This window comes from Eulemur rufifrons, chromosome 7 (assembly GCF_041146395.1).
Source record: "Eulemur rufifrons isolate Redbay chromosome 7, OSU_ERuf_1, whole genome shotgun sequence".
Taxonomy (NCBI): Eukaryota; Metazoa; Chordata; class Mammalia; order Primates; family Lemuridae; genus Eulemur; species Eulemur rufifrons.
Genome location: NC_090989.1, coordinates 53,461,455 through 53,533,543, shown reverse-complemented (window position 1 = coordinate 53,533,543; position 72,089 = coordinate 53,461,455). Strand labels below are relative to the sequence as shown.

General features: G+C 35.7%; 1 protein-coding gene and 1 pseudogene across 1 annotated transcript; one reads left to right on the top strand and one right to left on the bottom strand.

Moving 5' to 3' along the window:
- Positions 1 to 27,793: 27,793 nt before the first annotated feature.
- TRAT1 (T cell receptor associated transmembrane adaptor 1) lies at positions 27,794 to 52,106 on the bottom strand. The gene is made up of 7 exons (XM_069471965.1): positions 52,069 to 52,106; positions 51,460 to 51,623; positions 50,729 to 50,836; positions 42,616 to 42,652; positions 35,635 to 35,696; positions 33,203 to 33,291; positions 27,794 to 28,051 (listed from the first exon to the last, which is right to left on the bottom strand). Exons 1-7 carry the CDS (start codon positions 52,104 to 52,106, stop codon positions 27,794 to 27,796), a joined length of 756 nt encoding a protein of 251 aa, XP_069328066.1.
- LOC138387737 (large ribosomal subunit protein eL32-like) lies at positions 30,859 to 31,266 on the top strand (annotated as a pseudogene).
- Positions 52,107 to 72,089: the final 19,983 nt, after the last annotated feature.

Genomic DNA, 72,089 nt, shown 5'->3' with positions numbered 1-72,089 from the left:
CCTCGGAAATTTCTATCACATCCAACAGCTGTTTGTTATTATATTGTTTGGTGGGCTTTTTCCCCCCATCTAGAGATGAAAAAACTATTATGAATAAACGGTGATAAAATTACTAAAGCCCAAGAACCAGTGGAGTGATTTAATATGAATATATTTAATTTTGGAGAAATGGGATCAATTTCAAATTTCAGCAGAGTTTTTCTTCTCACTTTTCTTCAGAATTGTTTCCTTTTTCTTGTTAAACTGGAGGTATTGAGTTTAAGCAAATATTTACTTACTTTTCATTGAACACCTCCAAACCTGAGCCAAAGAGTTTGCCTTTTGTTGGTGACACATAAGCATTTGCTATTAAGCAAAATGCACATATAAATAGCTAAGTGCTTTCTGTTCTACCGTATGGAACAGTCCTTTATAATTGAGTGAGCTTTTAATTGTCCTGATTAGAGTACGATATTACCCAAATTGAAAGGAGGTAGATTAAATAGTAGCATGTCTGAACTAGGTGAATTATCTGCTGATTAGAATAGAATGACAAGCGATTACCATGCTTTTTTCATCTTCATTTGCCCAATTATCTTTACTTGTTAAATTATCGTGGATAGAAAATGAGGCCAGTAAAATTTTCAAGACAGAAATTTGCGTCATTTTAGTGGAGCGTACGTTGATAAACAGCAGCCAAGTAAAATAATCGGGACACAATGTCAACATTTAAAAAGTCAATTTTATTATATTGCATTATTACTATTTAGTGTACTTACTGTCAGAGCCATATGAGCCATAGTGAATCTGGAGTGATCATTAAACAAAAGTCTTAAAAGGGCAAGTTGGACTTTTCCCCTTCCCTGTGGCTCTAACACCATTTCAGGGATCCGGATTCCTGAGAAATAAAACACCAGCTTGCCCAGCAGGCAGCGTAAGAGAAGAATGCGACTCTGCCATCTGCTGCTGACTAGGACCCCAGACCTTTTTGACTTCCTTCAGCAATGCATGGTAGATGGGTCTGCACCGAATCCGAAGCTTCTTGAGGGCAGAGACAGTGATTCATTCCTCTTCAAAACCCCAGTGTCTAGAAGTGTGCCTGCCACATTGTAGGCAAACAATTAAATTTGGCAAAAGCAAATACATATAGGAATGAATTACCTTTCTCATTCCATATTATAATAGTCTTTTCCTCAGATATCTCCCCTACATCAAGAGTGGTTTACTTTATGTAAATGCTCCAGTGTAAAACTGGAGGCTGGAAAGCAGGGCAGTGATAAGAAGGCATATGGTATGATTTATTTCTGCAAGAGAAGCCCTGTTCATTTGGGAGGGTGTTTCCAAGTGGACTGGATGGTCTATATGGGTCTTGCAGGCAGTAACAGGTAACAACTACATGAGCCTGGATAAAATACTAACCCCACTCCTAAATTTCTTATTTGCACACTCCAAAGGTAGACTTGCTTTCAAATAAGATAATGTGAAATCAAGCAATGATTAAAAATATTAATTCACCATTGTACAATAGGTATGAACTATTCTACAACACTCTAGTACAAGAAATTTTACATTGCTTTATTTGTGTAAATCAAATCAATCTGGCATCCTGCCATGCCCTCACTTGTCAAGGTTGCATGAAATTTAATCACAAGCACGTTTTAGGAGGCCCATCCACCTCCTTAGAGGTAGTCTTTCCTGTTGCCCAGAAAACGAGGTCCCTGCCCCCATCTTTGCTCCTTCTGCTGCAGGTTGCTGTTGGCCTGGTCTCACAGGAGTCCTCTCCAAGGTTCTGCTGCAGAGGCTTTGACCCTCCTCCCGAAGTTCCTATGCTGAAAAGCCTGCATGAATGGTTCACAGCTAACACCCAACGTGGAGCCCCAAGTGTGGGTGGGGCACATATACCTGCCACTTGAAGACACTCTAAACATCCACTATATCACCATGCTGGAAAAAATCTAGCACTTGAGCTCTCTTGCTCTGTCAAGATTTGACTCTTCAGCTCCAAGTATTAACTTCTCTCTTTCTTTGCTCACCTATAATTCAACTCCCAAAGAAACAATTGAGGACCGTGAAATGTCCTGGAGGAGGGACTTTAAATTTTTATTTTCAACTTTGAGGACAAATGCCATAAACAAGCCCTTGAGACAAAGGAACCGAGACTCAGAAGTGTTTGACTGCCTTCATGGGATAAGGAAGTAAAAATACCTCCAATCCTACCATAGCAACAACAGCCTAACACTAGCATTCTAATAAATTATGTAGGCACACAGGTACTGTTACTGCTGAGGCTTCAGATGGAAAGTGTTTCTTGGTCGAGTTTCACCAACGAAGTCTAAATGTCCAGCCACAAAGGAGACTCTCAAGGTCACATGGTTTTCTTGTAAATCCAATGTGACTCAGAGCCTGGCCCTTATCTGTGCAGGTTCAGGGCTTGGATGCTGAATCATGCATGCCACAGAAACCAACAAGACTTTAATCAAGGAGTCAAAATGCCCACCAATTAATTTAAAATTGGAAATAAAAGTGGCAACTGAAGCAGATGTTTACTTGAACCTGACTAGTAAATTCTCCCCTTGTAGACAATCTACACAGGAGAACAGATGATGATGTCACTCGATGAACATGAAGTCGGATCAAAGTGAGTCCACTGTACTTCTTAGCCTGACACATCAGATTCAGTAACAGGGAAACGCCAACCCCAGAACCTGGACTTGGGTCAGGAAATTGTCTCTAAAATGGTTTTCATGACCATTCTCTATAATTTTCCCTCTTTTTTTTTTTTTTTTTTAATCTAGGCTTGAATGCTAATCTACTTCTGTCTCCGTTTTGAACAACACTCTGTATATTTATATACGTTAGCACTTTCAATCCAGTTGGTAAATTGGCCCTAACCTGTGAGTCATCTATTACATATATTGTGAAAACTTTTATACATTCAAGAAAATATTGAGACTAATACAATGGCCACTTTATGTACCTACCACTTAGCTTAAGAAATAAAACAAAACCAGTGTAGTCAAAGGCCCCTGTCCTGTGTACACGCTCTCTGAATGCATTCCCCTCCTGCCCTCCCTCTCCCCCAAAGGTAAACATCATCCAGAATCTCGTGGTTTCATTTTTCTTTCATTTCTGTGTATTTTCACTACTTCAGTATGTTTTCCTGTAATAGTATAGTTTCCTGTGGTTTTGAACTTTGTCTAAGTGTATGTACTTCTTGCAGCCTTTTTCTCAATCTCATTATATTAATAGTTGTGGTATGTACCCATACTGATAAGCATAGCTCTGGTTTATTTATTTTTATTGCTGTTCTGCATTCCAGTATAAGGATAAAATATTTGTATTTTCAAAGAAAAACTGTGCCAAGCACTTCTTAAAGGTGGCCAGATAGGTTTTATTCGGACCACTGCAGTAGGGAAGAGAGGCTCCAGTGTAAAGTGAGCTCAACTCCAGCTACAAGGTGGCTGAGGTTTTTCAGGGAAGAACAGATAGGAAACTAAAAGGAACTGTGGAATGGTGAAAAGGGGGGACAATGAAAAGGACTAAGGGTGTATGTGGAAATGGAAAATTATAACAGGAATTAGGTGAAGAATTACTGAAAGTGGTTTGGCTAGATGGGTCAGACAGTACACAATTTGTGGTGTGGCAGCACTTCATTTTCTTAAGCCAAGACTCAGCATGGGGACTGAGGGCACTTTTAGGGACATGGCCTAGGGTGGTGACAGCCAGGCTGAAGTTGGTCAAATCCCTTAGCACAGCATTCAGACAAGTTCTTTGGGCGCATGGGAGTTCACGTTATTCACTGCCTATTGTAGGACACTGAGGCTGTTGCCAACTTACTTGTCTTCATGAACACTGCTGCTGTGAACATTCTTGCACAAGTGTTCTTGTTTACACGTTTGGAATTTCATCTAGGGAATGAGCCTAGAAGTGGTATTGCTTTGTAAAAAGATATGTACGCCTTCAACAGACATCTTCATTTGGACATCGTCAAATAATTCTCCATAGTATTAGTAACAAGGCACAGACCCACCGGCAGCATATGCACCCCAACTATTCCACATTCCAGCCACAACGGATCTTGTGAGGTGCTAACATATTTGCTCTTGCCTATCTGAAGGGTGTGAATGTATCTTTTGATTTTAACTTTTCCCTGATTATTAGGTTACTCATCTTTCCCTATGGGCATTAGGGTTTATATATTTATGAATAACCTGTCCATACTTTTTGTATCATACATCCTTTTAGCATATGGTTTGCCTATTCCTTACTGATGTTTGAAAATTCTTTAGGTAACCCCAATTCTAATCCTTTATTGGTTATATGAATTGTAAATATCTTCTCCCAGTCTGTAACTTGTTTTTCAATTTTTTAATGATATGTTTTGATAAACAGAAGGTTTATTATATTTCTTGCCCAAAATATCTTTTTTTGCTTATTTTCCTACTGGGCTATTTGTCTCTTCCTTATTAATCAAATAAGTTATAGAAATATTCTGGGTACTTTTTCCAGTTTGTGACTTGTCCTTTTACTTTCTTTATCATTTCTTTGAGAAAGAAACATTATTTTACTGAGTTTATCATGCTTTTCTTTTATGGTTTATAATTTTTGTGCCTTGTTTAAAAAGTCCTCTTATATCCCAAAGAGATATTCTTCCATATTTTCTTCCAAAAGTTGTAAATTTTTGTCTTTCACAGCTACAACCTTAATCCATCTGGAACTAATTTTTGTGTATGACATGAAGGAAGAATTGTGTTTTGTGTTTGTCCTCCCCCGCCCCTGCCGTATGGCTAAGCATTATTTAATAGGCCATAATGTCACCACTGGTCTGTGTTGCCACCCCACTGGCACTGCAATATCAGCCCAGATCTCTGCTGGGCTCTCTCTGATCTGTGCTGTTGGTCTATTTATCTATCACTGCACCCACACAACAGTGTCCTAATAAATCTGATGTTGAAGGGCAGGTCTCCCCAACTTTACTCTTCTCCTTCAAGAGTTATTTTGGCTATTCTAAGCCCTCTCTACTTCCCTATAAATTTTAGAATCAGCCTTTCACCTTTCATAAAAAAGCCTGTTGAGATTTATATTGGAATTACATTAAGTTTATAAATAAATTTGGGAGGAAACAGTATCTTTACAACATGAAGTTTTGCTATCCACAAACATATTTTTCTCCATTTACTTTATATTAACTGTAATGGTTTTCAATAGAGTTTTGCACATCTTTACTAGATTTACATCAAGGTGACATTTATTTATTTATAAATGGTAACTATTTTAATTTGCACTCTATTACTATTATATAAAAATACAATCACCTTTTGCATACTGATTTTTATGTCTGGTATCCTTTTAGACTCTCTAATTCTAATATTTCTGTGATTTCTTTGGGATTTTTGAAGTAAATTGTAACAGTATGTAGGTATAGTTTTTTTTCTTATTTTTTTTTCTTATAGTGTTGATAAGGAACCAACAGAATCATTTTGAATAGAAGCAATAATAATAGGAATCTCCCTTGCTCTTGCTTTTAATAGTTATGTTTTTAATGTTTCATCCTCATGTATGATGTTTGCAGAAGGCTCTTTTTTTTTTTAATAGTTTTTTGCTCTGTTAAGCAAGCTCTTTTTTAGACTCAGTTTCATGAGAGTTTTTTTTGTTTGGTGATTTGTATTTTAATGAATAAATGTTGACTTTTCTTGATTGCATTTCTTCATCTGCTGAGATCTTTAATGTAATCAAATGACAAATGCTTCTGAAATGCAAACTTGTCAAGATGTTTTTAATAAATTTCAGCACTGGTTTTGCTAATGTTTTATTTAAAATTTTTTTATATATATTCTTTAGTGGGCTGGAGTGTATTTTCCAGTTTTATAGCATTGTTTTCATCTGTTTTTGTTATCAAGATTATCATAACCTCATAAGTGAGTTGAGGAGAATTTTCTTTTTCTCTTCTCTGGTTGAGAAATCACATTCCCAACCCTCTCCATATCAACCTATCCCTTTGTGTGTGTGTGTGTGTGTGTGTGTGTGTGTGTGTTAATTTTCTTTATACAAATACAAGCCAATGCAAATATGTATATTCTTATTTCTCCACCCCTGCCATTCTTACACAAAAGGTGGCATGCATTTTATACTGTTTTGCATCATGCTTTTCTTAAATTTATAACATAATGTCCTAGAGACATTTCTACATCAGTGTACACAGCATGTTCTCATTCTTCTTCATAGTTTTAGTATCCCAGTTAGTAGCTATAGCAGATTACTACTGTTCTCAAACTTTTGCTATTGCAAATAGTGCTGCAAAATATACTTGATAAAAATATCATTTCATATATATACTGATGTATCTATAGAATGGATTCTTAAAAATGGGAGTGATGTGTCAGAGAGTAAATGAATTTGCTTTTTATAAATATGCCAGCTTGCCCTTTATGATATCTTTAACATCAGTGTAGGAGAGTGCCTGTTATCTGTAGCAAGATTTTAAAACTATTGAGTCAGTTTATTTAATGGTCATAGAACCTTTCTATTTTTCTGTTTATTCTTGAGTTTTGCTAATTTATATTTTCTAGAAATGTGTCCATTTTATCTAAATGTTCAGCCATTTTTGCATCAAGTTGTTAATAATATTATTTTCTTTCTTAATTTCTGCAGACTTGCAGACCTGGCCCCATTTCTCATCCTTAATATCATTTGCTTGTGGCTTCTCTCATTTTTGATCCATTTATCTAGATAGGATTTTTCAGCCTTGACATTTTGGGTCAGATAATTGTAGGGGGCTTTCGTGTGCATTGTAGGATGCTTAGCAGCACTCCTGGCCTCTCTGCCTACTAGATGCCACTAACACTCCCTTCCACAGGTTGTATCTATAGACAGTGCCAAGTATCTCCTGAAAAAGAGATGTTGGGGGGAGGGGGGGAGTTGGCCGCAGCTGCAAACTGTTAATCTAGAAGCTTGCCAGTGTCATCAGTCTTTTCAAAGAATTAACTGTAGCTTGGTTAATTCTATTTTTCTTTTTTTATTTAATTAATTGTTCTTTTTGTTTGTTTTTCTATTTGGGCCTATTGATGTTTATTTTCCAACTTTTTATGATCGATATTATTGAATATCAGTTTTCACCCTTTTCTAACATAAGCATTTAAGGCCATGCATTTTTCTTTAAGTATCACTTAACGATAAACTAAAAGTAGGTGGTATTATACTTTCAGTTTTAACTTCAATTATTCGTTCTCTATTTTGAAATGTGTTTTTATAATTCCCAAATTTATGGGTTTTTACTTACCTTTTAAACGTTGACTTCTAATTTGTCAAGGAGCGTGTCTGCCTAATTCTGATTCTTTGATGTACATTGAGACTTAGTTTATGACTTAGAATGTGGTCATAATATTCATAAATGTTCCATGTGTTCTTGAAGATAAAGTCCACTTGCTTAATATAGTTTTCTACACAAGTTCATTGTCTCAGATCTTCTCAAACGTTTTTGTATCATGTCATACTCGGGTAAATGAAGGAGGCTGCTTGAGGTCAGGTGAAACTGAACTGAGAGGCTGAAGACACTGAGCTCACTTTTAGCTAACCCTATGATGAAGGAAATTAAGATGTGGACAGACTTCTAACCCTTTTGCAGTAGAACAGTTTGCCAGAGCAGAGAAGCTTATAAGTTTTACATTGGATCAAGATTAACTGTGTTCTTCAAATCTTCCAAAAATTTATTGATTTCTTTATGTATTAATCTATTAGAGTTGTTAAAGTTTTATTCTTATGGTTTCCCTTTGTAGTTCTGTAAATTTCAGGTTTATATGTAGTAGTAGGTACATATAAATCAGGATTGTTATGTATTCCTAGTAAATGTTAACTTTATTAATTGTAATATCCCTCTTTATCTCTAGTATTGCTTTGTGTTTTCATGTTAATTTTGGCTTATATTAATAACCTATGACCACTTTCTTTTGGATTATTTGGTTAGTATATCTTTTGTCAACTTTCTATTTTTACCTTTTGTATCCTATGTTTTAGGTGTATTGCTTTTAAGCAGCATATAGGTGGATTTTCCCCTCCATTTTCAAAATATTTCTAAAACTGAGAGTTTAGTCTATTTACATTGGCTGAGACTATTGATATATTTGGAATAATTTCTACCATCTTATTTTGTACTTTTAATTTTCATCACTTTTTCTTAAATTCTCCCTTCTTTTTAGGGTTCTTTTGGGAGAAATTGTGGTTTGGTGGTTTTGTTTTATTTGGGGATTTTTCTCCCTTTCTCTTTTTTTCCTTCTACTTATCTGGAAATATCACTCTATTCTTTCGATGATTATCTTAGAAATTTAATAATTATATTTAAATTATAGCATAAAGATAGTATCATTAGAATCCTCATGAGCAATATAAAGATTTTAAAATACTTTGGTTACCCCTCCTGATGTGTTATTTTGTTCTAGGTTTTCTTTAATTCAAAAATTAAAAATTTTTATAGTTTAAAATTCAATGTTTTTTTATGCATAAATTTACCATTTTATTTGCTTATATTGTTGCAACTGAGACCTTTCTGAATCAATTTTCTTTTCCTTGAAATATCTTTACAAGTTCTTTTAAATAGTTCTATTAGTTGTAAAATCTCTCAATTTTTATGTTTCTGAAAATGTCTTTCACATTGTTTTGAAAGATAATTTAGCTAGATGAACAATTTTAGCTTGACAAGTATTTTATCTCAGCATTTTGAGGATTTTATTCTATTATCTTCTAGCTTTTGTAGCTGCCTTTGAAGAGCCAATCATCAGACTATTTTCTTTATGACAATCTGACTTTTTTCTCTGGCTACTTTTAAGATCTCTTGGTATTTGGAATTCTGCAATTTTAGGATAAGATATCTAGGTTTGGATTCATTAGACTTTCTGAATCCTATATTGGTTTAACGTCACTTCTGGAAAATTCTCGGGTATTTCAAATATCATAAATTCCTCATTATTTTTATCTCTCCAAGAATTTCAATTAGATATGCACAGAGCTTCTTAATCTGTCTTCTGGTTCTCTTAACACTCTTGCATATTTTTTATCTCTTTTTCTCTTTATACTGCATACCAAATAATTTCTTCAGTTTCTATTAACCACTACTTACTCTTATTTAATTTCAAATATTATTTACTAATTTAATTTCAAATATTAAATATCTCTTTCTTTTCTAAAAGTTTTTTTGGGTGTTTCTTTTTTAATTTGGTTGGCCGATTTTGTTAATATGTTCTCCCCTTTTTATACTTTCAATCCCCTTCTTTATTTTTTTAAAAAATGTGAGTAGTTATATTATAACATGCAACTGATAATTCCAATCTGGGAAGGTCTGGAGAGAATTTAACACAGATGAATAAAATAAAACCCCATTTGTCAGGTGTTTATAATTTACTAGAGATGCAAAAATGGCTATGATATATTGTAAAATATGCTAAATAGAAGACCAGGTAATGTGATTTTGTAATACGTAAAAGGACAAAGAACTCACAAAATCCTCTCGAAGGGCAAGTCAAAGGAGGCCTCGGGAAGGATATGATGTTTCAGCTAAATCTCAAGGTTGGGAAAGATTACTTGTAGGCAGGGGAAGTTAAATCCCAAAGCCTTGAAAATGTATGGGGTGCTCAGGGAAGCCCAATAATCCAGTGTGGTTGGCATATAGGAGATACTGTATGAATAAAGTTTGAAAGGTGTTTGGGGATAGGAAAGGGGAGGCTAAAGATGCTTGTCTTTAGTAGTTTGTCTTTTACATCTAAATTAGTGTTTAAGGAATGATAACTCAAGGATCATATTACATAAGAATCACCAAGGCTGTAATTAATACGCAGATTTCTAGGTCCCAGCAAAAAACTAATGAATGAGAATCATGGGAGTATGTGACTCATATTTGTATTCTTAACAAAATCTCCAGTTGATTTTTTAATTGTCATTAAAGTTTGAGAACAATTGACCTAAGCAATGAGAATCAATAAGGGTTTTTGAAAAGAGGAATGATCTAAGCTGTGTCTTAGACACACTCTGATAGTAACCAAAAGACTAGAAGGAGAGAGACCAATTACAAGGCTAAGGTAGAAGGTCAAGTGAGAGATGTCATGAGCCTGGATGGAGTAAAAAAGAAAATGAAATGGGAAATAGAAGTAGAATCCACAGGCCTTGGTACTGTAATTGGATAGGAGGCAAGGGTGAAGGATGAGGAAGAGGGAATGAGTAAACTGCCCCAAATGTTTTTAGTTGTGTTCTTCCATCTCTCTGCATTCAGTCTTGGTGTTGGCTTCATTCTCAAAGTAGTAACAAGATAACTGCTGCAGTTTTGGGTGTTATCATCAGATGCAAAAATGCTCAAAGGAAAAGAAACAATTTCTTCTTGTTTCTCTATTATAATATCCTTAAACTGATTATATCTCTCCTTGATTCCTCTATCTGGAAAAGACTTGATTTCCCGTGAGGCATGTGGCTGAACGAGGGTGAGGGTAGGTGCATAAGCAAAACCAGAGACTGCTATTGATAGAAAGCAAGAAGGGAGAGTGGCTTCTGGGTTGGCCATTACACTAGAATAATGACTAGCACATAGTAGGCTCACAGAAATATTTGTAGGAAGAATACCTCATTAGGGTCATTTTGAAAATAATAATACCTTGCAATTTGTTTAATGTTTACTTCTACATTTTAATACTTCTTTTGTTCTTTATTATAGTGCTGTAAGGGAGATTTAAATAGCGATTATTCTTAATAAATTGGCTATACTCTCAATCTCTTTGTGAAAACAAGAAAAATTGCAGTCATAGGCTTTAATTTTTTCTATCATGCCTATGAGAGAATAAGAAAGTTCCAATGATTCTTTTCTGGTATGACCTACTAATCTTACAAGTATTTATATTGTTTAAAAACCCTGGCCAGATGCAGTTGCTCATGCCTGTAATCTTAGCACTTTGAGAGGCTGAGGTAGGAGGATCTCTTGAGGCCAGGAGTTCAAGACCAGCCTGGGAAACATAGTGAGACCCTGTCTCTACAAAAAATAAAAAAAAATTAGCCAAGCATGCTGGCTCGTGCCTGTAGTCTCAGCTACTGGGAGGCTAAGGTAAGAGGATTGCTTGAGCCCAGGAGTTTGAGGTTGCAATGAGCTATGATCACATCACTGTACTCTAGCCCAGGTTATAGAATGAGACCCTGTATCAACCACAAAAAAATCCTGAGGTGTCAATTACAATAATATTATCAGGTCAAGTATAATAACCAACCAGAATTACATTTTCCTTTGGTTATTGTCACAGAGCATGGCAAGAACTGTTAAAATCTTCAAAGTCTTAGAACAATCTTTTCTTCCAATGATACTTCCAAGGACAAATTAATATTAGCAGAGAGAATAGAACAAGTTGGTAACAGTTATGAATATTCACACAAGTCTCCTTGTTGCACAGAAACAACATTGATATTCTTGTGAATGTTCTCAATTTAATACCTTATCAAATCAGACTATTCGAATTTGTTTTATGATGCAGAAAGCTCGAACTATCTTGTGACTTCAGGAGAGAGGGGGCATCTCTTCATCTCTTTTAGACTCCTTTTGTTAATTGTGAAGACTTGCATTTTTTAAGGCCAGGCTAGGCAACTCCATTACTTAGCATAAAAAGTGAAAGGCAGGCCTAACAGCCTCATTTTCGTTTGCAGAAATGGAATAAGGGATAAATAGGATTTTACTTATTAACAGTGAAAGAAGGAGCATATAGCATCAACCTTCCACATTCTGATTTTGCAAATGAGGAATGTGCTATTGTCACGAGAGTGGCAAAATTGACAAAAAGATGTCAACAAGCACAGGTAAAGGTATTTCTTTCGGTAAGGTAATCAAAGGTTTGGAAACTCGGAGCAGGGAACACTGTAACACTCCTGGCCAGAGGAGAGAGTTTCCCTGCTCTCCCAAGTTCCCTACAGGAGGCTGCAGCTCCTGCATCCTAATTAGAAGATTAAATATAGACTACCTACTTCTCCATCCTTTTTCTCTAGGCTGCACTCAGAATTGAACTCTGCAGGACATTTTGTTCATATCTTTGCTGGAACCTTGTCTTCCAGTGCCTGCTGAGGTTGAGTAAATTAGGTCAGACTGATATAAAGTTGATAATTAAAAATGTGGTAAGTGATATTGTCTTTAACAATTTTTTTTTTGGGGGGGGGACAAGTTCTTGCTCTGTCACCCTGGTTAGAGTGCAATGGCATCATCATAGCTCACTGCAACCTCAAACTGCTGGGCTCAAATGATCCTCTGGCTCCAGCCTCCTGAGTAGCTAATTTTTCTATTTTTTGTAGAGATGGGTTCTTGCTACAGACTGGTCTGAAACTCATGGCCTCAAGGGACCCTCCTGCCTCAGCCTCCCAAAGTGCTAGGATTATAGGCAAGAGCTACCACACCTGGCCAGTCTTTAACAATTTCGTAGTAAGATTTAAAGAACAAATGAAGCATAAATAACCAAGGGATTAATTGTTGGTCTTTTAAAAATAGGTTACTATTTATTTAAAATATTTGTACATATCTTACCAAATATTTTCTTTTAAGTGCTCTCAAGTTACAATTTTGTTCTTTTTATTTCTTCTGAACTTGTGAATAGAGTAACCGATAACTGTAATAATTGAGTTTTCAGTTATATATAAAATATTCTAAATTTTAATGAAAAAACAATTTTATGGATTTGTGAGAAATTTTAACATTCATCTTAGAGAATACAAGCTTTTCTTTTATCTCTAAGAAAATTCTGAGTGGTTTGGAGCAGATTCAGTCAATGGAAAAATACCAGTGAATCTGATTTTGCCAGCCCCACTTCACCTCAAATTATACCATTTTAGCACCCCTTATTATCTCTTTAAGAGAAGTTACTAAAAAACAAGAGCAAGATATTTGTGGATATTGTAAACTGAAATAAAATCCTAACATGCCCCCCCCCCCGAAAAACCTTAAAAACCTGAGTTCCTGACCATGAAGGGAAGGGAGGTCAGACATGCTTCGTTATACCCTCTCCCTTTTGGAGTTTAGCTACACCAACTATCCAGCATTAATGCTAAAATAGAAATCATAAGACAGATAAACTAGAATCTTTGTGACTATAAGATACTAAATTATTAACAGGACCTGAAGCTGTGCAGGAAAAAGGTTAAGTCATCTGCAGGACACAAATTTGCTTAATAGATCACTTTATATCGTGGTTTATCTCTGATTAACAGACTTCCTTATCTTAACTTAAAACATTCCAGGCCTTTAGACAATGCTTTATTTCCCTAACCAATTCCAAATTGAAGAACCTTTGAACCCACTTATATCCTATAAGTCCCTGCTTCAAGATGATCTGCCTTTTCGGGCCAACCCAACATACACCTTCCATGTATTGATTTATGATTTTACCTTCAATTCCTGTCTCCTTAAAATGTATAAAACCAAACTGTAACCCAACTGCCTTAGAACTACTTGCTCAAGACTTCTTGGGCATGGCTTCCCTGGTGGTGGTCGTCACACACATTGGCACAAAATAAACCTCTTCAAATTGTTTTTCAGCGTTTGGGCTTTTTCCTGTTACCAATTCATTAGTTAGATTAGGTCCACCTGTGAGTAAGAGAAAACTCAAAATAACAATGGCTTAAATAAAACAAATTTCTCTTTCATATTAAAGAAGGCTGGGGATAGGTGGTCCAAGGCTGGGGTGATGTTCCATGTGTTAGGGACTTAAGCACTTTTAATCTTTTTTTCTCTGCCATCCTCAGCCCCATGGGTTCTGTCCTGTGATTTAATATGGCTGTTCAAACCTCCGCCAACATATCTTTATTCCAACTACAGGGAATGAAGGCCAAAGCAGGACACACAAAGCTACAGAGGGAACATTTTTCCAGCAGCTATGCATCTGGTATTAGAGCAAAAAATTGTACCAGACAAGTTAAACAGGCAAAGAAGACTTTATTCAAGACTACTGTAATAGAGGAGAGAGGATGAACTCAACTCCACTGAAATAAGGGGCTGGAGAGTCTTTAAGAGGTTGAGTGGGAGTAATGGGAGGTCACCTGGGTTTGCTAATTAGTCTCACACAGAAGAAAAATAAATTCTGTTCTATTTCAATAACAGGAGATGGTATGACAAGGCACTCACTGAAGTTAGGCTTCTGCCTTATGCCCTCCCAGGAAGACTGGGAGGTAATGGTACTCTCTTCCTACAGAGTTTACACTTCAAAGAGATGGTTTCCAGGTTCTTGAGAAAGGTTCCTGGGGTCATCAAATTGGTAAAAGGCTTTTGAGGAGACTTACATACATTTCAAAGGGGCAGAAAAAGAATTTGCAATGGCAAGTTTTTGGTTTCTTTTTCTTTTTTCAAAGTAAATTCTCTAGGAAAAGAAAGGTCAGGGGCACATAGTCAGGAAGAAATCTGTCTAAAGTTTAGTCAAGCCAAAAAGAAGTTCAGGCTGTACTGATCACCAGTTAAAAGTCAAGATTCTATACTTAGGAAGAATGGGAGAACGGAAATTGAAGGACAACTGATTTGTCCCAGTTTCCTTAATTTTTTATCTCCCAGTGCTTTCTAGAAAGACTATGTAACTGCCCCCCCATTGAACAAATTTCAATGACCCTTATATAATCCTCTCCCTTCACTACTTGAACTTTTGAGTTGTTTCTTAAATATGACATAGATGTTCAGTGTTTGAAAAATAGTTCACTTCATAATAGTATTAAGAAATCCCATTTATGAATATCACTGTGATATTATAACTGACCGCCCTGTTGAACAAATTTCAATGACCCCTATATTCTTTTCCCTTAACTGATTACTTGAACTTCTGAATTGCTTCCCAGAAATGGTAGATTTTCTGCAAGACAAAGGAGCTGAGATTCTGAAGGCCCCTAGGCAGACTTCTTGGCCAAGATTCACTATCCCCCACATCTTGCCCCTAATGTTGTGATTCCCAACCTCCAACCCCCAGGCCATAGACCAGTACCAGCCTCTGGCTTATTAGGAATTGGCCCCACAGCAAGAGGTGAGTGGTGGGAGAGCAAGCCAACCTTAATCTGTATTTACAGCTGTTCCCCATCACTTGCATCATCTCCTGAGCTCCACCTCCTGTCAGATCAGCGGCAGCATTAGATTCTCATAGGAGCTTGAACTCTACTGTAAACTGGGCATGTGAGGGATCTAGGTTGTGTGCACCTTATGGGAATCTAACACCTGATGATCTGAGGTGGAGCTGAGGCAGTGATGCCAGTGTGGGGGGTGCAACTGCAAATACAGATTATCATTAGCAGAAAGGTTTGGCTGCACAATAAATGTAATGCACTTGAATCATCCCAAAACCATCACCCCACCTTCACCCCACCACCCCATCCATGGAAACATTGTCTTCCATGAAACTGGTCCCTAGTGCCAAAAAAGTTGGGGACAGCTGCCCTAATGCATATAGCTCCTTGTGAAATATACCACAACCTGCCTCAAAGCACATGACCTCTCCTTTAAAAGCCCATGATCTCCCTTAGACAGGGAGACAGATTTGAGGCAGCTTCTCCCATTCTTTTGATGAGATGTCTGTTGTATTAAAAATTCCTTTTATCTTTGGCAATCCTCATGATCTCAAAAATTGGATCTTTGTGCAGTGAGCAACTGGACATTGACTAAAACCCCCTTGTGATTTCAACCACAACTACAAAAGTTACTATAGCCTTGTAGAATAGTTTGAAGTCTGATAATAGGATGCCTCCAGATTAGGGTTTTTTTTTTGTTTGTTTGTTTGTTTTGTTTTGTTTTGAGAAACACAATCTTGCTCTGTTGCCCAGGCTAGAGTGCCGTGGCATCAGCCTAGCTCACAGCAACCTCAAATGCCTGGGCTCAAGTGATCCTGCCTCAACCTCCTGAGTAGCTGGGACTTAGGTGAGTACCACCATGCCCAGATAATTTTTTCTGTTTTTAGTAGTTCCCAGCCAATTATTTCTATTTTAGTAGAGATGGGGTCTTGCTCTTGCTCAGGCTCCTCTTACTCAGGCTGGTCTTGAACTCCTGACCTCAAGTGATCCTCCTGCCTCAGTCTCCCAGAGTGCTAGGATTATAGGGGTGAGCCACTGTCCCTGGCCTTTTATTTATTTATTTTTATTTTTTGCTTGAGATCACTTTCACTGTTCCGGCTCTTTTCTGGTACCAAACAAAGTATAGAATTTTTTCTTCTAGATCTGTGAAATACGATGCTGGTATTTTGATGGGGATTACATCAAACCTGTAAATCACTTTTGGCAGTATAGACATTTTAACAATGTCAATTCTATCAATTAATGAGCATGGGATATTTTTCCATTTGTTTGTGTCATCTGTGATTTTTTTCATCAGTGTTTTATAATTCTCCTTGTAGAGATCTTTCACCTCCTTGGTTAAGTATATTCCTTGGTATTTTATTTTCTTTGCAGCATTTATGAATGGTATTGAGTTTCTTCTTTTTTTTTTTTTTCATTTCAGCTTATCATCATGGGGTATTGAGTTCTTGATTCGACTCTCAGCTTGACTATTGTTAGCATATAGATATACTATTGATTTTTATACATTGATTTTGTAATCTGAGACTTTACTGAATTTATTTATCAATTCTAGGAGTCCTTTGGTGGATTCTTTAGGGTTTTTGAGATGCAAGACCATATCATCAGTAACAAACCATAGTTTGACCCCCTCTTTACTGATTTGGATACCCTTTATTGTTTTCTCCTGCTTTATTGCTCTGGCCAGAACTTCCATTACTATATTGAAAAGAAGTGGTGACAGTGGGCACCCTTGTCTTGTTCCAGCTCTTAAGGGGAATGCTTTCAACTTTTCCCCATTCAGTATGATGTTGGCTGTGGGTTTGTCAGAAATGGCTTTTGTGATTTTAAGGTAGTGTCCTTCTATGCCTAGTTTAAGGGTTTTTATCATGAAAAGGTGCTGGATTTTATCAAATGCTTTTTCTGCATCTATTGAGATGATCATATGGTCTTAGTTTTTGTTTCTGTTTATGTGGTGAATCGGGTTTGCTTTTTTTTTTTTTTTTTCCCCACAAGATACTTTGTTAGTAGAATCACGTTTATTGATTTGTGTATGTTAAACCATCCCTGCATCTCTGGGATGAAACCTACTTGATCATGGCGAATTATCTTTGATATGTTATTGAATTCAGTTTGCTAGTATATTGTTGAGGATTTTTGCATCTATATTCATAAGTCATAAGAGTATGTAGTTTTCCAAAACAGCATAGTATTGGTACAAAAGTAGAGACATAGAACAATGGAACAGAATAGAGAACCCAGATATAAAACCATCTACCTACAGCCAACTGATATTTTACAAAGCAGAAAACAACATACACTAGGGAAAAGAATCCCTACTCAAACCATGCCGGGAAAACTGAATAGCCACATGCAGAAGCATGAAACAGGACCCTAATCTCTCACCATGTACAAAGACTAATTAAAGATGGATGAAAGGCTTAAATGTAAGGCATGAAACCATGAAAATTCTAGAAGAAAATGTAGGAAAAAACTCTTATAGACATCAGCCTAGGCAAAGAATTTATGACTAAGACCACAAAGGCAAATACAAAAACAAAAATAAATAAATGGGACTTAAAAAGCTTCTGCACAGCAAAGGAAATAATAAATAGAGTTAATAGATAACCTACAGAATGGGAGAAAATATTTGCAAACTATACATCTGATAAAGGGCTAAGATCTAGAACCTACAAAGAACTCAAAGAACTCGGCAAGAAAAAAACAACCCCATTAAAAAGTGGGAAAAAACATGAGCAGAAGTTTTTCAAAAGAAGATAGACAAATGGCCAACAAATATATGAAAAAATGCTCAAGATCACTAATCATCATGGAAATGCAAATTAAAACCACGATGAGATACCACCTTACTCCTGTCAAAATGGTTATTACTAAAAAGTCAAAAAACAATAGATGCTGGTATGGATGCAGAGAGATAGGAATACTTATACACTGTTGGTGGGACTGCAAATTAGTACAACCTCTATGGAAAATAGTATGGAGATTCCTCAAATAATAAATGTAGACTTACATTTCATCCAGCAATCCATCTGCTGGGTATCTACGCAAAGGTAAAAAGTCATTTTATCAAAAGATACCTGTACTTGAATGTTTATTACAGTATAATTCACAATCGCAAAGATGTGGAATCATCCTACGTGGCCATCAATTCGTGACTGGATAAAGAAAATGTGGTGTACATATATACACTATGGAGTACCACTCAGCTATAAAAAGGAATGAAATGTCTTTTGCAGCAACTTGGGTGGAACTAGAGACTGTTATCCTATGTGAAGTATCTCAGGAATAGAAAAACAAACATCACATGTACTCTCTAATAATTGGCAGCTAAACAATGGGCACATGGCACAAAGATGTAAAAGATATTGGAAACCAAGAAGGGGGTAGGGTGGGATAGGGTGAAGGGTAAAAACTTACCTATCAGGTGCAATGAACATTATTCTAGTGACAAGCACACTAAAAGCCTAGACTTTAAGCCTTATACAAGGTATTCATGTAACAAAAAACATTTTTACCCCTTAATATTTTGAAACTTAAACATTACTGTACTTTGTTTTTTTTTTAATTCAAAATTTATTTTTCTAATGGAGAATTGCACATACTACTACTGCTTATGTTTGTAAAAACTTTGTGAGTGTGGGAGGTCCTTCCAGGGTTCTAAAATACATTCTGTAAAGTTGACTTGGATTTATAAAGTAAAAGCTTTGTTAACTGACCTTCACTTATGTAAGCCTCTCTCCCTATTTTCTGTAGACATACTGAATTTTGACCACAGCATGAAAAATACTTGTGGCCAGTAGACTATTCTCTTATCACCTGCTGAGTTTCTCCCCACACTAGAATTGTATGTTTCCCAAGAGTCTCTGGTGTTTGTCCCTAAACTTGCTTATACTAGCTTTATTTGTTGCAATTACATGAGAAAATTATGTGTCCCAATAAATATTAATATGGATTGAACTTTTTCTATGATAGTTAATTCTAATGATTTGCAAAGAATCAATATATGTGACTTCCTAAAAAAAAATTGCTACAAATTTAGCTGGGGGTAAAAGAACTGTGAAAGTCTTGGAAGAAAAGCCAAAAATCCAGAGGGATGCTGCAGTTAGATTTCACCACAAACTTTTTTTATCAACCTTAAAAAAACTAAAACTGGGACTGTAGACAGTGTTTTAGGGGAAGTGATATTTATACATGAAAAATGGCATGGACCTTCCAATCATAGACCTACTCAAGAAAAGGCCTTGGCCCTATATCAAAGGGTTAATGAATAAATGTTTATACATTTTAAGTTAACATGTTTGTGGTACTTTTTTCCATTATTCACGTGATCCAATTTTTTCAATTAATCTACCACTTATGTTCTCAATCAGTGTAGATGAGGAAAAAACCTACTTGACTCTCAAATGTAGTGATGGATACTGACATCTTCAGGGATTTGTCCATTGCATCAGAGGTGGCTGAGAACATAGAGACTGATTTCATTCTCCTTCCATTTTACTCTAAATAACAAATGTTTTCCTAATTCTAAATGAGATAGCTTTCATACCTCACAGACAAAATTGGATACAAAACTAGGTTTTAACTTTAACATTGGAATGTCTTTTTTGTAAATTAGTTTTAGATTTTTTTTCTTTTATGGATAGTGACTATGGCTGTAGCATCCAAAGTTGACGCAGCGTGACCTCTATTCTTCCCCCACAAGACTGATAAAGAAAAGCTAAGTCACTTTAAGTAGCACTGATAAAATACTTGCCTGTAAAAACACTTTAATATGAAAATATTGTGGAAGATGTAAGTCTTAGTGTATATTGAAAGCAACGGACTGTCATTTAAGTGGACTTATAGTTGGATTCGTCCTAAATTAGAGCGGCTCTTATTGTATAAAAGCTGCCATAAATTGTTGTTATTTTTAAGAACTTGTTTTAGTTAGCCTCTTTTGATTTCAAATAACAGAAATCCAGGCACAGCATTGAAAATACAGAGATTATAATTAAATAGGTAGAGTGTAGGAAAATCCAAAAATTGGGCCCTAGAGTGCTTGGAACCAACTCTAGAGATCAGCTACTCTATAGAGCCAGTTCTGGACTTAGACTGCCTGTGTTCAAATCCTGAATCTGCAATTTCTTTGTGTAATATTAAACAAGTTAATCTTTATCAATCTTGATTTCTTCATCTGTAAGATTAGGAATATAATAGCATCTATAATTTAGGGCATTTGTGATTAAATGAAGTCTGCAGATAAGCTCTTATTACAGTGTTTTGCACTTAGCAAGTTTTCAATAAATATTTCTTGGCATTGTTATTGTTGTCTGATTAGCCTGATTAATTATGGAGTTTTGGAGTTTGAACTCTACTCTCTGCCATCTTCTTGTGCTTAATCTTAGTTTCTGCCCCCTTGTGAATGTACCTTGCTCTCCAAGGCCTCAGTTCTCTCTTATGGGAACCTTTTGTCTCTGTCCCCTCTTATCACTGGTCAGTCTCTTGTATATAGATTGGATCAGAAGATGAATCTACTGTCTTCTCCTTATGGTGTATTCCAGCTAAGAAATGAAGAAAGAATGACAGGATTAGGATATCAGCATTTTGTAAACTCTTCATGAAACAAACAGTCTTTGCAGTGGTCAGCAAACGATGGCCATTGGGCTACATCTGGCCTGCTTGATTTTATAAATAAAGTTTTATTGAAACTCAAAAAAAAAAAAATCTCCTAATTTGACTCAGGTACACCCTTGGTGCAGTCAGCCATGACTTCCTAGGTAGTTAACAGCTGTGAGTGGGTAGGGTAGTTTTCTTCAGAAGAGATTAAAGGAATAGCAAACAGCATTTAGGAATCTTTTAGTTTCTCTATTTCAAGAACATAGAGTAGGGTAATTTGGCAGGTGGGCTCTGGCTTTCTCTTTCCTTTAAAAGGAAGTTTTGTGTTGTTTTTAAGAAAAGCTACATCCCAGCTGGTAGCAAGGTAGAAAAAGTAAATCACAGGAGTCCCCTAAATGCTTTCTTTCATTTTTCTCCCCTCAATTTTTAGACCCTACTATTAGCAAATTTCCCTCTAAAGCTATATGGCATCCACAAGCTCATAGGTTTGTTTTTATTGTTTCAAATGACCAGATACATTTTCTAAATGAGATGAATTATATCACTTTACTCAGTGAAATTTATTTTTTCAGTTGCAATATTGTATAACACTTCATTAATTCTTCGTCTTTATAATGTGACCCTTGAACCTTATGGACCTTAGGCTTTCCCCATGTGTTGAATAGGAAATTTGGACAAAATCTCTGTAGTCTTTTCCAACTATAGTTAGTTATATAATTTCAAGTTAAATTTTTACTCCACAGTTTTTATACTTTGAAGCACATAGCTTGAGTAAAAATTCTCAAAATATCCACCACTGAAGTGATAGGGATATTATTAAGCAGACGTTTTCTTCTGCTTATAGGAAATTACGATACTCTATATTTACTCTTGTAAAACCATAAACTAAGATATGTCATAAAAACAATGTATACATGGATCTCATGGGAGATCCCACACACTTTAGTACCTAACACTCCATCATTGTCAAAAACTATGCAGCATCTCTAAGAGGCAATCCTATCTAATTCTAATTCTGTATCAAGATCTATCAATTGCCTAGCTCACAGGTAATAAAGTGGCTTTGAGTTCAAGACAATCATGGCTTGGAATGAGTTATGATTATAGAAAATACAGGGCACAGTAGTAGCCTCATGTGACAAGTATAAACTACATCAAGCACAGGTGTTAGGCGTTATGGAAAGTCTACTGGGGTTAATTAGGACTCTTAATTTCTCTAATCTCTACACAGCTGTGACTACCTCAAGCTAGATATAACTTTTCAGTTAGATCTATAAAATGGGTGCAAATTTTCTATCATTAAATAGATATCACGTACCTGCTTATATGCCATAGAATGTATTAGATGTGATGGCAAATATAAAAGCTGAATGACATATGAACCTTCGGGGATTTAAAAAGTAGATCAATGAGCTAATGATTTTTATCTATGTACAAAATCAGGCATGTTTATATTCCCAAACATTTGTGTGTTTATTCTTACTCAGTTGTAGTAATGTAGGAAGATTTATGCTTTATTTTGTTTTATGCAGTGTCAGTAGTTTTTAATTGGAAAGAAGAGTAATTAGGAAGCCAGAAAACTTGCACAGTAATTACGGTCTGCCTTGGGTTTTTATTTCTTCAGAAGTATAGAACTACTTTTTAAAAAAAATTTTTGGGATGGGGTCTTGCTCTTATGCCCAGGCTGGAGTTCAGTGGTACTACTGTAGCTCACTGCAGCCTTGAACTCCTGAGCTCAAGTGATCCTCCTGCCTCAGCCTCCTAAAGTGCTGGCATTACAGGTATGAGCCACTGCACCTGGCCAAGGACTACGTTATATTTTAAGATCTTGACCAGCTCTAAAAGATTAGGAACACTTTCTAAATATAGGATTTTGCTTTGACTACCAGTTAGTTGTCCTGTTTGCGAGGGAGTTCAATTTTTAATTGAATGAGTTTGAATCTTTACATCATATAATTTTATCTCTGACCCTCACTCCCACTGTCCAAAACAAGGGAATATTGGACTATGTCAAGAAACTTATTTTGGCATAAATTCATATTAATCTCAGAAAGTCCAGGCTAATCATAATACAAAAAATATCTTCCATAGGTGCCTGTCTTGTGGATAATTTTTCCTAAGACACTTTGTTTCTTCTGGAAAAATATACTTTTCCCAAATTTAAAAAATTTTTTTTGAAAAGAAGTAACCAGAGTAATTAACCCCTCCCCTCCAACCAGATTCAATAGGTGAAGCAATTATGAAAATGGTCTTTTTAAGTAACTCCAGATTTCTCAATTTAGGGATTTATAGAAGCCCTGATATATGGATACAGGGTTTTTCATAGAGAGACACACAACAAAAAAGGGAAAAGTAAGTTAATTTAAAATGAAAGACTAGAGCCAGGGATTGTCTAAGGGAAGAATTCAGCTTTAAAATTTCCAGTTCCATCGAACAAATAAGACTATCTTTTGCCTGTGCTAGTTTAGTGTTTGATCGCCCATCCGAGACCAGGAGAGATGCAGATATGTGTCCACGAACAAGTAACCTTACCTCTTTGGACCTCAGTTTCCTCAGTGTCACATTTGCAGCATGGCAATTTGCTGTAACAAATTAGAAACTTAGAAGTATTCTGAGAGCAGTTTTGTTGACATTACTATTTTGTCCCCTTGCAGAGTGTAACAAAGGAAAAAACAGGGAAGAGTAAGCAGTAGCTTTCAGAGTGTAGGTATCTTGATGCTTGAATCTCTTGATAATTACTGGAACTAAAGCTACAATATTGAGAAGATTATAGCAGCCAGACCTTGAGTTTCTGATCTTTCTTTCTTTCTTCCCCACACTGATGACAACAAAGGAGGAAAGACATAATGGATCTGAGCCTCAGTACCTGGAGAACTAGACGGTTGATGGATGTGCTTCCCAGTTCTGGTTGAGAGTTGAAGCATTTGCCAGGCCCACTGGTCAAGGCTCTGGGTCTTGCTGTTAATGTTCTCTATCAAGAGAACTGATGTTCAGACGAATTCTTGCTGTTCCTCAGTCCCTATCTTGATGTAAATTCTTTACCTAGACCAATGTCTATAAGACTTTTTCCAACATTTTCTTCTAGAATTCTTATGGTTTCATGCCTGAGGTTTAAGTCTATTATCCATTGTGAGTTGATTTTCTGTGAAAGGTACAGATCCTGATTCAGTCTTCTACATGTGGCTATCCGATTTCCCCAGTACCATTTATGGAATAGGGATTCTTTTTCCCACTGTACGTTTTTGTCTGCTTTGTCAAAAATCAGATGGCTATATGAGGATGGTTTTATATCTGGGTTCTCTGTTTTGTTTCATTGATCTATGTCTCTGTTCTCATGCCAGTACCATGCTGTTTTGGTTACTATTGCCTTATAGTATAGCTTGAAGTCTGGTAAATTGATGCCTCCCAATTTGTTCTTTTTGCTTAAGGTTGCTTTGGCTATACAGGGTCTTCTCTGGTTCCATACAAAGCATAGAATTATTTTTTCTAGATCTGTGAAAAATGATGTTGGTATTTTAATAGAGATTGAATTGAATCTGTAAATCATTTTGGGTAATATAGACATTTTAACAGTGTTGATGCTGCCAACCCATGAGCATGGAATGTTTTTCCATTTGTTTATGTCCTATGCTATTTCCTTCCTCAGTGTTTCATAGTTCTCCCTGTAGAGGTCTTTCATTTCCTTGGTTAAATATATTCCAAGGTATTTTATTCTCTTTGTTGCTGTTGTGAAAGGTATTGAGTCTTCGATTTGGTTCCCAGCTTGACTGATGTTGGCATATAGGAATGCTACTGATTTGTGTACATTGGTTTTGTAACCTGAGACTTTGCTGAATTTATTTGTCAATTCCAATAATCTCTTGGCAGATTCTTTGGGGAAGATCATATTTTCCGCAAAGAGAAATAGTTTGACCTCTTCTGCCCCCACTTGAATGCCCTTGATTTCCTTCTCTTGTCTGATTGCTTTGGCTAGAATTTCCAGCACTATGTTGAATAGAAGTGGTGACAGAAGGTAACTTTGTCTAGTTCCACTTCTAAGTGGCAATGCTTTCAATTTTTCCCCATTCGGTATGATGACTACTGTGGGTTTTATTGTATATGGCTTTTTATCATTTTTAGGCCCTGGAGCACATAGAGGGAGCTTAGGTATAGTCTACTGCTCTCCTGAACTGAGGAGATAGAGCTGCAGGTCAAGAGACATCAAAGAGGCAGAGTACTGCTCTACGGCCATACCACTCTGAATGTGCTCAATCTGGTCTGATGTCAGGAAAAAGTAGAGTACAGGAGAAGCGAGAGCTGCATGTTGAGAAAAATCTGGAGATATATAAAGGGTCCTCCTTGAGTATTCAGTTGAATACTGGTCAGTGCATACAAGCAAGAAGACTACCCAAATTTAGGGAAAGACTCACATGAAAAATAAAATAGTGTCCATGGCCCACATGAGGCTTAAAATAGCGTCTGTTTTCAATAGCCATACTGAAAAACCTCACAATTTATGGACACTGGTACTAAGTACTAAAAATACAAAAATATTCATCACCAAACAAAGGAAAATTCACAATGTTTTCTGCCCAATCAAAAATTATTAAGCATCTTAAGAAACAGAAAACCTATGACAAAAATCAAGTTGAAACTCACAATGACAGACATAATAGAATTAGTATATAAAAATATGAAAACAGTTGTTATAACTGTATTGTGTATGTTTAAGAAGTTAGAGGAGGCCAGGCGCGGTGGCTCACACCTGTAATCTTGGCACTCTGGAAGGCCGAGGCACGAGGATTGCACGAGGTCAGAAGTTCGAGACCAGCCTGAGCAAGAGCGAGACCCCGTCTCTACTAAAAATAGAAAGAAATTATCTGGCCAACTAAAAATATATATAGAAAAAATTAGCTGGGCATGGTGGCGCATGCCTGTAGTCCGAGCTACTCGGGAGGCTGAAGCAGGAGGATCGCTTGAGCCCAGGAGTTTGAGGTTGCTGTGAGCTAGGCTGATGCCACAGCGTTCACTCTAGCCTGGGCAACAAAGCGAGACTCTGTCTCAAAAAAAAAAAAAAAAAAGTTAGAGGAACGATTAAGCATGTTTGATACAGACTTGAAAGATGGGGGACAAAAGACCCAAACTCAATTCATAGAAATAAAAATTAAATTATCTGTGATGAAAAATACCTTGTCTGGGATTATAGCACGTTAGACATTTAAGAAGAAAAGTTTTGTGAACTTGAAAATATAGCAAGAAAAACTATCAAATGAAATACACACACAAAAAACCGCGAAATAAAAGAAACAGATCAGTGAAATGTGGGATAATTTGCAAGTAATTAAACTTGAAAAGAGGGAGGAATACAGAAAAATATTTAAAGAAATAATTTTTTTTTGCAAATTTGATGAAAACTAAACAGAACTAAAAAACTCAAAAAATTTCAAACTCAGACACATCAAAAAACATGCCAATGCGTATTATAATCAAATTAAAAACAGTGAAAAGGAAAAATCTCAGAATAATAATATATAACATACAGAGGGATAAAGACAAGTACTACAGTAGCTTTTTCATCAGAAACAATGTGAGGAGACAGTGAAGTAATATGTTTAAATTACTGAAAGAAACTTTGTCAACCCAACCTTGACTTTTTTTACCTAGCAAAAATATCTTTCAAAGATGAAAATAGACTTTTTCAGACACACGAAAGCTAAGAGAATTCATCACCAGTTGACTTAAAGGAAGTCCTTTAAGCTGAAGAATAATACTAGAACAGAACCTGAGTCTACACAAAAGATTGGAGAGTTCTAGACATTTTGACTACATGGATCCATATGAAGATAATGTTTATTATTTTAATCTTTTTTAAAATGGTCATTAAGGGGGAAAATAGCGATGTATAAAATATATAAAATCCATAGCACTAGGCCAGAAAGGAAGAAATAGAAATACACTGTTTTAAGGTACTGTACTATATCAAAGTGACATATCATTTGGACATTGACTGTGATAAATTAAAGATATTTATCATAAACCCTAACTGATCACCCTTTCTCACTGGAGAAATATAACAAAGTTTTTTTAAAAAATAATTTTTTGGAGGAAAACTTAGGAACATTTATCAGAATTTAAATTTGGATGCACATTTTGGCCCACCTCTTGCCCTTTCAAAAATTTATCCTAAGGAAACTCATAATATGAATACCTTTTAATATAGCAATTCCTTTTCTAGGCATTTAGCCAAAAGAAGAAATTAAACAAGTTTCCAGATATTTGGATATCCAAATGGGAATCCAAAATTCCCATTACCATATTCTTTATAAAAGCAAAACACAGAAGTTAGAAACAAGCTCAATGTCATTTAAAATTATTTAAATAAATTCTGATATAATCATCAATGGGATATTAAACATTAAAATTATGATATATAATGATATTTAGATATAGTTAATTGTAACAGTGGAAATAAATCCACAGTATATTGCTAGGTAAAGAAAATTTAATAATATGTATAAAATAATCCTATTTTTGTTTAAAAAAAAAAAAACACCTGATGTGTACATGGGCATGCTCAGAAAAATGTCTAGAAGGACATATAGAAAGTTTCTCATGGTCATATATCTTTGGTGAGTGGAATTTCTAAATTCTTTTTGATATTTGTTTATTATTACAAGGAGCATACATTAGTTTTACAATAATTTTTGAACTAGTGAAACTACCTCCATTTGGGAAAAATATCTCCTAAGAAGCTTATACCACCTAGTAATGTATGTAAATGTCTCCTATAATTTTCAATCAGAAATTTCTTCCAATTGTGGACTGTTTCACATTGATGAGAAAGGAGATAATTTTTTTTAAGTCACTCATTGACTTTTTTCTTTCGTCATGTTCCAAAACACATATACTTAAAAAATTTTTATTTCCCTATTAGGTATTATTGTGATGTTGTAACATTGTTGTCAGTCTCATTTGAAAACTGGATTTTATTTTACATTTTACTATTTAAGCACTTTTAAGTGAATTGAAATAACTAATTTTCATGACATTACATTTGCTGTACGTGAGCGTAAGCTCTGAATAAGAGGCAAAGTGATTGGTCATCACCCTGCCAGGTCATTCTGTGTCATGTGGGAATCCTCTTTTCTAACAACTGTCTCCAACAAGAGCCAAATCGTTGCTCTAGATCATAGTCCAGCTAGTGTATAGGTTCTTTGTTAGCATGAATCAATCCAAACAGTCTGATGGGATCATCATGAATGTTTTCCTCTATTGCCTGGATTTCTGGTGAGAAACTGTTGACTGAAGTGGTCTTAGAAATGCTGGCATCCATTGCGTGTAACTGCATATCTTCATCCTTGTCTGACAAGTGAGTATTCTGTTTCCTGGGCTTTCTTCGCTTTCCCTTAAAGCTGTGATCAAGAGAGGCGTAGAACATCTGTGTTTTATCAATTGCCTAAAAGAAAGGTATATTAATTTTTCATTATTTGCCCGTTTTTATTTTTTTTATTTATTTTTTTTTTTTGAGACAGAGTCTCACTCTGTTGCCCAGGCTAGAGTGAGTGCCGTGGCGTCAGCCTAGCTCACAGCAACCTCAAACTCCTGGGCTCAAGCAATCCTCCTGTCTCAGCCTCCCGAGTAGCTGGGACTACAGGCATGCGCCACCATGCCCGGCTAATTTTTTCTATATATATTTTTAGCTGTCCATATAATTTCTTTCTATTTTTACTAGAGATGGGGTCTCGCTCTTGCTCAGGCTGGTCTCGAACTCCTGAGCTCAAATGATCCGCCCACCTCGGCCTCCCAGAGTGCTAGGATTACAGGCGTGAGCCACCGCGCCCGGCCTATTTGCCCGTTTTTAAACTTTGACTTCTGGAAATTTCTATGGCCTATGAAAAACAAGAAACTTGTTTTCTTGGCTTCTGCTACCATGTTTTGCAAAATTTGTCAGTTAGGGTGACAGAACAAAAAACAGTAGTCAACTCGAGACTATTGAGTTGGGGAAAAAAGCTTACATAAAACTTTTTCCTGGATTTTTATTTCTTATACTCAAAATGTACATGAAAATTTTAGATCCACTCTTGCCTACCCCTACCTCTACTTCCACATCAAGTAGCTCTTGTTCTAGTTGCTCTTACCAAGTAGTACTACTGCAATTCATTAAAGTGGGAACAAGCATGATACAAAGGAATTTAACAAATCACAAGGTCTACTTTACAAGAGCTTTATAACTGGCTATTTAATGAAACCCACGGAAGTCTGCAATTTTTCAGATTCAGAAGTGTAAAGATAGCAGTGTCCACTTAGATGACTGGCATCTGGCAAAGAATTAAAATTTCCATTTTTCCCTATTATTTCCTTCTTGTCTGCCTGTCCCCAGATCCCCATTGAGTTTGATGTAGGTTGGTGTTTTAGATATCCATTCATATCCAAGAGGATTTAGTGGACTTCTCTGGCCTAGAGCTGGGCCAATACTGGGATAAGAAGGACAGGAGAACAGGGTAACTTGGGGAAGCTACAGGCTGAAGGCAAGACTTGAATTTGGTGCTGGAAAGCCTAGGACTGAATCTCAGCTCTGGCACATAAACCGGTGAGACCTTGGGCAGTTTTAAAAACTATACTGAGCTTCAATTTCTTGCCTATCAAGTAAGAGTGGTCATATTTATCTCACAGTTTTGATATAATTAGTAAATGGAGATAATGTATATGGAAGCTATAACTACCATCCAAAAGTTAGGTGATATTATAATTATTAGAAATTATAGCTACAATACTAGGGCAGCTATTGAATAAATCAAATATTTCTATGTTAAGACTTTACATTTAAGACTAGGCCAAAATTCTATTGATTTGTGGGTACAGAGGTGAGAAAGTAACATTTAGAATAACAAAACCCTACTGCATGGGTAAGCACCATCCTATTGGCACTCATTTTCATGCTAAGAGTGGAATGGCATATATTCTTCATCGAATATATGCAATAGCTGCCTAACTGGTACCATTGCTCAGTCTCCTCCCCCTCTGTCATATAGCCCATATACAGTTTTCAAATTATCTTCCAGAGGCACAACTTTCATGCTTCACCATCCTGTTCCCCCAAAGCTTAGCCTGTAGACTAAAGTCTGAATTTCCTACTCTGTCATTTAAGGTTTTCCATATTCGACACTACTCTGTGATTCAATTGTGATTCCCTCTACTCCCCTACATAAACTCTGTGTTCCAGGCCAACTGGAAAATTCACTGCTTCCTGTACAGACCTGGCGCCTTTACCTGCCTTGTCATTGCCCAGACAGATAGGAAAGATACCAGTGAAAGGCACTCAGTAACACAAAAAGGTGCATATCTTTTTTTTGTCTGTCCACCACTTTGTTCCATTCCTCTTCCTTTGATAAATTCTCCCCTTTCTCTTCAGGAAATTTCTCTCCTCTGTTTGGTTCTGAAGAGGCTGCCAGTTAGGGTGCTGCACCCCAAACACACCACGAGACTAAGCCTGTGACCTAAACTTGACCAATCATCAGTTGCCACCCATCTCTCTGCTAACAGGGGGTGGCCCAGGAATGGTATATGATTTCAGCAAAGCCAATTAGTTGATATCTTTAGGATTCACACATACATTTAAGGACATAAAAGGTATCTTTTCCCTAAGGTTGAGATGGAAAAAAACGGGGACTTCCCCTGGCTTGCCCAACCTTAATGGAAGAGTCTGTTGATAACAGAAGAGAATAAAGTCAGTAACTTCATGAAGCAAAATGGAGGGTACCCCCATATTCAATCATGTCAAAACAAAATACACTCTTGGATCTCCTGCTTATATGAAGCAATAATTTCCCTTTTACGCTAAAGTGGTTGAATTTGATTTCTGCACTTATAACTGAAAGCATCCCAAACAATGCATGTCTGATCAACACTCGGTCACCGTTATTAATTAAGTGCTACAGAGTTCAAAGAATGTGAGCCCTAGGAAAGAACCATACATTGTACATTTAATAGTCACTTGAGACTTCTACAGTGCTGTTTCAGTTGAGTGCATAGGGTAAAGACATGTGTATCTATAGAAATGCAAACAACAGAGGAAGGTAAGAACCAATTCAGAAATTAGAGGGAAAAACAGGATGAAGTAAGGTTTTATTTTGTTTTTGTTTTTAAATATTGGGGAGATTTTTGCATATTGGTAGGCAAATAGTAAATGATGCATTTAAAGAAAAGATGATTCTCTTCCTTGGTGCTGCCTATAGAGGTGGCAGCCATCTTCTACTTAGCATCATGGCTGTCCTCAGACCCCTTGTGCAGCTCAAAATTGTTGAAAAGAAGACAAAGAACTTTATCTGGCACTGGTCAGACTGGTATGTCAAAATTAAGTATAATTGGGGGAAACCCAGAGGTATTGACAACAGGGTTCACGCAAGACCCAAGGGCCAGATCTTGATGCCTAACAGTGGTTATGGAAGCAACAGGAAAACAAAGCTCATACTGCCCAGTGGCTTCTAGAATTTCCTGGTCTACAATGTCAAAGAGCTGGAAGTTCTGCTGACATGAAACAAATCTTACTGAGCTGAGACTGCTCACAATGTTTTCTCCAAGAACTGCAAAGCCATCATGGAAAGAGCAGCCCAGCTGGCCACCAGAGTCACAAATCCCAATGCCAGGACAAGTGGCAAAGAAAATGAATAGGCAGCTCACGTGCATATTTTGTGTCTAAATAAAACCATAAAAACTGTCATAAAAAATGGAAAATGGAGAAAAATAAAGGTGCAAGATCCTGAAAGAATTAGGAGAGATGGTTAAAAGCATGAGTAAGAGTGTTGGCTTTGGAAAGGAAAGAGGATACCTCTGACAGTGGAGGGAAGGGAGAGATTAGAGATTTGGACATGAAGGGGAGTAAACTCTTGTATCCCTCAGATTTTGTAGGGCATGGGAACTATTGTGAACTCATTTTGTTGTTAGGTTTCCTGATTAACTCTTCATAATTAATAGTAGACTGGGATACTACAACTATAGTTTCTGAAATAATACACATCATTATAAAAGGGCAAGGAGCTTATTTGCATTTATATTGTAGATACCTTACGCTTTTGTGATTGACCAAAGTAATAAAGTATTATAACAGCAAACTGAATAGTGTGTTTTCATGATAATGATCGTTCTAATGAAATGGAATTAAGCCAACATAAAAAGATTACTTCTAATTTATGAAATTAAATTTATGAGAAGAGTATAATAGAATACACTAATTTCCTTAGAAGTAGCTCTAAATATATAACTTATTGAAGAGCAGATTTTAAAGACGTTTTGAGGCTTTGCTTAATTTCTATGTGAAAGCCAAATGCAGCTCAAATAAAGCCAGCCTGTAAAATTCATATTTATTAAATAGTAACTTCTATTCAGAATTCTTAGTACTTTTACAATTAAAGTGCTGTGAATCTCTACATTTCAGATGGTATAGTTATATTTCAACCTTCTTTGGGAACTTTTTTTATTACCATGGATTTAGCAGATTAAATCATGTGGTTTTTCATACCTTTATCTAAAAATATATCTTATAATTAATGGAAAATCAGATGACAGAATGGTGACTATGTCTTTCCCAAACCTCACATCTTGATTTCTTAATATAAATTTCAAGAAGTCTTATTTCATAGGAGATTCATATAATTAGACATAACTAAGTTTGGATTCTGTCTACTTTGTCCTGTGGTGCTCTAGGGCAAGTTTTTCAACCTTTGCAAGCATCTGTAAAATGAGAATGATAATACTTCCTCCCTCATAGGAATCTAAGGAGATAATGCTTATAAAGCAGGTAGTACGAGGCCTAACACCTAGAATTACTTAGGCAATGCTGGCCCCATTACTACTTCTAGGCAGGAGCAAGAAAGAATATAATTGAAGAGACAAGGTCTGGGAGGAGAAGAAACAAGACTATTTTAACTGAAATTTAGCACACTTCAGGAGCATGTAGGCTACGAATTGTGAACGGCTTTTAATGAAGTTAGTGCTATATCTGAGAATGTTGAACTGAATTGTGGTAGGAAAAGGAGAAACTATCCATTTCTTCTTGTGTTTTTCTCCTGCCTATCTCCACATAAGCTGTGTGTACATTTCATAATCTCTTGCCATAAGACTATAGCCATAAGACTATAGCCATAGGACTTGTATTAAAATTTAGTCAATTGCCTTTTAAAAGAGGGGTATGATATTTTATAGCTAGCTAATTTTTCTTATAACTAACCCCCCTTTTCTCATGAATTCCTGACATCTAGGTCTTGTGAACAAGTTTTATATTTATCTCTAGTACACATAAGCTTTTTCTTTCAGATTAAAAAATTTAATTGATTATTTAGGAATAATGCCACTTTTCCCTTCAAATCTATTGCCTTTGTGACTGTACACAATTTTGACTCTTTGAGTGTGGTTAGAGTTCTGTTTACTTCCCTTTGAGTTTACTCTTAGAGCTCAGGTCCCAGAACTGGACACCTGATTCAGATTGCAAAATTTCTAACAGGCTATTTCAGATGTGTATCAAAATATACCACTGTTATGCTCTTGAAATATGCATATGTGCTTCCAGCTAGACTGACCTCAACCCCATAATACAGAAAACAAAACTCACCTGTGCAGATGGGGTGGCTTCTTGCACCTCATTTACAGATCTCTCTGGTCGGGCTTTCATCTGTTCATAGCAATTTTCATCCAGTGGTTCTTGGGAGTTCAAAAGATTGTGATTTTCATAATGGAAAAGTAAAAACTTCCAGCATCAATAAAAATACATGATCCAAATAGCATTTAGCTGTAAACACGAAACCTCCAAGAATCACTTAACTACTTTTTTGGTGGAGATGCAGAGGTAAGGAAGCACAAACTGTTACCTGCAGATCAAATGGTGAAATCTTTTGCCCCATAGCATTAATGATAAGACAAAAAAGTCCTTGGCATAAGGACTAGGTCATATTAATCTTTTTATGCTATTTCAGGACATAAGAGTGTCAACTTGAGCTACCATTTAGATGTTATGGAGATTCCATGAGTTAAAGAACTGCCTATATTCTCTGCTATTTAGGTACTATTGCAAATGGTGCATGGTGGCATAGGCACAGTACACGTACATCAATGATTACAATTTATTCAATGAGTAAGAAATTTTACTTAAAGTCCATTTATTTATTTTTGAGACAGGGTCTCTTTCTGTCACCCAGGCTAGAGTGCAGTAGTGTGATTATAGCTTACTGCTGCCTCAAACTCCTGGATTCAAACTATCTTCCTGCCTCAGCCTCCCAAGTAGCTAGAACTATAGGCATGTGCCACCATGCCTGGCTAATTTTTTGGTAGAGATGGGGTCTTGCTATGTTGCCCAGGCTGGTCTCAAACTCTTGGCTTCAAATGATCCTCCTGCCTTGGACCCCCAAAGTGCTAGGATTATAGGTGTGAGCCATCACTTCCAGTATACTTAGAGGCATTTTAAACCCAACATCCTACTTTTGAAAAAAAGGGTTTAGATTATTATTTTTGTCCCATCAATCAGTGATAGAATATCTTAGCTAGACTGCCTCAGAATCTGGGACTGTACAATGGAGGTCCTTAGTATCTGGGGCTTCTGTACAGTGTCCCGCAGCCAGCAGACTGGCACGCATTTTATCCTGTGGGGACATGCTTATTGAATTGTCCATACTTTCCTTCCCCAGATATTCCCATTTAAAAAAGGGAGAGGAAAAAGAGGTAGTGACTCACAGGATGGCCAGTAACCTGGCAGAAATGTGGATTATACAAGTTTGACTCCAGAGAGAAAAAGATATACCTACTATAACAACAAGAACCTAATAATCATTCCAGCCTTTCTGAAAAGCAACACAGAGAAAGGGTACATAAAGTGACATTTCTCAAATCACGGTCCATGGAAAATCTACATCAGAATCACCTGGGATGTTTAAATAGCAGTTTCCTAAGCCTCTGTCTGGATCCGCTAAATCGGAATCTGTGGGAGTGATACCTGGGCTCACATAGACGTGGAAACCACTGATACAGTGGACTTTGAGCCACCATAATACATAAGAATTTAAGTTCTCAGATATTACAGATGGGTGCCAAAATTCTGCAAAGTGAAACAGGAGGACAAATTATTTTTAATAATATATTTCTAAAAAATAGTTTGATTCTTTAGAGATCAGAGAACACATTGCAATGGAGGGAAAGATAAAAATTAAATAAATTCTTAAAATCCTATAAAATAAAATTTACATTTTCCTATCTTTAGGAGAATCCCATACTCTTCTGATATACAGATATTAGATAAATTTAGTACATTACTAGATATCTGTGTTTGAAATTTGGAGAGCAACAAATATTAACCCCTGAGTCTCCTATGATGAATTGAATGAGTGCTTGCAGGGAAAGGATGACAGCTTCTCTCCTCAGAGCTCTGGGATCAGACCAAGGTTGTGTGTTTTATAGAATTATGGGTGTTTTGTTTTTAGGTGGTTGTAATGGTATAAGTAGGAAGGGATGCCAGGAATTGAAGGCACTTGTCATATAAGAACAAAAAAACATATAAACCACTCGGCAACGATTTAGCTTTTCCTCCCTCAACCTGAGATCAATCCAGCCCTAGATTCTCTGCTTAAAACATGAGAAAGCAGAGAAAGTGTTTGTTGTTCTAGATTATTCACCGTAGATTCACTTTTGTATGCAGAGCACAAAGCACTGTTTCTGTGGACCATTTTTTTCTAGAAATAGCTTTATTTCATAGAATTCTGTGCAAGTCAAAATTCACGGTAATAGTCTTCCTGTATTCTCGTTACTATTAGAGTGACATGAAGAAAATACAGAAAAACAGGATGTTGATTCACACTGAATACTGCAATACAATTTATAATATGCAGCTTTGGAAATGTAACCTAATTAATATACAAAATGTACTTGAATTTATGGTGACTGCTAGGATATTTAAATGTGATTGTGATTTTGAAAAAGTACCACTTAAAATGCTTTGTGGAATTAAATGAGGTTTACTTATTTATAAGTTTAATTTAATGAAACAATATAACTTACCTGAAGTCATATCCTCTAAATTACCATAAATTGGTATGTCTTCATTGTAATACTCATCAACCCTGTAACAAGGAAAAATAATTAACCTTATTAGAGTCCACTTTACACACAGTTCATAACTAATTTCCCAGTTAAATTCAATATTGAATGAACTACTGCATGTTTTTTTCCAACCTCAACCAACCAAGGTAGATGTGATCTTGTGCAAGTGAGTGAATCTATGCAGGTGTGCACACATGTGTGTGTAAATTTAAAAAGTTGGTTTTTGGACCTTCTTTCAAAGCATAATGATAACAAATACTTATTCAGTACTCACTGTGTGAAGTGCTACTTCAAGTGTATTTCATGTATTTGTCCATTGAATTCTCACAATTCCAACACTCACTATATCATTCCCAGATTCCTCCAAGGAATCTGAGGCACAGAGAAGTTATATCACTTGCTCAAGGTCACAAGACTAGTAAATAGCAGAGCTGGGATTAGAACCTAGGTTATCTGTGCTCTTAACTATACCACGCACTGCCTCTTTACTCACCCAGAATATCATTTTGAATAGTCCTTTAAAATTGTTTACTAAATAAATATTGCAGACTCAGGGTGGCAGATGCAATAAAATGATTGATCACTTATTATGTCCAGATGCTGGGTTACGTGTTTTACATACATTACATCAAAGGCCCAAGGAAATTCTGCAAAAATAGTATTATTCCCCACATTACCCAGAAGCCTAAGAATCAGATAGATTCATTTATTTTTCCTAGGGGTGTGTGTGATAACAACCAGTTATGAAACCTTATATCGGGCCAGTGCTCATTGAACCCTCAGGGCAATACTATGAGATGCATATTTTTATTCCTATTTTGTATATAAGGAATTTGGAACTCATTGAGGTTAATTAAATTGTCCAAAGACACACACTAACTGGCAGTACTAGGATTGTAATGCAAGTTTGGTCCTAAGGCCCTATGCTCTGTTCACATTGTGAGGAAGTCTTGCAGAGGGTGATACAATTCAAAGGCTGTATATAGGAAAACAGTCTAGGAGACTATACAGGGACCATAGTTGTGTCTCCATCCCCACTTGCTACCCTCCAGTCAAGAGAACTGATAAGAATACACAGCTATTTGCTCTTGCTAGTTGATTAAATTTCCTTCCAGCCCCATGTGAGTAAAGCTATTAGGATTATAGTAGACATCCTACAATTGTCACCAGATTGTCATCCTATCATTGATGATGGCCCTGGTGACCAGCTTTCATAATGGCAGGCTGGGAACAGAGGAACATGTCAGGCAGTGAGAGTGGCATTTCATAAAGTAGTACCAACTGCTTTAACTTTGAGATCACATGTCACTGAGAGCTGGAGGGAATTGCATCAAAAGAAAAACTAAATCTTATCTCAAGGAATAACACCTATATTACTCCCCATGCTTCTGAAGGAAGACACAGTAGATGTAAATGGTAAGTCAGTGTACTTAAAACAACAGTTCAAAAAATTTTCCTGTATGAAATGGCTTGAAAATCCCAGATGCTAGCATGTATTTCACTTAGCTGATAACAAAGAAATCATCCATAACCTTTCTTTCCATCTGGTAATTCAATACAGCTTAATATTGGGATAAAGAGTAGTCCCTGCTCATGATTTTTCTCTGGCTATGCAGAGAATATAATAGCAAAAGGTGAAGAATTTTTAATAAGACGATCCATTCATTCTCTTAGCCCACCCACACAGATAGCAGATACAACCTGCAAATGATAAATCATGTCCAAAAAATGAATATTGTTTCATTCGCTACGAATGAAAATAAGATGTGATTTATAATGCAGTGCCCTGTGTCTACAGGCAGGTCTCAAATGATTAATCATCTCAAATAAACTGTTAGGCAATTGTTCCTGAATAATAAACAAATTTAAAAATGTAATTTTACTTAGCAATGTCAAATAACTCTAGCCTATTGCAAATATGTAAGAAACTTTAAGAACAAATGTTTGACCATGTTTTACATGGAAGATTAATAACTTTTAAAAACAGTAATTGAGCTCATCTGAGAGGCTAGTGCACCTCTGAGTTTTGGGCCAGATCAAACTCTCCATTGCTCTGAACATGTATGAAATAATCCTCTAAACAATAAGTACATTTACTAACACTTCAAAAAAAATTTTTTAAGGACTAATTATATCTTTACTATGGTCCAAGTTTTGTGCTTTTATTTATATTTTTTCTAGTCTCTATTTTTTAAATTTTTATTCGTATTTTATTAGGTCCTTTTAAAAAGAATCCTCATTCTTTATGATCAGAGTCATTTTAAATAAATTCAGTTCTTTAAAAAAATCATTACTTCTACCTGGATGACCTTGGATTTAAGTTCTCTAACTTGTAATTGTCTCATTTATAAAATAAGAATATTAAACTAGCTGATTCCTATCGTTCATTTCAGCTCCCAAATTCTATGATATAAATACAGGGTTCCAACATCCAAAAAAAAAAAAAAAAAAAGAAAGACATTTCTACAAAATTAAATGAAACTTTAAAGGGCTATAAAGTCGACAGATTGAGGAAAGAGCAAGCTGAGGGGTCTATCAGAAGTTGGCTTTGGTAATTGTTAACTCGATTTGCTTAATAGGCATTTCTTTGAATAAGCAGAATGTAAGTTTGGGCTCTGTTGGCATATGAATGTTACTTAAAACCATGAGAGAGGATGAAATTATTTATGGAATGAGTATAGATAGAGGAGAGGTTCACTAGATCAGCCCTGGGCACTCTGATGTTTAAGGTTCAGGAACCAGCAAAGTAGATGCTGCTAAGAGAAAAGGGAAACCAAAGAGGGAGGGGCTCAAAGCCCAGAGAAGCCAGTGTTTCAAGCAGAGAGTGTCAGTGTGTTGGCTGCTGCAGATGGACCCAGAGAGATGAGGCTGAGATTTGACCACGTGAAGTTTATTGAAACCTTGCCAAGAGCTAAGTCAGTGGATTAGTGAGGACAGAAGATTGAGTGTAGAGTAGGCTCCAGAAAGAAGAGCAGAGGAAGAGAAGCCAGCAAAATAGAATGTAAATGGATCTTTCAGGTTTTCCTGTAAAGGGGGCAGAGCAATGCAGAGATAGCTATAGGGCAATCTAAGATCAAAGGAGTGTTTTGTGTTTTTTTTTTAATTAAAGGTATGGACAAAATAGTCTGTTTCTAACACAAAAGGGACAGAAAAAGTAATGATGCAGGAGAGAAAAGGGAAAGTTGTTAGAGTGATGCATTTTTGAGTATTTGATTACTACATTTTTGCTTTCTTTGGCATGGCCTGTGATATGCGTGTAGGTGTCCTGAACTTGGGCTGGAAGGGCACCAGTGATAGAACTCTGATCCAGGGGAAGATCATAAACCACAGCAATATTTTGTGGGGCTGGAGGCTGAGGAGTGAATCCAGCAGAGTTCCCTATGACCGCACAGTGAATGGATGCTTGGAACCATGGTATCTAACACTAAATTATTCATTCTCTTGATCAGTGTTCAAGTTCCTCTCCAATAAGCCCATGTCTTTGTAAAGTGTGTTAAACACAATGAGCTTATGTTGCCAATGCTTTGGAGCCCTTTAAAAGAAGGTTCTTTTGCCAAAGTTTGAGGGAAAGGAGACTGGAGAGAACTGCCAGCATGAAGATTTCTAAAGGGACAGGGAAGAATCTGAGTGGTGACTAGGGAGCAGCCAAGAATAAGGTTTGTGGGACACAAACACTTCTCAGGGATTCCCAGAATTACTTAGGAAAGGGATCAGACTTCTTGTAGTTACACAGGGTTGGGGCTTGTGTTACGGTTATTTGTATGTTAAAGCAAACAAACAGGAGGCTGGAAGACATAGAGACACACCTTGGTGGCAGTATGGCCATGGCCATAGTGAGTGCCTCACTTGCACACCCACTTGGACATCTGAGATGTCAGGGAAGGAGACCCAAGAGCTCTATTGTCATAAGGACAATCAACCCTGAGAACAGGTCAAGAGAACGGTAGAGACAAAAGGTCTGCTCCACAGCACTAGTTATATTTGGTTAGTGTCCTTAGCAAAGAAGAAAAATGAAGAGGACCTCCACCCTGCAGAGCTCCAGGAATCCAAGAAACCACTGGAAGGTAGAAAAGTAGCTGAACTGAGATAATGTTTTATGATAAAAACACCGACAGTGCCACCCAGAAGCAGTCCATGAAAAGCTGCTGGGAATTAGTCCTAAACTTTTTGAGAGGGACTTTGAAAACTGAAATAATTGTAAACCTACACTACTTTCCTAAATTAGGGGCTGAACATACTGGAATGGGCAGGAATTTTCTTAGACCTTAATTTTCATCCAGTAAAGCAGAAGCTTTTTTATTAACTATACTCTGTAAATAAAGTACTATAATCTGTATTTTTCAGATGATAAAACTGAAGTTTATTAATGTTCCATCACTTTCCAAGACTAAAAATCTAATTGCAAGACTAAAAATCTAATCTCAAATCCATTACAGTCTCACCGCATTCTCTTCCTAACACAAATCAAAAGACAAGAGTCATACAGAATTGTTTTAAATGAAAAATAAAGTAGCCCACGGGTCAATACCAACAAGTGTGTATTTGACTTTGTTAGATTTAGATGCTATGCTGTCCTTAAAATGATCATGTTTCTGACCTACTAGTGCAGGGAGGGCAGGGATTTAGGGAAGCAGGAAGATCAGATCAGAGGAGCAATTTCTTTCCCTTCCAGCATAGTTTTCCTACTGCGTAGGAGCAGGATGAGATGTGAAGAGAGTTTCTTTCTTTTCTATCTAGCCACAAACCATTTTGTTGCTGAAGAGGAATCAGTAATTCCAGCCCCGTAAGAAAGACAGACCTTATTTCCACTTGCTCTGTTTTAATATTTTAAATTTTAATGGCTGGAGGTAACTTTTTATTTCCTGGAACCTCCATCCTCCCTCACAAAAGTGATTTTTTTCCCCAAATCACATAATTGAAAGAAAGAGGTAAGTTATGAAGTATGAACATAAACTTGTGGAGTAATATGCCAACCTCTTTTTATAGATCAAAGCTGCATAGCATATTCAAACTTTGCCTAAATATTAAAATAGATTATTAAATCCTTGAGGTGAACATCTGTGTCTTTTCATCTTTGTATCTCTATGGTTGCAGGATAATTCTCCGGGCAGCCTTGGATAAATCCAGTTCTTCTCCCTTTCTTGCTTGGAACACTCTAAAATGTGCTGGAAATGCAATATCCTGGGATAAAGAGGAACTGGCTGGAACAGCCCAGGTTTTGTGCCAGTCCCCAGAGAAACAGGATGTAATTCAACACTTTAGCCAAGCATGTCATGTTGCCCCTAGGGTATAAAACCCAAGGTGGGCTGCTTTCTGGGGTCCCTCAGCACAGTATAAGTGGGACACACGCAGGGAAGATTTATTGAGCTCGGGGAACTAGATCTTAATGAATGTTGGGCTTTTTATTGTCCCTTGCCATTTATTTGTAAATAATAAACTCACTTCATATAACTCATTGTGTGTGAGTGTTCTGTCTCACCAGACTCGGGCAGGAGAAAATACGCAGCCCAAGATTCAGTGGGCTGAAGTGTTTGCACTGCTATCCTTGGTGGTTGGAGTAGTGATGCTATCCTACATGTAATAGGCATCCTCCCTTGGGATTGGTAATCAGCAAACTTGTTTTGCAATTGTCTAGCATAGTGTCTGTTTATTTATTGAATGAATGAATGTTACAAAAGAACCCGGCTTCTTTTCCACATTTGCCCTAGAGCTAAGGGCCTGACTGCTTTGAGATAGGTATTTTAACAATTTTCCCTTCTAACTTGTCCCATGCTAACCCCCAAACTACCTATCTAGTCTTTAGCTAAATGATTAAATCACAGGACTTTCTATCACATTACATCTTAATTGCCTTTCAAATGAAAAGCGTTGAATCAATTATCAAAGAGATTAGCTTCTCCTACATGGTTAGATAGGATTTTCTGTCATGTTGTTTTTTGTAAAAAAACAAAAGAATCACTTTTGATATGAACTGATGACTTAACATTGGATTCTTTAACATGAGATAATTTTTAAGAGTAGTCATAAAAATAAAGAGTGCATGTGTGTCTGCCTGCAGCCTAATTCTTGAATCTGCCTGAGAAATTTTTCACATGGAGAAGAATTTTTTTAAAAGAACTTTTAGAGGCCAAAAAGGTTTATAATCTTCTCTTACCCAGTGAACAAGCTCTGTTTTTCAAAGACCTTTCAGTCTACCATTTCAGAAAGGTCTTGAAGAGCCCTCTAGGAAATTCTATTTAGAGTTGTTTTTTTTTTTTTTTTTTAACTCCTAAAACAGAAATCTCCAATACAATGACACATCTGGGTCAGAATATACTGTCCAAGAAAATGAAATTTCTCTGCTATGATTTATGCCATAAACTTTCTTTTAAAAAAAGTATGATACTATACAAATTTCTCTGCATCTAGCACCATGTTTTAAAGAGAATAAGTCATATCTATGACTGTACATTATTTTAGAGTATCTGTTTATCACATTTCCCTATTGCTTGACATTACCTTTACAGACAGCATACCACCAAGCATCCTTGTATAGATGGGTGTATATACATGCCTTATTAGGTCATGCCAGATTTTTTTCTATTCTGGATTCTGAAGTATAGCACAATTCTATATATAATTAGACTACATCTTTACAATCTGATCTGAATCAAAATCTAGGATATCTGCTTTTGAAATTAATGAGAATTCTGTAGATGCCAGGATAAATCTCATTTCATCCTTCACGCAGCTCTCTCATTGACTCACAATGTGTAAATAACTAGGACAGTTAATAATGTTACAGCTTCTAATCTTCAGATGGGAGTAAAAATAATTAGAACTCACGTTTCATTTTATTTTAACCCACTTGCAACATCCCTGAGCCAAATCTATGAGCAATATAGCATTTGTTACTTTGACTTATTCGGAATCATAATACATGACTCAATTTCAACATACCTGGGAATGTAGTCACTGGAGTATCTGTACATTTTATCTGAAAGATATTCAAAAAGAGACAGATTAAAAGAAATTTTGACATACATTTGTTAAATCTTCTACAGAGTGTTTGAGGGGAGTTTAGCTTCAATGTTAACACCTTTAATCAAGGCCCTAGGGCCACTGCTGATTGAACTTGGGGTAAAGACCTCCTAGTTGGCCCAGTCAGATTCCCTGGTCATTTGGAATGGAAACAGTGCAGCTTGGAAGTGATGTATAGCCTGGATATGTGGCCATTTTATGCTCGGGGAAACTTCCTTCCTGCCTCCCTGTGGTTCCAGTCCACTATGGGGCACAGCTGTACTTTCTGCCTTGAGTTCTAGGAAACACCTCTGCATTCTTCTGATAAGTTTTTCTCTTTCCTCATGCTGGTTTGAATAAGCTTTCCTTCCTTACCAAAAATAAATACATAAATAAATAAATCAAAAGAAAAAAAATTCCCTAGAAAATACACAGTTCTTTGCTTTTTCTTCTCTATCTTTAACATTTCTTGGCACGTGAGCAACAACATAAAAATGATGTTAAGGAAGCAGCTCTGGTGGTGATTCCATTTCATCTACATGACACAAACAGTGGTCAGGAGAAATGAGGGTCCTAGGGAGAAGAGACCTGGAAAAAGCTGGAACACAGTCTCTAAAATTAAAGCAGTAGAATGACTTAAAAAGTTCTCTTTTGTCTACAGAGACAAGACTTACCAGAGATGTCATGTAGGACAACAAAACCATGAAAAAAATTATGTGCCAAATCTCAGTAAGTAACCCACTGTTGAACCTTGTAGTGGTAGTTCAAAGGCAAATAGAAGGAAGTATTTTTACTTCTAGTTAAATACATGAATTCAAAAGATATTAGAAAATAGAGTTCTAAGAAACTTTTAAATGAAGGCAATTCATTCATAATGAATTACTGAGAAAAATTAAGGGATATTAGGGTACAGTTTTGATAGTTAAGATCAATATTATGAAGAAACCTGTCATTCATCAATAAATTTTCTTTGATGTTGAACTAGACGGACATACATAGTAAGATGTTTACTGTATTTGAATTTTCTATTATTTAACTTGACATTAAATAAAAACCAAAACCTTGCAAAAGCTATTCATATAAAAATAAAGATCGGTATTATTTAAGTTTCTGACAATGATCCAGATACAATAGTATTAAAATGTTGATCCTTCAGCTTTAACATAGGAAAAATACTGTGTGTTGGTAAGGAACTAGCAATAACATTTTCAAATAATTAAGTCACCACATGACTACAAATATTATTTTTAGTTAGATTTATGTGTGACAAAGTTGAGTTATCCTCTAGAGAGGTTAGTAACTGCTAAAGAAACCTTAGCAGAACAATTTATGAAAACAATCACATGGGAGGATGAAATGGACATGTCACATGTCAGTGTGTTAGGAAGAATCCTGTGAAGGACCAAATGAGGGAAGATTTTGCAGAGCACATCACTAAGCTGCTTGGGGACCAAAAGAGATGCATGTAAGCCATTTGGGATAGGTCAGGAATACACTTCTAGCTCAGAGAAAATGTCCTACCCTGAAACATGTGTAAAAGATGCAGCTATTTTCAACTACTTTCAGATTAGTCTTGAATATGAATGCATGCAAATGCTAAGAGAAGCCTAGGGAGGTCTAAAAGATGTTGCACAGTAGCCACAAATTAAGGACAGTTCAGCAAAATCAGAAAACTTGAGAAATACAAATGATATCAATAATCATAAGAAAAATTAGTTAATGTAGACCAGACATTTATAAACTGGAAAATAAGACATGATATAAAGTATGTGTTGATTTTTTTCTATATGAAGAAAATATTTATACCCACACCACTAATTATTTTTCAGATTCACCTGGAATGAAAGTACACGTACAAGAATTTAGTCAAACCGTAGCCTGATGTATCATGGAACAAGTTCGGGGTTAAGAAGCAGAAGACATGGGTTTGGTACCAATTCTACAATGCATTTGCCATGGAGCAATGTGCAAATTACTTCAAAATTCAGATTTCTGTTTTTCTAGAAGTAGGGATAATAATGCCTATTTCATGGAGTAGATGTGGAAGATAAATGAGAGAATTTCTATAAAAACATTTCATAAAATGACAGTGTTATTATTATATATTCTAAATACATATTATATAACAAGCCAGAATTTAATTGTGCTCACTTGATTTGGGAAGTTTCTTTATTAAATGAGTTACCTGAAAATAGGCTGACGTTATTAAGATAGTATGTTAAAGTTAAAAGATTTATAAGTAAAGCTTGATTTGAAATGAAATTACTAAATCTCACTTTTGGCAAAAAGATTGTCACCAGCTAGGCATTAATTAGAGAAAAAAAGGGTAAAAAATGAAGAATTTAAAAACAAAAATAGTGTCATTGCTTAATAAGAAAAAAATAGGTATGGGGTAAAAATATTTGCCCAAACAGACTAATATTTTTAAAATAGAAGATGCATTTTTCTATTAGAGGTGAAGTATGAATATTGGTACCTGGAAGTATACTTATGTAATGTGTGAAGGTTAGAAGGAAAATATAGCTGGATGTATTAGCAACAGAAAAAACAGGACAAAAAAAGTAAGACCAAAAAGCTTTAATAGGAGATGGGGAATAGAATCAACTATATAAAGGATACAATATACTAATGCTTAGATAGAAGGAAAAAAGACTAAACCATATATGAAAAAGAAGACACTAAGTAAAGGATTAGCTCCTGAAATGGGGCATAAGAAGTTCAAGGACACCCACTCCATGCTATTCTTAGGATGTAAATGTGTAAGCTGGAGCTGGGCGACCAGGACTAGGGTGATTTTCGTTTTACAATCCTTCCTAGAAGAAGGTTAATAGAATATGATCTCTTTAAAAGGGGAGGAGTAGTAAAAGGATCAGAGGTTACAGCAAAGAATAAAGGTCTGCAAGCTGAGGCTCCTGAAAAGAGTTCGCTCGTCATGAAGGCTTTTAACTTTATTTAGAAACACCTGGCATGATTTAAAAGCTGCCTAGTGATTTCAATGGCATATAGCAAAACAAAAAGTGTGCCCTTTGCTATAAAGCAATTAAGTATGCAAGATGGTGTGGGAAAAACTAAGTGAGCTTTCTCAGTTCTCTCCTGTGATTCATATGCAAACACTTGTGGTCAGGTTTGTAGTTGAGAGGGTGTGATGCAAACATATTTGCTTTTGTTTTTCCCTTTAGTGTTCACTCTCCTATGCACAACGCCACACGAAAAAATAGCACATAGTTTAAACTCCGTAATAAAATCTTTCTAATACATTTTCAATGTGAAAAATGTGCAATAATTTTCCAGTGAATAGGAGATGTACTGATAAGACTTTGATGTATGAGCAAACCATATGCTTGTTTATCCTTCTCAAAGCAGAGAGGAAGAGCTGGATAAAGAATATTCTTTGGATTTAAAGGAGGAAAAAGCTGATGCATTCCTATCACAAAAAGAAAGAAATATAATCCTCCTAAAGAACAGATTCGGAAAAAGAAACACATAAAAATGAAAGATTTATTTGGGGGTGGGGTGGGGATGAGAGAACTCCATTTCAAAGCTTCTACCTAACTGCTGCAGAAAACATCAAGGAGAGGCTTATCTGGTCTATCTGATTGAATGTGTAGATACTGTATTGTTGTTGGGATGGAGATTTTCTTTTGTAAGCTAGTTGATACACAAGCAAAACTTATTCACTGACTGCTCCCCAAGGTGGAGTCATATCTTGAAAGTTTCTTATCCACAAAGAGTCACACAAAGATGCAAACATAAAATAGTTACATGAGGCCAGATAGGTGGGCATTACATTCATAGACCAAGTGGCAGAAAAGCTGGCTCGATGTGATGCTCAATGTGATAGAATCTCTTCTAGTTTATCTGTCCTGAGAAATAAGGCAGGGAGAGGTCTTCAGGAGGACTGGGAAGGGGTCAGTCTGCAGGGCTAATCCCCAAACAACCTGAAATCTCTGAGTGAAAAAGAGTACTGTTGGTTCATATGGCATGAAAAAGATGGCAGATTTATTACTAATACCTGGGAAAAGATGTCAGAAGACCTTGAGGCAGTGGGAAAAGGCTGCAGAGAGAAAGGGTGAGGTGGGATGAGAGCAAAGGGCATTCTAACAGCATTGATAATGGCTGCTCCAAGGCTAGTCTTGGGTTTGCACACCGATAGAGTGCAAGTGCCACGGTTGCGTGCTCCACCTACGGAGGGCATGTTATTGCTTAAATAAAATAATTTGTGATAGGCTACTGTTTAGAACCAATTCCACAAAAGCCTACAGAAAATTCTCTGAAATGGACCTGAATGTGACTTACATGCACATAACAGTTACTGCTAAAGCTCTGGGTATTGTACAGACCTGTTAAATAATACAGAGATGGGGGCAGGAAGTGAAGTGGGAGCTGGAGAGAACTAGAGGGCATAGTGATGGTGGGAGCAGCGAAGAAGCCAGAGGAACGGATGCTCACTAAAATAACAGACATTAAAATTAAATGGGATGGCCTATAGCCATAGGAGGCCCTTGATAATTATTTGTGAAAAGAGGGAAGGATGCATTAGAGCCACCAGGTATGATGATGTGGGCTGTCTAAAGTCTAGGGACCTACTAAGTCCCCGGCACTATAAAAAGATGGACAGAGAGATAAAATTCTCACAAGAACCCCATGATCAGATGATATTTCCCACATGCTCTAGATAGGGAAACTGAGACTCAGAAATATGTTACTTGTACAGATCTCCCAGCTAAATATTGAAAGCAGAGTTCTAACTCACATCCAGTTGACTTCAAAAGTGTGTTTTTTAAAAAAATTAGGGCTGAGTACCACTCAGACATAAAAAAAGATGAATTAATAGATTTTGAAACAATCTGGATGGAACTGGACACCATTCTCCTAAGTGAAGTATCACAAGAATGGAAAAACAAACACCATGTGTACTCACCATTAAATTGGAACTAACCGATGAGCATACAAGTGCACAGAGAGAAGTAAAACTTACGGAAAGCACCCAGGAGGGAAGAGGGGAGGGGCAAAAACTTATCTAACAGGTACTATGGACACTATTTGGGTGATGGGCATTCCTATAGCCAGGACTCAAGCATTGCAGAAATGATCTAGGTAACTTAAAACATTTGTACCCCCTTAATATTTTGAAATAAAAAAATGAGGGGACTGAAATTGATTTGAAAAAGTACATCAATAAATGTAATTATTATTTCCTATTTTAAAGAATGTCCTTTCCTAACACACTTTTAGTCAACAGAGCCATGATGGCATATCTGGAACAGTACAACTGAAATAAGAAATCTGTCCTGAAAAATCAAAATGGAAAGATACTCTTTTTTGAGTTAGGCTACTGTCTTTTAGCAGTGGTCACCTCATCATTATAAGCAAGCTACTCCACAAAGGAGTTGGCATGGTGGCAAATTGGTATAGGTAGATAAATTCCAATGCAGAAATGACCAAAAATGAAAATTGTAAAGCTTGTTCACATTGAGTTGTAAAAGACTAATACAGCCAAATACTTCTGAGGCAGAATAGGTCAGTAAAATTAGACCAGTCCTGATCTTGATCATGTTGATAAAAAGTGGTTCTTAACATCCACACTTCTATGTAATCATAGGGCTGAACAAAATGCCTATTTAAGTTGAAAGTAAATAGGTTACATTTGCTAGATGAAATTTAAGTTAGACAATGGGGCTCAAGTTAAACATGTCAGTCTACTCATTACCTGGCCTTACAAAAATCTTTTTTTTTCAATTTTCTTTATTTCAGCATAGTACGGCAGTACAAATGTGTAGGTTACATATATCACCTTTGCCACACCCAAGTCAGAGCTTCAAGCATGTCCATCCCCCAGACGGTGCACACTACACCCATTATGTGTGAATATACCCATTCCATCCTCCCCCCTCCCACCTGCCCGACACGCAATGAATGTTACTACTATATGTGCACATAAGTGTTGATCAGTTAATACCAATTTGATGGTGAGTACATGTGGTGCTTGTTTTTCCATTCTTGTGATACTTTGCTTAGTAGAATGGGCTCCAGCTCTATCCAGCATAATACAAAAGGTGCTAGATCACCATTGTTATTTGTGGCTGAGTAGAACTCCATAGTATACATATACCACATTGTATTAACCCACTCATGTATTGTTGGGATTAGTGAAAAAGTAAGGTACTAGTTCAGATGCTTGTTCTTGCCCTGGTTTTTACCTTATATTATTTCACCTCTCTAGCTCTCAATTCACCTTTTTTCATATTCAGGTGATAATGTCTACATTCATAAATTATCTTAATGAAGAAATTAAAATATAGTCAGTTTAAACTATTGTATAAAAAAGTGCTACTCAACTCAGTTTTTTTCTATAAAAGGAAACTTTGTAACAGATATCTGATGATGGAATATTTATAAATCTGACTTATAAAGTTTGTTTGAAAATACATTTGATTTTTCAAATAATTGCTGAAAGCATTGCTAATAAAAAAGCATTCTTGGCCTGAAATTTCACCTTAGGTGTAGAACTGATATAATATAGATCCTAAAAGAGTGTTAGGTTTCTGGCTGAGGACATTTGGTCAACAATATAGCATGTGCTGGTAGAAACCATTTTGGACAGAGAATTAGAAAAATTGGACACTTATCCTTGATTTTGCTGTTGAATAGATGTATGACCTCAGCTATGACACTTCATTTTCTAGCGTCTATCTTTTTTTTCAAACCTGCATAACAATAATGCCTTCTTCATATTTTATATTAGAATTACCAACATTTGAGAACATATTTCTAAGAGGATCAAGGACACTCCCTACAATCTGACCACTATTATAAATTAGCTTCATGCAATTTTTCTTGCATACGTGTGTAACAATTTTGTTAACTTAGTTTTATTTCCTTTTATCTGTTAAAGAGAATGCATTTCCCCTTCTTTTCTATTCTTTTATTACTACTAAAATGTCCTGCTCCTAAGAGTTTCTTGGTATTAAGACACCTCCCAACAATGGTTGAACTCCCATTCTTCCATCCATTCATGTATTCAACACAGATGTATTGGATGCCTACCGCATACAATGGTTGCTGGGCTTTATGCTATTTTAATCATGACACATGCAAGTGAAAGGCACATAGTTAAAACTGCCTAGCCTGTTGAATAGCAAAGCTGACAGTGGCAGATACTCTTGACTTACCCTCCTAGCCCCTGGAAGTGTTTACGAACAAGCCCATGGTTCAGTCTATTTGCTTTTCCTGTCCCCTTCTGAGCACACTTCTGCCTGTTGCACGGGAGAGGGGCTCACTGGTCCTGAGAAGACTAAGTAGGCTAGAGTGGCATCCTACGGAGCTAGTCTTCCCTTTTCTCATCATGCATCACAGAGAACCTTAATGGCTGCTCCAGAATAGACTACAATTTCATGGGCTGTTCAACTGGAGTAGGAAAAACATGTTCACTAGGATAAACCCTTCTAACTCCATACCCTACAACAAAGAGAGAGATAAAGCTAAATTTGGGAGTTTTTTCACATTTCTAATATGATTGCATTCTTAAATTAAGAGAACTCTCAGGGTGAAAAATAATTACCAAATAGATTTTCTGTAGATAAGAATATTCTATTTTCCTGGAAAGAGTTGGAACTCATTCTACTAAGTGAAGTATCCCAAGAATGGAAAAATAAGCACCACATGTACTCACCATCAAATTGGTTTCACTGATCATCACCTAAGAGCACATTTAGGAATAACATTGATCGGGTGTCGGGCAGATGTGGGTGGGGGAGGGGATGGGTGTATACATACATAATGAGCGCGATGCGCACTGTCTAGGGGATGGACACATTTGAAGCTCTGACTCGGGGGGTGGGGGGGGCAAGAGCAATATACGTAACCTAAACTTTTGTACCCCCACAATATGCTGAAATAAGAATTAAAAAAAAAGTAGTTGTGATACAGAAAAAAAAAAGAATATTCTATTGAATAACATTTCATAACATTATCTATTTCCATAGATTTTTTGAGTGACTCCACAGTCTCCATTCAAGCAGGTACCAGGTGGCTATTTGTCCAAATGTCTTACCTTGTCGCTTTTGCACACAGTGGGAAATGTTGAAGATCAGTGATATGACCAGAGCCAGACCCAAGGCGGCTAGAAGTCCCCAGAGATAAAAGGGGCATGCAGAATTTCCTGGAAACAAAAGTGAACACACCCATAATATAATAGCTGCTTACCCCTTTGTTTTGGTCTAGCTATTGCCACAGTTAAAGCAATTGCATTTATTCATAATGAAGGACAGATCCTCTGCCATGAAATTAACTAACATTGGCAACTTCTTACAGATTCCAAAGTGGGTGTTGGCGATAAGTCCCTGAATTCAGCATGGGCAAAAGAAAGCATGTTTCCCACATTCTTCATGTTTATGAAATAGAAGATATTTTTAGTCTGGCTATTAAAAGGTGACAAATGGTATCTGATTATAAAAAGTTTTGCTCAAAATCAAGAATATTCAAATCACTAAGAATCATAATTTGCTATACTTTTCCCCTTTCTTTACTCCTCAGACTATTAATATAATCACACTTTTTTTTTGTTTACAAAAACCACTTGTTCCCTTCCACTAATCTTAGTAGTATAGGATAGTGTACGTAGAAATAAAACAATACTTCTGGAATCACAGTAACCCAGTTTTGCTAAGACTGGCCACAGGGATATTTTCTCATACTATTTTCAGCCCCATGAATGTATAATGGAGAGTTAATTATTCCTCTCTTTCCCCTAGGCCTACACAGGGTCTGGATCATTAATATCACCATCTTCCACCCCCACATCTTGTTCCACTGGAAGATCTTCAGGGACAATAACATACAGGGCGCTGTCATCTCCTGTGATAACAGTGCCTTCTCCTGAAATACCTCCTGAAGGACCCTGATACTGTTTTACAGTTATTTGTTTTGGTTTAATAAGTAAAAGTACACTGAAAAGTATTGTAATAATAAAAAATATAGTAAATGCATAAGCCCATAATATAGTCATTTATTATCAAATATTATGTACTGTACATAATTGTGTTATACTTTTATACAACTGGAAGCACAATAGGTTTCCGTACACCAGCATCACCACAAACATGTGAATAATGTATTGTATTATGACATTACAACAGCTATGAAGTCACTAGGCAAAGGAATTTTTCAGCTCCATTATAATCTTATGTGACCACCATCATACATGTGGTCCATCATTGAGCACATCATCATTATGTGGCACATGACTCTATAGAGTATAGAGACAATTATACGATAAAGCATAGCATAGTATAACTTCCCTAAGAACACATTTTACACCTAATTTATTATAGAGTTGACCAGAAAGTTGCATTGCTTAAAATTAAGCATTTAATGGATGCATTAATAATTTACCTTTGGCTAAACTGGACTCGTAACTCTGCTTTAGACATAGCCCGGGCTACAATTATTGCATTAAATCCCTATGGCATATACTCTGGGTCCTTGATCATTCAATCATCATGTGTTGAAAGGATGTGAAATTGATTTTGGAAGGATTTTTTGACCCTGCCTGTGTGAAACTACCTGCATCTACCCCTGCATGAAAGTAGAACGGGCTTTGATGACTTTCTATTCTGGGAAATGTCCCAGTTATGTTTCCAAAATTTCTTAAGAGAATGTCAAGACTGCTTCCATCTCACTGACCATTAAAGCATACAACCTGCCCTCAAATGGCAACAGAGTTGAACTTCAGGTTGTAGTCAGACAATAAAATCTAAAATTCTCTCTTTCTCTTTTTATTCTTTTCCATTTTCCATATTTTCTGCGTTTGTTATCAGGGCAAAATAAAACACGTTTTAAGAAAAGAAAACCCAGCTGTATAAAACTCACCATTGAATTTGTTAATTATAGAGATGCTGTAGACTATAAAATATTATTTAATGCATTATTTGGTGTCTCAAGTATAAGGACCTGGGCATCTCCTCAAGAACTGGTACATTTTTACTCTTATAGCCCATGTACATATTATAATTGATCATCCGTCTTTGATATATAACCTACTTTAAATAAATCTCTAGGATTATGAGATACTCATTTTTGCAGATTAATTGTATCCCTGGCCACTTATTGCCCCTTTACGCTGACTTATTTGTTTATCTTTTACACTGTTGCATGTATTTCTAATACCCTTCTTTCTGGGAGAGGGGCAAATAAATACCTAGAAAATAATAAATCTCTAGCACTTATCATCCTTGGGAAAACTAATAAAATCAATCTCTTTTCCCTTTAATGTTTTTTTCTTTCCATTTCCCACAGCATCTAGCAGTTAGTATACACTCAATCAATACTTATGGTTTAGATAAATAAAATGTAGTACAAGATACACCATCATACTTCAAGGAAGTAAACAGAAAGCCCTAATCTTAATTTAAAAATTGCCCTGAATCTAGCTATGAATCATCCTATCATTTGGACAAAATTATATTTCAAATGGAGGTTTCATTATTTCTTTTCCAAGTAAAGGGAGAATTAAAATAGTTGTATTAGTCCATTAACTGCTATAAGATAATTTTGTTCTCAGCCACAAATAAACAACCAAATCAATGTCACAAGCCTACATGTTACACAGAAGGCTTTAGGGAAAGTCCTAATAAATTTCATGAAATAATGTCAGCAACACTAAGGCAAGAACTTGGGCCACACTGTACATTCCTTTAGGGCTGTGTTTTATCGTTTACTCCTCAAGGGAGGACTCCTTGGGCTCAGGAGTGGTGAAGCCATCCTGGGCAATATTGTAACCCCTCATCTCTTAAAAAAAAAAAAAAAAAAAGAAAGAAAGAAACAAAAGAAAAAGAAAAACCACACATATGGAAAGAGTAGATGTTAAGTAGCTAAATAATAGAAATTTTCAGCTTGAATGGCAGATCTACATAAATGTTCACACACACACACACACACACACTTTATAACTCTCCTTACACAGTAATTCTGTGCAGTATATGTGCAGTATAAATATCTCCATACTCCTGTATCTACTTAGCAAAGAGACTGCCTCTTTTAATATTGGATACACAGAGTGCTTAAAAATTCTTGCAACCTTTAGTATCGTTATTCATTAATTATAATTACTTTCATTTATATAGCTTTTATCAATTTAAAAAGAACTCCCACACAATTTGAATTTAGCTATTTACACTATTAAAAAGCCAAAGGCCTCGTGAAATTATTAGTGAGGCAATGACAGCTAGGAAAATTGTGATTTAAGTTTCTATCTAGCTTCCAACTGCCAGGGGCTAACAGTGGTGGGTTTAATTACAAGATCTCTAACTGCCTTAAAGCCAAGAGTAATTGGCAGGCACTGTATTTGGAATTCACGATTGCATGTGCTCTGGAAGGAAACCCAGCTAAGCAAATATAATGTCTTTCTGCTGGGAGATTTGATTTATACAGAAGCCTTTACTTAAACAATTAATAATAGGAAAAGGTAATAAATATGCCTCAATTGTTCCTACTTCAGGCTTCCTTTACCTGAGATAAGCATATGTGTTTACAGTATATGGTACATAGCTACGCTTAATGGCTTCCCTTGTCTTGTAAACTCCATCAGAGCAGTGAGCATCTCTTTGCATTCCATGAACATGTATATTTGTTTTAGGCATCCAGAAGTTTTGAAGAAAAGTAGTGATATATATGATCTCCATGGGTCTACTTATAAAGTAAGTTTTTCTTAACATAGTGATGGTTTGGTGTTAAACAGAGCACATTCTTGGTGATGTTTTGGATGTGGCACATCATCACACGCCCACAGTCCCCACCACTGCCACCCAGGCCCATCATCCCCATCCATAAAAGGCATCAGAATCACAGATATTAGCATCGGAGGGGGCTCTCAAATCAATTCCAGGCTTTCAAGTAAGTAACATACTGTTTTTAATGCCAAACCTGAAATGCTGATCTTTAAATTGGTGTCTATTATGAACAGAGGGCTATTTGAGAAGTGCTGGTGTATGTTGGGGAGGGGGCCGTGATGGGAGAGGGAAAATGGCGACAGTGGTGCTGGAATGTGTGTTTCAAACAGTGGGGAAACAGAGGTCATGTAGTCACTCGCCGGTGGTGTGGCTGGTTGTGTGCAAATCACTGAACCTCACTGAGCCAATTATAAAACTGGAGCTCAGATCTTCATTTGTGTGACATCAAGGCCACCACTTCTTAGTACCTCATGAGTCCTCTCAGTCAATACTTGCTGAACTGAAGAAAGTACACATACGGGAATGAGGTGGAGGCAGATTTTAAGAGAAGATGTTATGATTTCTCCAATGCTGGACTCCTTTTGTTGCTTCTACAATTAAACTTTAATTGTGATTAGTAAACTTCAGAAATTCTATTGGGATTAAAGTGCTGCCAAATTCCTGCTGTAGATGAACCTCTTTTTATTTATATTTAGCCACTTCATTTTATATACGTACTTATGGTTTCTTATCAGAGAAGCACCTCAGTAAGATGCTCTGCAGACGGCATGGTTGTGTAGAACCTTCCATCCAACAAAATACCTTAACTACTATGTTTCTTTTAACATTTGGAGAAGGTCTATTAATATTTTTCTCTCTTCCTTTTAATTCAGGAATGCTGGGAAAACCAAATGAAATTTAAAATGCCCAGAAAAGTATCCGATAATGGTATCTATCTATCACTGACTAGAAATCTGTGGGCATTTATTTCTCAGAGCTGTGATCTTTACGTGACACTATTTCGTGAATTGACTTTTATTAAAGTCACTGCCCAAATCACTGCCAAATATTACCTAAGTTAAATGAAGAAACATTGTCTTTCACTTACAGTTAACATTGTTTTTTCCCTGAGTTTTAAAGATGATGCATAAGTTAGTCCTACCTATTCTCTAAAAACAGGCTTTCATTGCTCTCAGAAAGATGATTGAGGTGCAAGAGAAGACAAAATTGGGTAAAGACAATGAGAATCTTTTTTTTTAAAAAAAGGGTAAACTAAATTGTGAATCATTGTTTAAGTTAAATTAATGATAGCCCAAAAGAATTGCTTTCACCATTTGATTCAGCTCTTATTGATTTTACATAAATGCAGAAACATGGCAAGAATTAAGATACCTGAACATTTACTGATGATAGAGTGACTACAGGCATTTAAATAGGAAAAATGGAAAGATTTGGGTTTGTGTTTTTGTACATTGATTTACTTAACTAGAAATAATTTTGCTTTTTTGTGTGTTCAAATTTATTTCCTTTTTAATTTTACCTACGTAAATATAAAAATTAATATCATCTAATTCTTCTTTAATATTAAATTTTGTTTTGCTTTGCTTCAGCTTTTAATATATATTAGGCTTTAAGGGAAAATACTTTGTATCTCTCTTGTGAAAGTAAAAGGTCTCATTTGGCAATGGAGGAGATCCTGTATTATACCTGAAGGGGAAATCTGAACAACAAAATATTATGGAGGAAACTGTATGCAAACTTTCTAAATTTAGAATTAATTAGTCCTGAAAATAGTTGAATGTTAGATTCACTGCCTTTGGCCTTCCCACACCCTTCCTGAGTTCCATCATCATCATCAGCTCAGGACAATTGTACATAGTACTGCTATGTCCATCTCTTTCAAAGCACTAACAAAACTCGAACAAATTGTTTTTATTCTTTGCTATTTATGAACTGGAAAAGATAAAGAGAGGTATGAAAATCATATAATAGCTTATACTCCCTGTGTGATTTATGGAATCAATTGATTTTAAGATCTATCAAACAAAACATTGGAAGTAAATTCACAGAAATTATCATACTAATATATAATACCTTCACTCTATAAATGGCCCATAAAAATTGGTATAAAAAGCATTATAAGCACAATAATTAAGCAAAAGATGTAATCGGACAATTCACAAATGATAGAATTATAAACAGTTTTAAAACCCATGCAAAAATGTTCAATTTCATTATAATCAAAGTACTGCATATTAAATGATGGGTTAGCATGTTATGCTTATGAAATTAGTAAAGGTTTTTGTAAATGAGACCAGCCTGTTAAGGAGAAACACTGCTAGGATGAGAGTGAATCGGCATCACTCTTGGAAAAGCAGTTTGCCACTAATAAGACTTAAATGTTCATAAACTCTTATTCAGTAATTCCAATTCTAGAAATCTTTCCTAAGAAAATAATAACCCTTAAAACAGAAAGAGCTATAAAGTTGTTCATTTTCTGTCATTTAAAATATAAAAAAACTGGATACAACATAAATTTCCAATAATAGACAAATGACTAAACTATAACCCAGTAGATGTCATTTTTGTGTATTCATTTAAAATGATTAGGCAGAAAGTATAATAAAGAAAATTGTTGTTATAATGTTAGTGAAAAAAGCTGGATATACAATTTTATGTACATTCTTTCAGTTGTGAAGATCAAAGTATGTATGATGTATAGAAATGAATATTGGAAGGAAATACAACATAATATTTTGTGTTTTTAAGGTGATGGAAAATATGCAAGGTTTTTAAAATATATTTCACAGTTCTTCCCACTTTACAAAATATGCATTTTTTTCTTACAACAAAAAAGATGTTTATGTAAGGAATAAAAAGTGCACAAAAGAATACAGGAGAAATGAACCCTCCACGTGGATTCACAGCAGTGAATCAATGTGGATCCATCCTTCATGACCCATTGCACAAGCAAATGACTTTTCACTGGCCTTTTGAAAATTGTCATCTCTCTGAATGTTGACAATTGGATTGATTGCCAGGAAGATACAATAGTGCCTAATCTCTGAAGAATTAGAATGTAGAATTAGAATTACACCTATCCTGCTTTATATCTAAACTAAACTAACAAGGACTAGAGGTATGGTCAACATAAGCTCCTTTAAAAATAACAAGTACTTCAAAGGGCATAATTATCAATGCACACTTACTGAACAGATACAACTAACTTTATATTATAAAACACTGCCTACTTTTTTCCTCTATACACTCATTAATATAATTCAAAACATATTCTAATTATACTAAAGGATATCTGACATTTTTAAAAACAATTGTGTTAACTAACCACTTTCCAAATATTCAGGATCTTTTTGTTAGGACTTAGAAATTATTAAATGAATTGTTAGGCATGGGAATGGAACAAAAGAATTAAAAGTGCCACTTACCCGACATGCTTCTATTTTTCAGAAAAGTCCTTATGTTGCCATAAGGCAAACCTTATGGATTAAAAATGCTTCCACAAACTTTTTCTTCTGATTAATGTTGCTTTGTTATGTTAGAAGCAGAATGGCAGCAAAACTTATCTTTATCAGTACCTCACATTTTTTTTTCTCTTCTGTTTCTTCAAATCTTTTGTGTGTACTTTGTTCAGTTACAAACAGGAAATGTGGTGATGGAGGCTTCTTAAGTTTTGATCTGAGCACAGTAGACTTAAATTGTTGTGTAACGTGGGAAGAAAAAAATCCCACAAGCCTCCATTTTCTGGTATTTGACTTTTTTTTTTTAATCAATATCTGAGTCTAATTTAAAAATAAACAAATAAAGGTATGAATTAAACCAGGAGGGATCTTGCCTATCTCTGGAGAGAATCCAGGAATCTCCTCACAAGTGAATTCACATGGAAACAAAATAAAATATACTAAACTAGTGAGTGAATAGCAAGCAACCCCTGGGTGTGATCTTTGAGAATGTTGGAGGTCAGGAACTAATTCTATCCCACTGGGAGACTAGATGCCTGCCTTATTTCCTGCCAACTCTCACCCCTGCCAGCAAAAGTTCCTCTGTCCAACCTAGAGTCACCTGGCAGCTAGTTCCAGTTGTCAGCCCCACCCCAGAGTCTCAGAGTCAGAAGTTTTACATGTTGGCGTACAGAAGGATGCTCCATGGCATTAATTGAAAATGCATTAGTTTAAAATCCTGAGCCCTACCGAATTAGAATATTTAGGGTGAAGCGCTGGAATACTCATTCTAACAAGATTTCTGAAGTACATTTTAATATATATATAAAAAAATATAAGAAAAATACTATTTTAATATAGCTGTTCTGGAAAATGTTTTCAGAAATTCATATATACTGGATAGAATTGATCTCTCTCATCATTAAAACTCTAGAACCTAGAATTATGCCTGGCACATTATAGGTCTCAATAAATATTCTCACAATGATTGAATAAATAAAACAATGGTAGAGTCTTCTACTTTCTCCTTGCTCCAACATAGAAAACTGCCTGGTAAACAAAATGCAGCACTTCCTTATTCTTTGGACAGAGTTGGCTAAACACTAACAGATTTTTTCACTTCAATTCCTTTCCCCCAAAATATTTCTTATGAATCATTGAATTAGAGCCTATAAAACTGAATGAGACCATGGAGATTCTCTGGTCTAATCTTTAAAAAGCATTTTTAAACTATGTTCCATAGAACACTGGGCCTTTAAGAAACTCTTAGGAAACAAATGCTCCTTCAACAAATATATCTGGAAAAACTATACAGTATTATTTTCATTTCTATAGTTGCATATTAGTATATTTAAGGCTTAGGTAAGTCCTGCAAAAAGGAAATTGTAATACTTTTTTTTTAATCAGAGCCTTTTCTAAACTTACTTGGCCAGAGAACTCTTTGTTCAACGGCTATCTATTATATTAATATTAGCAGGGTGACAGGTTCTATAAAGCAGGCCTTGATAGCCACGGACCAAGACTTCAAGGGAACGGCAGTCTCAGGTTTATGAAGGGACCAAAGGACAACAGCGAATCAGAAAGTTTCTTCCTAGAACTAGGTGGAACATAGGGAAGGAGATTGCTAAAGAGCTTAATCCCAGACATCCAGGAAGGTTTGGACATGTAAGACATCAGTTCAAGAGAAGAGGGTTCAGGTGTGGGGTGGCCTTGAGGGGTTGAGCTTCAGTCCTGAAAGAGGGAAACTGGTCAGGAGCCCCAGGCTCAGGAGGGGACTACACAGGTTACCTAAGCAAGACCTTGGAATATGGCAAAGTAGATGCCTACAACTGGAGCATACAGAGGACATTAGAGAGAAAAAGAGTCTCAGGACGGAAATATTAAGAGCAAACATCCTCTTGTTAGAACAAAAATATTGCAGAGGATGAGGAAAGAAGGAAGGAGGATGCCTTCATCCTGGTTGATCCACACAGTGCAATTCCAGAAACAATAACGGTGTTCAGTAATTAGCCCTGACTGCCGAGAAGGTCAAACTCAGCAAGAATGACTCAGATAAAAATGCAGGAATTCTGTGGTTAACACAGGAAGAGTACCTCTCAGATCAGCCTAACAAGAGAAACCCAAACCAAACCCACCCATTGGGATAGCAACTACCTAAGGGCTTCCTGCCTCAAGTCTCTGACTCTACATGTACAAGTCACAGGCAGCTGAGGAAGCAAGGGTGGAGAAGACAGGCAGGCACCCAGGAAGGATGTATCCTGCTTCAGGGGGAGTCTGTAGTGCATGTTGAGTGATTACCTAATGGTTTAAAAGAGTTAATGTACATTCTAAATGCACGAGTGACATCTCCAAAATAATAAAAACTTAGTCTAATAAATCCGAACCACTTCACTTCACAATTTCTAATTATTATAATATTTTTGAAAGTGATCTGCATTACAATGTTCTCCATTCCTTAGATCTATATAATCGGGAGCTATAACAAGATTGCCCAAGGTCACCCAGAAAGTCCGTGCCTGCGCATTTGATAGTTCCACAGATGTCTGAAATTTGCCAGAAAGAAAGATAGCTTTTCATTAAATGTAGATGGCTGAGCACATGAAGACATTATCGGAATATAAAATAACTATAGATATGTGTTTGTTATGAAATACATGCATGAGTGCAGAGACTTGAATGACTCCACGAGCCATGTCCAAATTACAAATAAGCACGAGGCTTCTCTAATACTTTTTATTGAGATGAGTTATCAAAATGAAGTTTAAAAGATGGCTAGACTAAGCAAAAATGTCCTGGCAAGCTTGAAGCAGTTAGAAATGTTGTAGAAAATTTTGAGGGGAGGTTTTGATGGGCACCTGTCAAGAAATAAGAATTTTAAGGTCCACAAAATTGAGGTTTTGCTGCCAAAAGAAAATGAAAAACATGTCAAAATGGCAGCTGCCACTCAGAGTTTCAGAAAAATAGGTCACAGAGTGCAGATGGAGGCCCACTTTTCAAATCTTGTTTATGATCATTTATTATTTTTATAATGAATTTTATCACTATAATGTATTTACCTATATCTGTGTGTATATCCATATATATAAAGATGTGTGTGTGTGTGTGTGTGTGTGTGTGTGTGTGTATAGTCCGAGGGGTTCCAAATTGTTTGGTAAGTATTACAATATATTCACAAAAGTATTTATCTATTATATAAACTATTTATAACACTCATTACTTTTATAATCAGAATAAATGATACATCCTTATTTTAAAAGCTCTTTAGAATAGAGTTTATAGAAACAGAACTTAACTCTTCGTGTAATTTTTCTTTATTCTGGTGAATCATTCATTAGTCATACTAAAACTAGTACAAAGTAAGCAAACAACTTTATGAGTAAAAGGAAGGGAAGGACCACCTGTGCTATTGATTATGCTGTTTTAAAATGTAAAATTATTCAAAATTAATTATGAGGTTACAATTGCATCTGATTAGACTATAGTAATGATTCATATTTTCATTGAGTTTAGACTATAAGGTCTTCTAGAAACCATAATTATTCAGATGAAAAGGATAAAAACAAGTTAAAAGCAATAGAACAATTCATAGATTTGGCATAAGATTCTCTGATTTTTTTATTATACTTATTATGTCTTACAGATCCATAATTCTTAAAAAATTAAACACCAAAATGAAAGAGTACATAACAAAAACTTTAGAACTAGTAGCGAAAAATGCCTGATAGCAGATACAGTCTATTTTCCTACCTGCGAGAGGCTTAAGTGACCAAGTTTTCTAGAAGACAACAATTTGTCCCACTATACTGATTTCTATGGGATGCCCTAGAAGCAATACTATTAGTAAAGCTAAAGCATTCTGAGAAATTTTATTCTTATTTGAAACATAACTGGTTCAAACAAAGTAGACCGGTTTATTAATATTTCCTATAGGATTTCTCATAACTTTAGGTAGCTAATATGCAATTTCTCTTCTTAAGAGGAGGCTATAATATGCAGTATTTTAAAAATACTATTGCATGGGAGTAACATCTCTTTATTTTTAAAGCATTTTGCAGGACTACTGTTATGACATATGCATTTTAGGAAACACTGGACCAAGCAACTTTTTCTTCCTGTTGAACTGGCTCTTACCATCTGGCCTCCTCCCACATTCAGGGCCTGGCTTACTTGAGAGACACCATGGTAATACCAACTTTACCACCTAAATATGAATTTTTATCATTAGAGATGGTTTTCTTAAGATTAAAAAAGGAATGCACCCTTAAAATTCAAATGCCCTAGGACAACTAAGACAATGAGCATCCTCAAAATAGCTTACACAGTGAGTCTAGTTCTAGCGAATCCTCTACCATATAAGAAATGCAGAATATTAGTTTTGATCAAAATAAAAGGTTTGACGCTAGGCTATTTCTAGAAGGCAAATTTTAGCTGGAGGACCCTAGGGAGTGGGGACATTGAACAGAAGCAAAACAGTAACATGCAGGGATGCACCAGTCAGGGGCCTGCCTGGAAACAGCTGCTGAGTGCGTAGGGAAAGTTGAATGGGTTGGATGAAGGGACTGTTTACAAAGGTGCAGGCAGAGCTAACAGGAAGCACAAGGGAAAGTGAAACATCTCTGGGCTAACAACAGAGATAATCAGTGACCACCTCTAGGCTTTAAATTATTAGAGGAATATTAGTGACTGGAACTCTGTGAGATATATAGTCGTAAGAGAAGCTGCCTGACAGAAGCTGTGGCTTTCAGAAAAATAAAGAAATCACAGCCATTGTCATGATCAGGCAAGAAGGGAGCTTTCCTCATTGGCCAAACCCAATATTCAAAGGGAAATGCAGTCATAAGGATGCAGTTCATAGAAGTCAGGCTTCCATGGCTCGAAGAGGGATGAAGAACAACAGAGAATGGGCCTGGATTGGTAAACATGTGAGTAAGAGGTCTAGCGTGAACTTAATCTTAAGTAGATACTATCTGTCCTGCCAAATGTGGACTTCATAATTTCATAAACAGACTCATCCTCCAGAGCACAGAAGAATAACTAAAAGTAATATATTTTGATATTTTCAGCTAGATTCATTAGGGCAATTTTATTGATCTAAAAATAATACCTAAGATGCCCTAAATTATATTAACTTGGTTCTGCATAGAATAAAACTAAAAATAAAATGTATCCATAGAGTATATAAAAATTATGAAAGGGAGGATATAATAATGGAAACTATATGTGAAAATTTCCTAGAGCTTAAGATACATATGAATCTTTAAAGTGAAAAGACTCAGAGAACAAGAAAATAATAAGGCCAATGTGGTAGATGGTTAATATTTGAAGAATTTAAATTAAAGGTATATGATAATATTTTGTATTATTCTTGTAATTGTTTTATAAAGTCTGAAATAGTATCAAAATAAAATCTTGAAAATATACGTAAATTACTTAGAACAGTATCTGTTAGATGTGAAATGTTCCGCAAGTACTAAATGTTGATGTTGTCTGTATTACCCTGATAATAAAATCAGATAAAAGCATCATAAGAAAAGAAATCTATAGACAAATTATTCCTCATAAAAATAGATAGAAAAAAGTCTTAACAAAATGTTAGCAAGTCTAATCCAGCAATATATTAAAAGGATAATATATCACAACCGAGTGGGGTTTATTCCAGGAATACAAAGTGTTTCAACATTAGAAAAATCACTCACTGTAAGTCACCAGAATAACAGACTAAAATCAAACAAATGAAAAACATGTGATCATGTCAATCAAGGCAGAAGAACTATTTGGCAAAATCCAAATATCTATTTCTGATTTTTAAAAAATTAAATGCTGAAGAAACCAGGAACAGACAAGGACTTCCTCAACATAATTAAGAGTTCCGACAAATCACATAATCCCTATTTGGGAAATACTGAATGTTTTCTGCCTAAAATAGGAACAAGGCAAGGATATCCACTCTCACCACTTTAATTCAACATTGTACTGGAGGCTTTAGTCCAAGCAATAAGAAAAAAAATTAAATTCATATGGATTAAAAATAAAGAAGTAAAACCAATTTATAGATGACATGATTCTATGAAATCTACCAAAAAAATCTGCTAGAACTAATTAGCAAGTATAAATGTGTCAGGAGACAAGATTAATATACAAAAATATTAATTTTATTTTTTATACTAGTAACAAAGAATTAGAGATTGATATTAAAATAGGAACAAAAAGGAGATCAGTAGGTTTCAAGGCTAGAGATTGACTAAGGAAGAATATAAGGAAACTGTGGAAAAATCTTAAATGATGAATTTTTACTATCTAAAGTATACCTCAATAAATCTCATTTTTAAAACACTAAAATAGAAAAAAATAAGAATCTGTGAGTTCATTTTGATAAACAAACAAATGATTGAATAAACGAAAAGGCAAAACTGTTTTTTAGAATAGAATGCCAACTAAAAATTGTAGAAGGAATAATGGAATTAAAAAATATACAATTTTCAGCTATCAGATTAATCACTGATTTAGAAAAATATTATCAGTAGGTGATAAACTAGGAGGTAAATAATTGATGCGCAGAGAGATATTTACCTAGTCTCAAACGTCTCCTTACAAATTATTAATTAAAAAAAACCTATTAATTTTATGCTGAAGAAACCTAGTAGACATAAATTTAACTAAGTATCAAAGTTAGTATTACCAATAATGGAACAAATCAAACTCATATATTTCCTGATATAGTACACTGGAAAGTATTCTTCTGATATTCTTATAAAAATTGCAAAACTTTAATCAGTCATGAATTGTCAGATATACCCAAACTGAAAGGCATACTACAAAAATAACTGACCCACATGCCTCAAAAACATCAATATCAAGAATGACAAAGAAATGATGCTTAAATATTTCAGATTAAAACAGACTAAGGAGAGATGACAAGTAAAGGCAAAGCATGATCTTGCACTGGATCCTGGGCTGTGGAGAAAAATAGCTATAAAATGATGCTGTTGGGACAATTGCTAAAATTTGAATACAGACAGGTAGATAATAGTATTGGTTATGAAATAAAAAATCCTTGATCTTAGGCAATACACACCAAGGCTTTATAGATAAAGCAGCATAATCTCTACAATTTATAGCCAACTTCCAAATACATGCACAGAAAGAGGGGAGGAAAGAGAATAAATGATATATGTAAAACAAAAGGGGTAAATGCTAATAACTGATGTATTTGGATAAATGGTATATGTGACTTCTTTGTGCTGTCAATTTATGGGCTATGGTTTAACTAGAACTCAGAAGAAAATTTATAACCTTAAGACATTAATAAATAAAATACAATTAATTCAGTGAATTAAACACCTAACTCAGTAAGTTAGTCACATATCTACAAAATAAATTAAGAAAAATTAATATTGGAATTAGTCAAGGTAAAAGCAATACTTAATTAGAAAACAAAAGTTCCAACTAATAAATAGATCTAAAGAGCTAGTTTTTGAGACCTCCAACATTGAAGAAAAATTATTGACTATCCAAATCCAGTTACGATGTAGAAAGCATAAATACAAAATTAGAAATGAGACTGGAAAAATAACTTATAAAGGAACTTGACAGGATTATAAATGTACCTTGTTTAACTCCAGGCAAATATATTTGAAGACCTACTTGGAAGATATGATTTCTTAGAAAAATATACATTATTAAAACTGATCCAATAAGAGGCATCTAAACAGGAAAATTCTCATGGAATTGAGAAAATAGTAAGGATCTACTCACAAAAAAATGTGGCAACCCCTTACTGTTGGGAATGTTTCTAGTGTTTCAACACTGAACATGATGCTAATTTGGCTTAAGATAGAAGCTGGGTATAGATATATATTTAGATAAAGATTTAATTATAGAGACAATAGTTATACAGGAAAGATAAAGCTATTATGTTAAGTAGTCATCAAATCCTCTGTATTTTTTAAATCAAAATTATATATATTTATTGTTTTAAAAGTTGAATGTAGGGAAGTTTTCTGGTAATGGTGGTATGGAGAGGTTATAGAATTCCCCTTTGCAGAAAATAAGAATAAAAATGGGGGGAAAATATCTAAAACAACTATCTGGAAATTGACCAAAGACAAATAACAAACTGAGAGATGTTTATTCTTAGAAAATTGGTACAGTTTCAGGTAAGAATGCAGCAGTCCTTGGTCTTCTGGCTACCCCCATTTCCCCCCCCCACCCGTTTCTCCTTCACCCTTTACCGTTTGGTAGGACTGCATACTTCATTTGGAGTCGGGCAAGGGTAACGTGTGAAAACCCATGCATTGCCGGCTGCAAGTGGCAGTCTTAGCTCAGAATGAATAATAAAAGACTGCAATTTTGCTAGTTCAAAGTTGCAGGTCTGGTTTGGGATGAATGGCACACCAGACACAAATTCAATAGTAAGAGATGTAACAGGCAGAGATAAGGTCCGCACACATCCCTGCCTATCTGCTAAACTATGCATGTTGTGGGAGAAACCTAACAGGACCCATGGAAAAGAGAAAACCAAGACAGACTTGAGAACTGGCTACAACTTTGAATGTGTTCTTTAATCGACATGTAGCTCAGTAGGCAATGGATGGGGAAGCCTTAGAGAATTGAGGTGTCACTGAAATCATTGGCTGACCACTAAGCTATGCAGACACAGGGGTCGTCAAATAGTAAGCAAGACTAAGAAATAATGTTTAAAAAAACTGAGCAGAAACATCATTGGCTTCACATTGTAGGGAACAGAGATTATATAGTTTAAGTCCAAGCAAATTACTAAAACAAACAAACTAACAACAATAAACACACACAAACACAATGAGCCTTAGGAGAAAAAATAAAATGTAAAGATGCAATATATTATCTAAAATTGTAAGTTTTACATACATATTACAAGGCATGCAAAGAAGCATAAGAATGTGACCCATATTCAGGGGGAAAAAATACATAGTAGTCAATAGATGCTGGATTTAGCAGGCAAACACTTCAAGGCAGCTTTATAAATATGTTGAAATAATTTTTTAAAAAATGTTCAAAGAATTTCAGGGAAATATGCAATCATTAAGTTAACTAATGAAAAAATCACAACAGAGAAATTGAAACTACAAAAAAGAACCCAATGGAAATTGTAAAGTTGAAAAGTATAATAACTGAGATAAAGATAAATCACTAGGTGTACTCAACAGCAGATTTGAAATGGTAGAAGTCTCAGTGATTCAGAAGATAGATCAACAGAAATCGTCCAATCCAAAGATCAAGGAGAAAAGGGATTAAAAAAAGGAATAGAATCCCAGAGATCCGTGACACAATTTTAAGAATTCCAGCACATGTTTACTGGGGAGTCATGGCTGAAAACTTCCCATTTTGATGAAAGACATTTACTTCTAGACCCAAGGAACTCAATGAACACCAACTAGTATACACACACAAAGGAAAACACACACGGACACATCTTATTCAAATTCCTGAAAGACAAAGAAAAAAGTTTGAAAACAGCAAAAAAAAAGCAACTCATCCTATACAAGGAAACAACAATTTGTTGTTGGATAACTTCTTATTAGAAAGAATGAGATCACAAGAAAGAGGAATAACATATTCAAAGTGCTGAAAGAAAAATAAAAGGGCAACCAAGAACTCTATACCCTAGTAAAATTGTTCTTCAAAAATATAAGCAAAATAAAGACACTCCCAGATAAACATAAATTGAGAGAATTCACTGCTAGCAGACCTTACTCACAAGGAAAGTCAAGGGAAGTACTTCAGGCTAAAGGAAATGATACGAGATGGTAACTTGGATGTCAATCACCAGAAATATTTGAGTAAATGAAAAGATTGTGTGTGTGTGTGTGTGTGTGTGTGTGTATGCATGTGTGTACAAGATTTTTTTCTTTCCTTTCCTAATTTCTTTAAAATCAGAACATTATTCAAAGCAATAATTGTAACACAGTATTGTTCAGTTTATAATATATATGATGATTTTTTATATATGACGATAATAACACAAAGGAATGGGGAAAGATGAAATGGAGTTTTACTGGACAAATTTGCTATATTTGACTGGAGTTAAGTCAGTACTAATTTTAAGTGAATTGTGAAAGTTAAAGAAGTTAACTTAGGTGACTTTTTCATGTGAACATCATGGAGCATACTTAGACAAACCTAGATGGTACAGCCCACTACACACGTGGGCTATGTATTACAGCTTATTGCTTGTAGGCTACAAACCTGTACAGGATGTGACTGTACTGAATACTATAGGCAATTGTAGCAGAATGGTAACTATTTGTCTATCTAAATAGAATTGTTACATTAAAAATATGGTATTATAATCTTATAGAACCATCAAATATGCACTGTCATTAATTGAAACATCATTATGCAGCTCATGACTATATATCAATAATACATTAAATGTGAACAGACTGAACACTCAATCAAAAGACAGAGCAAAAGACGACAGAATAATGGTCAGCAAACACATAAAAAATTGCTCAACATCTCAAATCATCAGGGAAATGCAAATCAAAAGCACAATGAGATATCACTTAATTCCAATGAGAATGGCTTTTATCAAAAAGTCCCCAAACAACAAATGCTGGCATGGATGCAGAGAAATAAGAACACTCTTACACTGCTGGTAGGACTTCAAATTAGTACAATCTTTATGGAAAGTAATATGGAGATACCTCAAAGAACTAAAAGTAGCACTACCATTTGGTCCAGCAATCCCACTACTGGGCATCTACCCAAAGGGAAAAAAGACATTTTATAATAAAGACATCTGCGCTTGAATGTTTATAGCAGCATAATTCACAATTGCAAAGATGTGGAAACAACACAAGTGGATTAATAAAATGTGGTATATGTATACCATGGAGTTCTACTCAACCATACAAAACAATGGTGATCTAGCACCTCTTGTATTATCCTGGATGGAGCTGGAGCCCATTCTTTGAAGTGACATATCACAAGAATGGAAAAACAAGCACCACATGTACACACCATCCAATTGGTACTAACTGCTCAACACTTAGGTGCACAAGTGGGAGTAATATTCATCGGGTGCTGGGAAGGTGGGAGGGGGGTGGAGGGAATGGGTAAATTCACAACTAATGGATATGGAGCACACTATCTGGGGGATGGGCACACTTGTAGCTCTGACTCAGGTGGTGCAAAGGCAATTTATGTAACCAAAATGTTTGTACCCCCATAATGTTCTGAAATTTAAAAATAAAAAAGAATAATATTATTTGCTGAGTGAAATAAAGTGGCTTAGATGCATTTTCCAACCAAGTGTAAAAACTAGAATTCAAACAGTAGAGATCAATTAGTATATTAGAAAAGAATGAAAACCTTACCTGGCTCAAAGTGGTAAACAGCAAGGTATGAAGTTAGTGTGCATAATATTGAAACCTGCCTTTGCCAGGGGTATTTCTCTTGTTCTGTGTTTCAGTTTTCAGATCTCTGAACCCTTGTGCACCTGTGATTCATGTAGCAATTACCACATACACAGGCCAGACTTGATCTCTGGCTGCAGTGTTTCAATTATAGAGAAAATATGAGTAACTGACATGTGTGTGTGGAATTTATTGCAGTATCTCCCTGGCCTCTCTCTTTTATTTTTAATAAAAAGAAGGAAAATAGTAGCAGTAAAAAGAAAAAGTTTTATCACATGATTGTGGTGGTGTTTATTTTGCTGTGTATATTTGTCATAACTCATGAAATGAAAAATCCTTAAAATTGGTGGATTTTGTTGTATATAAATTATACTTCAATGATTAAAAAACTCAAACCAAAAAAAAAGGCAGAGGTAGAACGGATAAAAAAACAATATCTTCCTATTTTTCTGTAAGTGTTATACTTTAAATTCAAAGATATCAATAGGTGAGGGTAAAAGAATGGAAAAAGATAAGCATGCATAGAGCAACAATAACAGAGTTGAAATGGGCTATATTAATATGAGATAAAGTGGACTTCAAGACAAAAAATATTACAAAGAAATGATTTTGTTGATAACATTTCCCAATGATAAAGGGTCAATACATCAGAAAGATATATACTCATAAGAGAGCCCCAAAAACAAATAACACAAAATCTGACAGAATTTAAGGGGAAACAAAAAATACAACTATAGTTGGAGAGTTAGCCACCCCTGTCTCTGTAACTGATAAAACTAGAGGGAAAACCAGTAATGATACAGCAGACTTGAACAACACTATTAACTAATAGAACCTAATTGACATTTAAAGAGTAGTCCACATAGCAACAGCAAAATATAAATTATTTGCAAGCACACATTAAACAATCTTCAGCATAGACAGTATGACAGTTCATAAAGCAAGTCTCAAAAAATTTCATTTCATTAAATTAGAAAACAACAATAAAAAGATATTTGGAAAAATCTCCAAATATTTTGAAATTAAATGACAGACTTCTAAGTAACTGATCGAAGTACAGATCACAAGGGAAACTGCAAAATTCTTTAAACTCAATGAAAATAAAAACACAACATATCAAAATTTATGGGATGCAGCTAAAGCAATGCTTAAAGGGAAATATGTAGCATGAAATACTTATATAATAAAGGAAGAAAAGCCTAAATCTTCTGTTTTATCTTGATAAGCAAGAAGTCAAACCCAAAGTAGAAAGAAGAAAATAAATAAAGATCAGAGGAGAAAACAGTGGAAGAGAAACAGAAAAACAATAGGAAAAAAAAAATCAATGGAACCAAAAGGTTTTATTTTTTTCCTTTGGTAAAAATCAACAAAATTGATAAGCATTAAGCACACACTTTATAAGAATTAAAAGAATTACAAGAAACTATTATGAACAACTTTGTACTTACTTAGATGAAATAAATTCCTAGAAAGACACGATTTACCAAAACTAATTTAGAAGTAATAGAAAACCTGAATAGACCCATAAAAAATAAGGAAATTAAATGAGTAATCAAAAATAAAGGAAGAGAGAGATTTCTGGGAAGGAGACTTTACTTTGTAGAATTCTATGTTATTTGAATCTTTCACCATCAGTATGCAATCCTGAATGATTTGTGTCATAACAAAATGTCTACAGTATAGTTGTTAAGGGTTCAGTTTAATCCCAACACCAGGTTTATTTAGTTTTATGAAAGCTTACAGGAAATAACCCAGCATACACAACAGCAACATAGGTGTGGTCTTGTACCTCCCAGGCCCAGCTTGCAGTCCTTGTCATGCTGCTTAGAGAACATGCACAGCCATGAGAAATGAAGCTGAAGATGTGCACACTATCTCAACTCAGGGAACCATCAGCTCTGGGTTTTCTTAGACTTTTATTCCTTATCAGTCACACTGCTCTTTTAGCTGCATGTGACCAGCCCCAAGTCTCTGAGGTAGGTGCATCTCATAAATTGCAGTTATTCATTATTAAGTCTCAATGACGAGGTATGGTGGTTGGTCCTGTACATACTCCTTGGTCAGACTCTCTTTTAATATGGATCTGCTCTAGTTAAATTTCTAAACATTTCCTTCAGTTTATATTGCAAGCGAGACTAAACATGGGTGAAATTCTCAGGCTCTCCTGAGACTAAAGGCCAAAGAAACAGCTGTTAACTCCTTTTAAAAGTCTGAACAGACTTTGCTCAAAGGTTAGTAACAGATATGTGTTAAGATTATAGGTGATTTTTTCTTTCTTATTTAAACATTTGTTTTTGTAATTTTACAATGAGTAGTAATTAATTTTGTATTCAGAAAAATAAAGCTATTTCCAAAAAAAAGAAAATTTCATAAACAAAATCATGTGTTTATACTCCACTGGGGAAATGCACAGTTGGTGCAGATGGCAAATATTTATCACATTTGCCAATGTTGAAATGACACAGGATTACATTGGCATGTCAGTCTTTAAAAATTACATTTTAACTTTGATAACTCTAATTTTTGGAAAAATTACTTCAAAATCCCCAATAAACTTTAAAACTAAAATAGAGAAAGGAACATGTTTTGAGCACATTTAATTTTCTAAACTATTTTGGTAGCCAGTTGGGCTGCCCAGGGAGGAGACACGCAGTAGCATGCAGGAGGCTTGGTAAGATCAACACCTGTGGAAGGCAAGAGACGAAGGCAGGACTGGGCAGAGGGAGAAGGCAAGCTGCAATGTGGTCACAACAGCAGCTCCAGCAGACCCCCGCTATAACCATGGGATGACCCTTCGGAGCTGTTCTGCTGCTCTGGGTGGCAGCAAGGAAGAAGGGAAGAGAAGGGGAAGA

Bases quoted from the DNA above. Each gene is read 5' to 3' on its own strand.
- TRAT1 (XM_069471965.1), bottom strand. From the start codon at position 52,106: ATGTCTAAAGCAGAGTTACGAGTCCAGTTTAGCCAAAG. The intron at 51,624-52,068 runs GTAAATTATTAA...AATACTTTTCAG, and splicing joins CGAGTCCAGTTTAGCCAAAG to TGTACTTTTACTTATTAAAC. The intron at 33,292-35,634 runs GTAAGTTATATT...TGAACTCCCAAG, and splicing joins TTTAGAGGATATGACTTCAG to AACCACTGGATGAAAATTGC.